Source organism: Triticum urartu, chromosome 7A, assembly GCF_056163025.1.
Source record: "Triticum urartu cultivar PI428250 chromosome 7A, HENAU_Tu73, whole genome shotgun sequence".
Lineage (NCBI taxonomy): Eukaryota > Viridiplantae > Streptophyta > Magnoliopsida > Poales > Poaceae > Triticum > Triticum urartu.
In genome coordinates, this window is record NC_141879.1 from 581710062 (window position 1) to 581782150 (window position 72089).

The 72089-nt window shown below is 44.3% G+C and overlaps 1 pseudogene; it reads left to right on the plus strand.

Annotated features, from left to right (window-relative positions):
• Positions 1 to 19741: 19741 nt before the first annotated feature.
• Positions 19742 to 31975, plus strand: LOC147960521 (uncharacterized; annotated as a pseudogene).
• The last annotated feature ends 40114 nt before the right edge of the window (positions 31976 to 72089 follow it).

The following is a 72089-nucleotide window of genomic DNA, read 5'->3' on the forward strand; positions in this document are numbered from 1 at the left end:
TCTATCTCTCCAAATCATATGCATTCTATTGAACTGTCGAATGTCTTCTCTGCGTCCTTGTCAGCAGAAGATACAGAGACAAACATTAAGTCTATTTTCAATGCTAATTCCTTCACCTGAAACCCGGAGAAGTGGGGACGACCACCCGACAATCCAGGCGTGCGTGGGAACGTGGAACAACCTCCGATATGTTGCATGACGGCCACGTGTTCTTCAGAGATGAATCGCCAGGGGCACCTGTGTAATAACACTGTGCCGTCCCTGTCCCTATAAATACACGCCTTACCATAGTCATTATCCTTTCTTCCACTCTCGCACGAACCCTAGCGCCACCGCTAGCCCTCGACGACACTGGCGACGAAGCGCTTAGCTGCCGCGACCTCTCCGACGCTGTCTTCATGTCGGCCGCGGACATCGTCTACTCCGCCGTCGCCGTAGGTGTCCTCCGTCCCCAAGTTAGGGCACGGACGATTGAACTGCTCGGCCTCCTCTTCCACTCCGTCTAGTAGTTCCTTGTGTGGTAAAAATACTTCCTTTTTACGGCCCCTTTGATCCTATAGATTCGTCACTTTCTACCACAAGCAGTTTCTGTTCACACAAGTTGGATCCACTTCATACTGCATCTCATATTATGCCTAGTATGTTCACTTATGCTTCACAAAGTAGTTAGATTCCTCACTTGTACTGATCTGTGGATTCGTACAAATCTGGAACCAACTCCTTATCTATGAGTGAATGTCTTCGCACGATGAGGTCAATGTCTTCTAAACTGATTTATCTTCAAAATCTTCTGAGAATGCATATGACCTCTTCCCCTTCCCTTGCACCTTAATGTTGTCACAGGTACATGTCCGTGGGAGAATCCCTTGGTTCTCATAGTCAGAATTCTTACATCATCATATAAATTCTCCCGAAGCCAGTTCATGTTTGTCCAGCAAGCGAAAGCCTTTGAAGCCTTTGAACGTATTGAAGTCATTCAGTCTAAAGTTCATGGCTGCAGAGAAATCAGTAAGGAAGGGTGGCAGAAAGCGTCGAGGAGAAACATCAAGAGATCTGCCCGATGACCTCTCAGAACTGTACAAGACAGATCCTGAAGATGATTACAATCAACGCAAGACACGAATCCAATGGATTCGACGATATTGGGTAGAACAGTGGTTCAAGTAGGGGTGGGCATAAAAACCGACGAACCAAAGACCGAACCGACACCGAAACCGAAAAATCCGAAATTTCGGTTTTTATTCCTATTACAGAAAATTTCAGTTTTTAACTCTGCTAACCGAACTTACTTCGGTTGATTCAGTTTTAGCTTGGTTAACCGAAAAGAATACCGAACATACTTGAGACGCGTGAACGCGTAACCAAACGAGGGTCTCCCGCACGTGAACGTGCAGCCAAAGGAAATCATGCGGCGTGCTCGTGGCAGCGACAAAGCACATCATGGGCCAAGCCACCAACGTGCATGCAAGGCCCAAGCTGCTATGGGCTTCTTTTTATCCAGCGAGGCTTCTGTTGTTAGTACATGTCACGTACATAAACTAGAAGGAGTCGCTCTGGTCGTTTAGTCCCACCTCGGCCGCGCACACAGAAAGGGGTGGCGTGCTAGCCTATATAATAGCGCAGTTGGATGAAAGAATCGCACTCTGCAGAAGTTCTCGGTATAAACCGAATACCAAACCGAAAAACTGGTTAACCGAACTTTCGGTTAGCTGTTTTGTGTTGTATATTTCGGTTTTCAACTTTGCAAACCGAATTTCCAAAAAAACCGAACGGTAGAAACCGATTTTTCGGTTTATACCGAATGCCCATGCCTAGGTTCAAGTACAGGTTTGTGACAAAGGAATATGCTGAGAAGAATGCCATCAAGCGACCATGGGGAGACATCCTATACAGAAATATTCAACCCAGGTCCAGAGCTGAACCCATTGAACAAGGCTTCTATCCCTGCATGGTCCGTGGACCACAGCCTGCGGATGCTGACCCATCGTCACTGCTATGGTGTCGTGATGACAATCTGTTCAAGCGCAACTTCCAGTTGACCCAGAATTCGACGAAGCAGAATAAGAAGTGATTGGGACTAGAATTCAATCCTGGTCCCTCTGCTCCCCGTGCAGATGGCACCCGCGATGCCGAACCCAATGTCGTCGGTCCGTTCTACAACCTGGTTGGCCTCATCACTCACATCTTTGTTCAAGGTGCCAAAGTGGATCATTCTGATGATGATGCTGACACTGATGAAGCCCCAGCTCCTACTCCAAAGCCGCAGAAGCCAAAGCTGCCTAAAGCTTCAAAGCCTGCCTCAGCACCAAAAATCTCACGGGCAAAGCCACTGGCTACTGCACCTCCTGAAGACAGTGTGCAATCTGAAGATCTGTCACGCATCTCCAAGCCCCCGAGAGTCAAGATGCCTCTGCCACATACCAGCCAAGAACTGACTGTTGCTGCTATTCTGCACAACGATGCCATTGATCTGTCTAGTGATGAAGATCTTGCAGACGACGCTCTTGAGCAACTGATCAAGAGCAAAGAAGAAGCAGAAATCTTCAATAATTTGCCTCTCTTTGGCGTGGCAATCATCCACGACTTCATCGATGAGTGGTTTGACACGCCCAACCTCAGCTTTGAAGATCTGCAACTTCCCATTGGCCTCAGTGTTGCCTTCCATGGCGTCATTGCTTCAGAGTTAGCTATAGCCCAGCGCATCGTTGAACTGAAGCAGAAGATTGACTTTGAGAAAGCTCAGTTCAAGAAGCATATGGCCAAGCTCAGCGTGCAAGAGGTCAAGAACTTCAAGATCATGATGCACGAGCTCAAAGAAGCCTTTCTCAAGAAGCGTGAAGAAGCTCAAGGTTCTCGTGAGCACATGAAGAGCCTGGCTGACAAGTGTGTGCAAGCCTACAATGAGGCTGAGAAGCGCAAGGCCCTTGGGCGTCCTGGCATCGACCCCAGGATGGCTGCAAAGCAGAAGAAGAAGCCCGCTATGGCCGAACCCAACGCACCAAGGCAGGAAGCACATCCCATTGTCTTCCCAACCAGCATGACTGGCTCGAAGCCAAAAGCCAGGTCTACCGCTTCAGAACTGAAGAAGACGAGGACTGCTGAGGCTGAAGCCAGAAAGAGGAAACATCCTGAAGCCTCTGCTGCTGCTCCCTCCAAGAAGAAGCGGAAGACCAAGAAGGAACGGGCTGCTCCCACAGAGCCCCTGGTTGTTGAAACTATCTCCATGGTTCGCCCTGCCGCTGAACATCAAGAGCGCCAACTGACTGTCCATGAGCCTGCTTTCACAAAGGCTCATGAAGCTGAAGACATTCCAGCAGCCGATCCCACCGCAGCTGAAGACATTGGTCACCATGACCATGTTGAAGATGATGTAATTCTTCCTCAGATCGAGCACCAACAGGTATCATCGCCTGTGCTTATGCACAACGAACTCATCAGCATTGGTTGTCCTTTGACGCCAATTGCTCAGGATGCATCATGGGCTGATCACCCACAACAACAAGTCACACCACCCCGGCAAGAAGAATAAGATGACTTTGAGGCCCAACCAACTCCATCTCCAAAGGCGTCGCCAGCGTTACGCAGGCTTCGCAAAGGACCAAGGTCTCAAGTCTCCGAGTCTGAGGCTAAAACTGCTGAAGACATTCCGGCTGCATCAGCCGATGACACCCAAGAAAAAGAACGTGTCCCTACTCTCCCAACTACTGAAGAAGCTGTTCTCGAGGAGAACGTGTCTGTGCCCGACCCTCCAGCTCATCAAGTGGAGGTAGAAAATCTTGAGGCTGCCACCACCAACACCAATGAAGCCACTGACGCTGTCATGGCTGAGGCAAATGTGGAGCCTACACCAACCCAAGAACCAGAAGTCAGCGAAGCCAATGATGCTACTGCTTCTGTTCCCGCGCCTGCTGCTGGTCCTCAGTTTGACTATCATATTGAGCATAGGCCTCAGGTACAGAAGCCAATGTCAAGGTTGCCCAGGTTTCCAGGTCCTGCATCAGCACCTGGATCCTTCAATGTCAACGGCTTCAAAGCAGACAACACCTTCTTCAATAGCTCCAAGAACCCCTACTCAAGGGAACGAATATCTTCTGATCGGTTCTGGAGCTATCCACAACGAAGCTATTACTCCTGCATTCTGTACAATCAAGGTCGCATCTTCCCACATATGCGTCTTGACACCGAAGCAATAGCTGGTCTGCCCTATTTGGGAGAAGCTCTAGATTGCTTCAAAGAGGTTGGATTGTTGCCTTTCATCGCCGACCAAGAGTACTGGAACGAAGAGTTGCTGCTCCAATTTTATGCCACACTTCACATACGTGGTTACAACAGAGATCCGAAGACTTGGGTCCTTGAGTGGATGACAGGAAATGTTCATCACGAAGCCAAAGCCTTTGATATCATTGAGCTCACTGGTCTGCCCACTCCTGGAGATCTCTATGAACCTGGATGTCAACTTCACGGTGAAGCTATGGAGAGCATCTTTCAGAAGCCTGAACCGAACATGAGTCAGATGCTCAGTATGATGAAGCCTTTGCCACAAGACGCTGCATATCCTAAGGAGTTCCTTGTTGAAGACCTGGAGTATCTGCCAAGGACCATCTATAAGGCGAACTCTCTGGCCCATCAAAGGACATTCTCCACATGCAAACCTGGAAGGTGCAATGAAGACCTTGGTCTTCTATATTCTTCATGGCAAATGCTTCAATGCACAAGACTTCTTCATCCGCCAACTTGCTGCATCAGGATCTGATCTTTTTGGCTTGAAGTTCTACGCTCCATGGATAATGCGGCTGATTAAACTCCACTCAGCTATCTCATATCAGCCATCTGCTCGCAATCATCAGATCTTTCTGCCTGATGTGGATATGTCCGTTGAAGCCATTTATTCAGAGCCTGCCAAGGAACCTCTTAGTCTTCAGAATGTGGAGCATCAAAGTTTCACTCAGAAGATTGAAGGAGTTGAAGCAGTCACTCATGTTTATCCTCTGGCTGGTACTACACGTGCACCTCATCGTGCCCTTACTGAAGCCACTGAAAGCACTATTGCCCAACGACCCAAGAAGCGATCTCGTGTTCTCAATGACTGAGAGCTTCTGGTTTCTCTTCATCAGAAACAGGATAGGCATCATGACTGGCTAAAGCGCCAAATGCACAGCCTCTTGGTGGATGTCAACCGCATTCGCAATCTTGCCACCAAGAATGCCTTTGTTGCCCATGAAACCTGTCGGCGTACATGGAAAGGGCTGACGCTTATGTGTTCTGAGGATGATCTTCAAGAGGATGGCTTCTCTGAACATTTCAAGTTTGACTCCACACCTCCCCGAAGGACTGTGTTGCGACGAACTCCATCTCTTGAAGACTCTGAGTTCTCTTCCTCTGCGGCAACCGTGAATGCCAGAGTGATCGAGGACGAAGATGATGCCACTTCACCGCCCCCTCCTTCTGCATGCCTCGACACTGCCCCAAGTTCTTCTGCACCGCCGAACACCACCGATGACCCTGCTGCTTCACCTACTCTTCATGGGAACGAGTAGACGCTCTATGTCTTCAAACCTTTTTGGTCCTCACTGACAAAAGGGGAGAAGCATATGGGCGGTTACTTTATGTTTTGCCTAGTGTTTACAACTCTCGTTTTGATACCTTTGGTTCTTTGAGTTGTAACACTTAAACTCGATGGTCGTCTGCTACTTATTTGCTATTTTGTGATGCGATGATAAATTCCGCATGTGCGATGATAAATTCCGCACTTAGATCATTTTGTAGACGTCCATTTCTCATTATGCATGTCATTATCTTCATAATACTTTTCATGCATGATGAACTGTCATCATAAGTTGAAGAGGATCTCCACAAGTATAACCTGCCATGTGCATTTGCATTCCAAAAGCAAATTACTTATATGCACACCTTCAGGGGGAGCCCTTGCAACTTATGAAGACAATTCCTTATCCTTTACAATTTCACATATTATATTCCCCGTTGAAAACTTCAACTAGTTTGTCATCAATCACCAAAAAGTGGGAGATTGTAAGTGCATCTAGTGCCACCCCTAGTTGGTTTTGGAGTATTGACGACAAACCTAGTTGAGGGACTAATGTGTTTGTGAGAATTGCAGGATAACACAGGTAGAAGTCCCTCATTGATTCGGTTTTCCTACCAGAGATGACCCCTAAAAATGTATGAAGACATCGAAGTCAATGGTGGTATGTGAAGACATTCACATTGAAGACTATGACAAGAGAAGACATCGCATGAAGACTATGGAGCACGAAGACTTAGATCTTTCGTAGTTCTTTTTCTTCTTTGTTGAGTCATAGGAACCACCGCACTGTTAAGTGGGGTCCAAGAAAACCAGTCAGAATGACTGAAGTGATGCTTAACCAAATCCTATGTCTTCGAGTGAAGACTATGAGAGCGAATCTTGTTCAGAGTTGGACAAGTCAGCTTTGCTTGTAGCCCAAGTAAAGTTGCCGTGTGTGTTTGAAATCTGACCGTTGGAACATGTGTCAGTTCCTTAGTGACCCAGGGTCATTTCGGACAAATCAGGTCGGGTTGCCTAGTGGCTATAAATAGCCCACCCCCTATAACCATAAACGGTTGGCTGCTCAGAGTTAAAGTACGGCTGTTGTCGTTTGAGAGCAACCCACCTCGAAGCCTTTGAGAGAGAATTCCTGGCGAGGATAAAGTCCTAACCACCCAGAGCCAAAGAGTGTTAGGCATCACTTAAGTCATCCTGTCTGTGTGATCTAAAGACTTATTACACTTGAGGACTGTGAATCCTCCAGCCGGTTAGGCGTCGTGTTCTGAGCATCCAAGAGTCATTGTGGATCGCCGGTGAACGAAGTCTGTGAAGGTTTGGGAGTCTACCTTGAAGACTTACCAGAGTGATTGGGTGAGGTCTACTTGACCTTTGCTCAAGGGGAATACGGTGACGACTAAAGGTTCTGAGCTGCGTGTTCAGTGCTGGGTGTCCGACACTGTGTGTCCTCAGGTTTAAATACCTAGCCGCCCTAACCAGATGTACAGTTGTCACAGCAATTGGAACTGGTCCAACAAATCATTGTCTTCAACGAGTCACTGGTTTCATCCTTCCCTTCCCTTTACTTTCTGTTGGTCCTTGTGAAGTCATTGCATGATTGCATTATCTTTTGTCTTCACTGAGTGACTACTTGTTCTGATTGGCTTCACAATATCTTCCTACCTGATCCTTACTGCCTAGCTGCTATTAGTCATTGTGCTTTCACTTCTTTGGTTACTTGACTAAGGTTGCCTAGTGTAGTCTACCTTCCGCTACGTGGTAATAGGTTTACTTCTATCGTTTGTCTTCGAAACTTCCATGTTTTGAAGACTTTCTTAAAAATCGCCTATTCACCCCCCCTCTAGTCGATCACTAGCACTTTCAGGAATGCTTGGTTACACTTAGTCCATAGGTTGATGGATGTTCAACTTTCAGACCAGGCGGATAAAATTAGTTGGAAGTTAACCACAAATGGATTATTCTCTGTGAAATCCATGTATTGGACTTAATTGACTCCTAACCATTGTCGAGGTCTTCGCACATATGGAAGATTAAAGTTCCACTCCGCATCAAGATCTTTATGTGGTTCGTCCACAAAGAAGTCATATTGACCAAAGATAATTTGATGAAAAGGAATTGGGTTGGTAACCCCAGGTGCTGTTTTTGTGATCAAAACAAAACGATTAAACACCTCTTTCTCGAGTGTCCACTTGCAAAATTGTTATGGCGATCTATTCATATAGCTTTTAACATCCAACCTCCAATGAGCATAAACACGTTACTTGGGACGTGGCTTAATGGAGTAGACATACACATGGCTAAACATATTCGGATAGGGATATGTGCTTTATTATGGGCTATATGGAACACTAGAAATGATATGATTTTTAATGGTACACCATTCACCAATTTTTTGCAGGTTATCTACAGAGCTACAGCTTGGATCCGTATGTGGTCGTTACTCATGCGAACTACAGGGGGCCTATGGTTATTGGGTGCAACCGCTGGGAGACGGTAGCACGGGCTATCTTTGACCGATTTGGATGGCGAGTTAATAGTAGGCTAGGTGTGTAGGCATCGTAGCCTGTTCTTTATCGCCGGATGTGTCGCTTTATTGCCGGATGTGGCGCTTTGCATACTTATTTTCTCCTTTTTTGCTCGAATTTTGAGCTTACTTGGATGTTAAGACTCTGTTTCGATTTCTAATAATATGGCTGCATGCATTGACTGATGTAGAGGCCGGAGGTATTCCTCCTTTTCCAAAAAAATGAGAAGATAGAACACCGGGGCCATAGGTTTACTGGTGGCATGTCTCCAAGCATAACAATGTTGTGTTGTGAACAAATTATAATTGGGCAGCGATTAAATTGCAATATTTAAATTTATGACCATGATTATTCATGATATAATATCATATAGGCATTATGTTCGTGATATGTAGACCGTTTTCCAACTGCATCTACAATTAATACTCCACCCCAAGACTGCTAACGAGCATGCATCTCGAAGTATTAAATTCATAATAAACAGAGCACTGCATTGCAATAAGCAAGTTGACATAATGTAGACAATTGAACTATCATCCAATTGTGATAAAGAAACCATCGTTTTATCCTACGTGGAAACAACACAATACGTGTCTTGTCCATTTCTGTGATTGAAATATAGATCACCAGAAGATTAGAACCATGTTGGTGCAATATCTGCCTACCTATGTTTTGGAGATTGTTGACAGAAACATTTATGGACTATTTTGTTTGCTAGTGCATACAGAGGGAAATAGTCCATACAGAACCAAAGAGAATGGTGTCTCCAGTGCCAACTTCAAGGAACTTCACCGAAGTATATCTATGTTGCAGACAAGAAAGAGCTACATCTGTTGAAGACATGTAGACGAGAAACTTATTCTCTCATTGGTTTGGCCAACTAAATTCGTTTTAGTTTCCGGTCTACAATTTTAGTTTCCAATTTACTTTCTTTGCAATCTTTTACTTTCCGATCTATAAACCAAAAATACCAAAAATATTACTTTACCATTTATCCATCTATATCTGATCTCACTTTGCAAATAATCGTGAAGGAATTGACAACCCCTTTTTTGCGTTGGGTGCAAGTTGGTGTTTGTTTGTGCATGTATTCGGTGGCTTGTCGCGTTGTCTCCTACTGGATTGATACCTTGGTTCTCAAAACTGAGGGAAATACTTACTCTACTTTGATGCATCACCCTTTCCTCTTCAAGGGAAAAACCAACGCAAGCTTAAGAGGTAGCAGGAAGGATTTCTGGCGCCATTGCCGGGGAGATCTACGCCAAGACAATACATACCAAGTACCCATCATAAACTCTCTTCCCTCGCATTTTCCTCTCCCCCACTTCTAAAACGATTTTCAAAAAGATTCGCCTTTTCTTCGCCCCTCTTCTGTTCGTCTTCTTCGTTTGCTCGTTTGCCGCCACCATGTCTGAAACTGGGGAGGTTATCGCTGAAAAGGATAGTAGTAAGGATGGGGGAAACTTTGATGCTTTTGCTAATTCTGATCCACATGAAGAAACTACTATCTTGCATGCTAAGAAATTCTGTATAGGTAGCGGAAATATTATTGGAAAGGGCGTTATTTGAGATTTCTTTACTTGTGTTGGTGGACTCCCCACTATGGGCGGATCTATCCTCCATAAAACTAGTAGCCTTGCGGACGCTATATCTTTGCTTGTTGTTGAACTTGAAAGACAATTTGTTCACATGCATCCGTCCATACAAAGGATTTTTCTAGAATTTTCTAATATCGATCATTCTTCTGTTAAGCGCGCCGCCACTATATTCCCAGCTCATGAATTTAGATTTATTATGAACGAAGCTAGTGAAATTTTCGCTCATTATAAAGTGGATGGTGGTTACTGATACGTCTCCGTCGTATCTATAATTTTTGATTGTTCCATGCCAATATTCTACAACTTTCATATACTTTTGGCAACTTTTTGTACTATTTTTGGGAGTAACATATTGATCCAGTGCCCAGTGCCAGTTCCTGTTTGTTGCATGTTTTTTGTTTCGCAGAATATCCATATCAAACGGAGTCCAAACGGGATAAAAACTGACGGAGATTGTTTTTGGAATATATATGATTTTTGGGAAGAAAAATCCACGTGAGACGATGCCCGAGGGGGCCACGAGGCAGGGGGGAGCGCCCCTGACCCTCGTGGCCACACCGTATGGCAGTTGATGCCCTTCTTTTGCCACAAGAAAGCTAATATCCGAATAGAGATCGTGTTAAAATTTCAGCCCAATCGGAGTTACGGATCTCCGGGAATATAAGAAACGGTGAAAGGGTAGAATCTGGGAACGCAGAAACAGAGAGAGACAGAGAGACATATCCAATCTCGGAGGGGCTCTCGCCCCTCCCATGCCATGGACGCCAAGGACCAGAGGGGAAACCCTTCTCCCATCTAGGGAGGAGGTCAAGGAAGAAGAAGACGAAGGGTCCCCCTCTCCCCTTCTCTTCCGGCGGCGCCGGAACGCTGCCGTGGCCATCATCATCACCGCAATCTTCACCAACAACTTCACCGCCATCATCACTAACTCTCCCCCCTCTATGCAGCTGTGTAACCTCTCTCTTACCCGCTGTATTCTCTACTTAATCATGGTGCTCAATACTGTATATTATTTCCCAATGATGTATGGCTATCCTATGATGTTTGAGTAGATCTGTTTTGTCTTATGGGCTATTTGATGATCAAGATTGGTTTGGGTTGCATGTTTTATTATTGATGCTTTCCTATGGTGCTCTCCGTGTTGCGCAAGCGTGAGGGATCCCCGCTGTAGGGTGTTGCAATACGTTCATGATTCGCTTATAGTGGGTTGCGTGAGTGACTGAAACACAAACCCGAGTAAGGGGGTTGTTGCGTATGGGATAAAGAGGACTTGATGCTTTAATGATATGATTGGGTTTTACCTTAATGATCTTTAGTAGTTGCGGATGCTTGCTAGAGTTCCAATCGTAAGTGCATATGATCCAAGTAGAGAAAGTTGTTAGATTATGCCTCTCCCTCATATAAAATTGCAATAATGATTACCGGTCTAGTTATCGATTGCCTAGGGACAAATAACTTTCTCATAACAACAAGCTCTCTACTAAAACTAATTTAGTTGTGTCTTTATCTAAACATCCCATACTTTTTATTTACGTAATCTTTATTATCTTGCAAACCTATCCAACAACACCTACAATGCACTTCTAGTTTCATACTTATTCTAGGTAAAGCGAACGTCAAGCGTGCGTAGAGTTGAATCGGTGGTTGATAGAACTTGAGGGAATATTTGTTCTACCTTTAGCTCCTCGTTGGGTTCGACACTCTTACTTATCGAAAACTGTTGCGATCCCCTATACTTGTGGGTTATCAAGACCTTTTTCTGGCGTCGTTTCCGGGGAGCAATAGCGTGGGGTGAATATTCTCGTGTGTGCTTGTTTGCTTTATCACTAAGTAATTTTTATTTGCTGTTCTTAGTTGTTCTTTATCTTTAGTTATGGATATGGAACACAAAATACCAAAAAAATTAGGTGTACTTTCTGCTCATGGAGATTGGGAACCTCCTAAAACCCTCGATGCTGGTTATGTGAAAGATATTATGTACTACTTTAATAATCCTGAGAAAACCCCATTCAATTATCTAATGGAAGTAACGTTGGATCAATGTGAATACTTTAGGGATTACCTCTTGACACAAAAAGGGAAACTATTATGGGATCAAATTCATATATTGAATTGGTATGCTAGGCAACTATGCTTGAGTTATGATTATACTTGTTGCTCTAGGATGAAGGCTCCACACCTTCCCTTTTCATGTGAATTTAATGAAACCTTGGCTTCTTATGCTAATGGTATATATGATTACTATGATGTGGAACAAATAGAAGAATTTGTTGCTTTTAAGGGTGCTTATGAAATTGAATCTTTGTTTGAAAAGTATGAAGCTTTTGATGATGATGTTTATAGGCCTGAAAATTTAGCTATCCTGAAATATTGCTATGATAATTATGAATATAATTCCTATATTAATGCGCTTATTGAGAAAGTCTCCACTGTCCTAGAAGAGACTAATATTTTGCAGGAATCTATAGAAGAAGAAGTTGATGAAACTGTGAGCTCATTGGATGAAAAAGATGAGGAGGAGAGCAAAGAACAAAAGGAGGAAGAGTGGATTGATTACCCGTGCCCACCTTCTAATGAGAGTAACTCTTCAACTCATACATTGTTTAATTCCCCTTCATGCTTACCGAAGGATGAATGCTATGATAATTTCTATGATCCCGTTGATTGTTTTGAAATATCCCTTTTTGAGGATGCTTGCTATGCTTATGGCCAACATGCCAATATGAATTATGCTTATGGAGATGAACTTGCTATAGTTCCTTATGTTAAACATGAAATTGTTGCTATTGCACCCACACATGATAGCCCTATTATCTTTTTGAATTCTCCAAACTACACTATATCAGAGAAGTTTGTGATTATAAAGGATTATATTGATGGGTTGCCTTATACCGTTGCACATGATGATTTTGATGAATATAATATGCATGTGCTTGCTGCTCCTACTTGCAATTATTATGAGAGAGGAACTATATCTTCACCTCTCTATGTTTCCAACACGATAAAATTGCAAGAAACTGTTTATACTATGCATTGGCCTTTACTATGTGTGCATGAATTGTTCTTTTATGACATGCCGATGCATAGGAAGAGAGTTAGACTTTGTTGTTACATGATATATGTTGCTTTTTGCTCACTACTAAATTACAAATCATTGTTAATTAAAATTGGCTTTGATATACCTTGGGATCCGGGTGGATTCATTACTTGAGCACTATATGCCTAGCTTAATGGCTTCAAAGAAAGCGCTGCCAGGGAGACAACCCAGAAGTTTTAGAGAGTCATTTATTTCTATTGAGTGCTTTCATATAGTTTTAAAACAACAAAAATAAAGAGGGGAACCCAAAACTTTTTCAAAAAGGAAAGTGAAAGTGAGAAAGACAAGCATTGTTGAAGTGGGAGAGCTCCTTGAACTTTGTTCATGCTCACGGCAACTTTGTGAATCTTGATTACAGAAACTTTTCAACAAAAATAATTATCCCCTTGTACAATTCCATTGTATTATAAAAATAATTTGCCAAAGGTTTGCCTTTAGGATGTTTACATTTGCTTGATGGTTTGTACGGTGCAGGACAGAAACTTTGGCTGTAGTGCGCGATTTTACATTTTTAGTTGGAACGTCAAATGGTTATGATTCTTTTTGCACTGTATTCCTATACAAATTTTTTATTTTTCCTAATTTTGGTAGAATTGTTCAAGTATCATAAGTATGGTTAATGTTCAGATTGTTACAGACTGTTCTGTTTTTGATGCATAGTTTGCTTGTTTTGATGAAACTATCGATTTATATCAGTGGATTAAGCCATGAAAAAGTTATATTACAGTAGACACAATGCAAAAACAAAATATGAATTGGTTTGCAACAGTACTTAGAGTAGTGATTTGCTTTATTATCCTAACGGATCTTACCGAGTTTTCTGTTGAAGTTTTGTGTGGATGAAGTGTTCGATGATCGAGAAGGTCTCGATGTGAGAAGAAGGAAGAGAGGCAAGAGCTCAAGCTTGGGGATGCTCGAGGCACCCCAAGTAAATATTCAAGGAGGCTCAAGCATCTAAGCTTGGGGATGCCCCGGAAGGCATCCCCTCTTTCTTCAACAAGTATCGGTATGTTTTCGGATTCGTGTCGTTCATGCGATATGTGCAATCTTGGAGCGTCTTTTGCATTTAGTTTTCATTTTTCTTTTATGCACCATGCTGGTATGAGATAGTCCTTGGCTGATTTATAGAATGCTCTATGCACTTCACTTATATCTTTTGATTATGGCTTTATAGAATGCTTCATGTGCTTCACTTATATCATTTGAAGTTTGGATTGCATGTTTCTCTTTACATAGAAAACTGCCATTTGTAGAATGCTCTTTTGCTTCACTTATATTTGTTAGAGCGTGGGCATATCTTTTGTAGAAAGAATTAAACTTTCTTGCTTCACTTATATCTATTTAGAGAGATGACATGAACTGGTCATTCACATGGTTAGTCATAAAATCCTACATAAAACTTGTAGATCACTGAATATGATATGTTTGATTCCTTGCAATAGTTTTGCGATATAAAGATGGTGATATTAGATTCATGCTAGTGGGTAGTTGTGTATTGTAGAAATACTTGTGTTGAAGTTTGTGATTCCCGTAGCATGCACGTATGGTGAACCGTTATGTGATGAAGTCGGAGCATGATTTATTTATTGATTGTCTTCCTTATGAGTGGCGGTCGGGGACGAGCGATGGTCTTTTCCTACCAATCTATGCCCCTAGGAGCATGCATGTAGTACTTTGTTTCGACGACTAATAGATTTTTGAAATAAGTATGTGAGTTCTTTATGACTAATGTTGAGTCCATGGATTATACGCACTCTCACCCTTCCACCATTGCTAGCCTCTCTAGTACCGCGCAACTTTCGCCAGTACCATAAACCCACCATATACCTTCCTCAAAACAGCCACCATACCTACCTATTATGGCATTTCCTTAGCCATTCTGAGATATATTTCCGTGCAACTTCCATCATCATCATATACATGACTTGAGCAATCATTGTCATATTACTTTGCATGATCGTAAGATAGCTAGCATGATATTTTCATGGCTTATCCGTTTTTTGATGTCATTGCTACGCTAGATCATTGCACATCCCGGTACACCGCCGGAGGCATTCATATAGAGTCATATTTTGTTCTAGTATCGAGTTGTAATATTGAGTTGTAAGTAAATAGAAGTGTGATGATCATCATTATTAGAGCATTGTCCCATGTGAGGAAAGGATGATGGAAGCTATGATTCCCTCACAAGTTGGGATGAGTCTCCGGACTTTACAAAAAAAGAGGCCAAAGAAGCCCCAAAAAAAGAGGCCAAAGAAGCCCACAAAAAAACACAAAAAATGAGAGAAAAAGAGAGAAGGGGCAATGTTACTATCCTTTTACCACACTTGTGCTTCAGAATAGCACCATGTTCTTCATATAGAGAGTCTCTTGAGTTATCACTTTCATATACTAGTGGGAATTTTCATTATAGAACTTGGCTTGTATATTCCGATGATAGGCTTCCTCAAACTCCCGAGGTCTTCATGAGCAAGCAAGTTGGATGCACACCCACTTAGTTTCAGTTTGAGCTTTCATACACTTATAGCTCTAGTGCATCCGTTGCATGGCAATCCCTACTCACTCACATTGATATCTATTCCACCTAGTTGATACGCCTAGTTGATACGCCTAGTTGATTTGAGACTATCTTCTCCTTTTTTGTCTTCTCCACAACCTCCACCATCATATTCTATTCCACCTATAATGCTATATCCATGGCTCATGCTCATGTATTGTGTGAAAGTTGAAAATGTTTGAGAACATCAAAAGTATGAAACAATTGCTTGGCTTGTCATCGGGGTTGTGCATGATTTGAATATTTTGTGTGGTGAAGATGGAGCATAGCCAGACTATATGATTTTGTAGGAATAACTTTCTTTGGCCATGTTATTTTGAAAATACATGATTGCTTTATTAGTAGGATTGAAGTATTTTTGTTTTTATATCAAATTATAGACTATTGCTTTGAATCACTCGTATCTTAATATTCATGCCATGATTAGATATGTGATCAAGATTATGCTAGGTAGCATTCCACATCAAAAATTATCTTTTTTATCATTTACCTACTCGAGGACGAGTAGGAATTAAGCTTGGGGATGCTAATACGTCTCCGTCGTATCTATAATTTTTTATTGTTCCATGCCAATGTTCTACAACTTTCATATACTTTTGGCAACTTTTTATACTATTTTTGGGACTAACATATTGATCCAGTGCCCAGTGCCAGTTCCTGTTTGTTGCATGTTTTTTGTTTCGCAGAATATCCATATCAAACGGAGTCCAAACGGGATAAAAACTGACGGAGATTGTTTTTGGAATATATATGATTTTTGGGAAGAAAAATCCACGCGAGACGATGCCTGAGGGGGCCACGAGGCATGGGGGAGCGCCCTTGACCCTCATGGACACACCGTATGGCAGTTGATGCCCTTCTTTTGCCGCAAGAAATCTAATATCCGAATAGAGATCGTGTTAAAATTTCAGCCCAATCGGAGTTACGGATCTCCGGGAATATAAGTAACGGTGAAAGGGTAGAATCTGGGAACGCAGAAACAGAGAGAGACAGAGAGATAGATCCAATCTCGGAGGGGCTCTTGCCCCTCCCACACCATGGAGGCCAAGGACCAGAGGGGAAACCCTTCTCCCATCTAGGGAGGAGGTCAAGGAAGAAGAAGACGAAGGGGACCCCTCTCCCCTTCTCTTTTGATGGCACCGGAACGCTGCTGTGGCCATCATCCTCACCGCAATCTTCACCAACAACTTGACCGCCATCATCACCAACTCTTCCCCCCTCTATGCAGCGGTGTAACCTCTCTCTTACCCGTTGTAATCTCTACTTAAACATGGTGCTCAACGCTATATATTATTTCCCAATGATGTATGGCTATCCTATGATGTTTGAGTAGATCTGTTTTGTCTTACGGGCTATTTGATGATCAAGATTGGTTTGAGTTTCATGTTTTATTATTGGTGCTGTCCTATGGTGCTCTCCGTGTCGCGCATGTCGGGATGTGGTGTTCCAGCAAACCCTTAAGGTTCGAACACTGGGGTGCGCGTTTAGTCTTTCCCTCCAACCGATCTACGCTCTAGCTCGCTAAGATCTTGCGGACAAATGCGACGAACTCACAACACAGAAGGACACGGGGTTTATACTGGTTCGGGCCACCGTTGTGGTGTAATACTCTACTCCAGTGTGGTGGTGGTGGATTGCCTCTTGGGCTGATGATGAACCATACAAGGGAAGAACGGCCTCCTGAGGTTGAGGCGTTCTTGAGCTCGGTGAGCTTGTGTGTGGGGGGTGGTCTCTCTCCCTCTCTAAAGTGGTGGCTAGTCCTATTTATAGAGGCCCTAGTCCTCTTCCCAAATATCGAGCGGGAAGGGAGCCAAAAATGGCGGGCTAATTTGAAGGGGGACACCTAGTACAAGCTATCCTGACAAAACTAGTCTTCGCGTGCACAAAGTTCTGGTGGTGACGCTGTTCTGGGCTCCACGATGACCTCCGTCTTACAGTCCATGGTCTTGGTCTTGTTGCACCTAAATGGCAACCTTTGCCTGAGGCCTCGGTACTCCGCGGCTGCGCTTGCCCCCTTTGCACCAAAGAGGAAATAAGGACGTTGCACGCGCTGGCGCCCGCCTGGTTTCGATCGTCACGGCTGACGTCACGAGAGCTTCGTGAGGTTCGCCTCGCCTTGATATCTCTGCTCGTCGTGATCCTGCCTAGCTAGGCCACTCCATAGGAGGTTCTGCATTGTTCGCCTCGTGAGGCCTAGCCCCTCGCGAGGGTCTTGGGTGCTTTGTTAGTGAAGATGGGTCGTACGGCCTGCTGGCTCGGCCACGCTGCGGGCCGCAGGCAGGCAAGTCTGGGGACCCCCGTTCCCAGAACGCCGACAGTAGCCCCCGGGCCCAAGGTGCGCTCGGGCTTGGCTTTGTGGCAAAGCGAAGGGTCAAGTTCGGAGCACCGTGGGCCCCAAAAGCCTGCGGCCTCGTTTGACGCGTGGCGGTTGATTGGACGTGGGCGTCTCCGCTTCCCCACGCTTCCTCGGCGACTGCACGACTTGAAAAGTCCTTGCGACATGCAAGGGGAAACCATCATTACTTGCGATCGTGGGAGACGCCAGTTGGCCTTCTCTTGCTACAAATGGGGAGGGGGGCGGAGCCCTCGTTGCCCATCTCTTCCTTGCTTACTTTCTCCTTCTTGCTCCACTGCTTGCTCCCATGGTGCCCATCAGAAGGTTCTCCACCGAGGAGAAGGGGAAAGCCCCCCGGGATGCCCCGGAGCCACTCCCGCCGAAGAAGAGGTCGATCCATCGCCGTTATGAAGCGGCGATGCAGGTGGTGGCGAGGCCTTTGTGCGAGCGGCCTCCACCGGGGTACCCACTACCCCTGTACGCCCAAGACGTAGGCTTGGGAGGACGAAGTGGCGAGTAGCGTCACCCACACAGCACCCGGGGTCACCGCGCCACGGCGGCACGGGCCGTCCACGCCGCATACTCCTCACGCGAGCTGGTGTTGTGGGCGCCGATGCCTCCAAACTCCTGGATCCGCTTCCCACGGTTCTTCTCTGCCGTGATGCCGCTGAGGGGGCCTCTCGAGTTCTGGCTGCAGCATGCCGATTGTGGTGCTCTGGCGATCAGAGCGAAGATCGAAGTGGTCCCCATTGGCAAAATCTTCATGACTCGCGGCTGGGGCGAGATCGCACGGATCTGTCGCGCGAGGGGTGCCCTCGCGATCCACTTCGAGTACGACCGCGCCTCCACACTTCTCTTCAAGGTCTTCGACACCGAGGGCCGCCGCCTGGAGTGCTGCTTTGGAGAGGAGCGTGAGGCTGATGCGCGCTCCGCCCGCGACTACTCCAGCATCAGCAACCCTTGGGAGTCCAGCAGCTCTTCTGAGCTCTACGAGTCTCCGGAGACGAGCGACGACAGCTACGTCCCCCCGAGCTCTTGCCATGCCCCGGGCAAGGTTGCGGCGTCCGGCCACCGCCGCCGCTGATCTGGATGGGGTTGGCGTCGGCCTCCCGTGGCCCACTGTTGATGATGGCGTCCGCCACGGGAGGATGTAGATAGGATCCCCCTTAGCATCAGCTCTTGTGTCCTGCGAAGAATCATGAATCACCCCATGGGGGCATGCAAGGATCTGCAATGCCTTTGTACCTATTATCCTTGTTATGAAGATTTGACGAACCCGCGTCCCGTTAAGGCTCGGCCTCCCCTTTCTTTCCTCGTGATAGCTTGTTGCTCTACGCTGACGGGTCCCGGTCCCAAGGCGGCTACAGCCGTCGCTGGTATGCCAGGTCGCGATGCCGTGGTCAAGGCCAGGAGGTGCGCGACCCGAGGTCCAGTAAGAGCCCCTGAGGCGCAATGCTCAGGACGCCCCCCTTAGCGCCCAAGTGGCCATGGAAAGGAAAGAAAGGAAGATGACTTGGCCGCAACAGGGTTGCGGCATGGTGTGAGCGACTATTAGGCCCAAATATTTAGCCGATCCGAGGGAGAGACTTATCTTGGTGACTTCATGGTGAATCCTCGTGTTGCGCTAGGGATGCGTGCCAACTTACGCGGCATAGCTAGGCCGGCCCGTACGAGTTTTCCTTCTCCCGAGCTCTTCTTAATTCTCTACATCCTCAGGTCCCGGCCCTCGAGTGAGCTCAGCCGCCGCTGGTATGCCAGGTCGCGATGCCGTGGTCAAGGCCAGGAGGTGAGGGCTGGAGAGCCAGTAAGAGCTCCTGAGTCGCGATGCTCAGGAGCCCCCCCTTTTAACGCACAAGCGAGTCGCACGAGAGAAAAGGAGACTCGCGGTGCCGCCCGCTATCCTTCCCGCGGGGTTCCTGTGAACAGGCATAAAAAGAAGCATGGTTTGCCATTACTGCCGCCTGCCTGCCGCCGGTTGGTCCGGATGAAGTGAAGGCACTGAGGGCCTGGCGAGGTGACATGCATGGCACGTGCCGCGAGCCAGAGCTCGACCACTCAGATTTGTCGGTCGTGGCAGGGACGGACCCATGCACCAGCGCCGTGCCTGTGTAGCGGCCCCGAGGGAGGTGATGATCGAGCAGGTGATAGCAGTTGGCAGGTTAAGCATGAATAGCATATTGTCTGGGATAAATGCAGGAAGGTACATGCCACTGGGTCTGGCCCGAGCGGCGTGGGGATGATGCAGCCCGAGGGGTGCCCACAACGAGGTAAGCTAGAAACATAAGCAGAAGGGATACATGCCACAGGGACGGACCCACGTGGCCTGGGAATAGTGCAGCTAGAGGGGCGCTCCCAGCTTAAATGAACTTGGAAGATGTCACCTGAGTCTATAGACGAAGTAGAGCTAGTGTAGCTGAAGCCACGCGTTGAAGGAATGACTCCTCATGAGCCAACGGGACCCTGAGCCTCGGGAGGCTCTGGGAGCTCAAGAGGTTTCCTGAAGACCGTCGCCATCTCCTCTAGAACGGCGTGGGACCTGGCCTCCTGAGCCGCCAGGACTTGCCGCACACTACGCTGATGGACCGACGCCACGCTCGGCAAGCCGAAGAGCATGCGAACGAAGCTGTGTGGTGGACCCTCACAGCGGCCCCGCGCATGATGGCCGGAAGCGTTCCTGAGAGGCGGCCCTGTTGAGCCCTGGGATGTCGACGCAGGCATGCAGCTCAGCACCCTCGCCTGGGTGGTGAGCCACACTCTGTGAGCAGCTGTCGCCACGCATGGCTCTTGCGTCTTGTAGCTCTTGGGTGGTCTTGGTGATGAACTCCTGGGTGGTGGGCATTCCTTGCCCCATGCTCTCCTGAGGAACATGTGCCGTGAAGCACGATTCCAAGTGGTGCCCAGGTGCCTCCCTCGTGAGATTGGCAAGGTCTGAGGCCCTCCAGAATAGAGCCCCCGAGCCTTGCCTGAGGACGGCGCCAGGCGCGCTTTCCTATGCGATGGAGGGAGGCGCCCCTGGAGCGGGCGCTGATCCCGACGCGGCTCCTGATACGACGCCATCTTCTTGGGGTCCTGCATGGCGTGGTAGCTTCTTTTTGGGGATGGTCTCCTGAGGGCCTTCACTTCTGCTATCAGGGTTGTTGATTGCTGTGGCTTGGAAGGCGTGCTCAAGGGAGCACACCGCATTCCTTTCTTCACATGGGACCGTGATGATCCCCCTGCTTCCTGACATCTTGAGAACGTTGTAGCCATGGTGAGTGACTGCCATGAACTTGGCCAGGGCTGGATACCCAAGGATGGCATTGTACGGCAGGCGGATGTGCGTGATGTCGAAGTCGATGAGCTTGGTGCGGTAATTCTTGCGCTTCCCGAAGGTGACAGGCAGGCGGACTTGCCCTATTGGTGTGGTGGAACCGCCAGTCACTCCTGAGAAAGGCTTGGTTGGCTGGAGCTGCTCATAGGGCACTTGGAGGTTGTCAAACATGTCGTCGGATAGGACGTTGAGCCCTGCGTTACCGTCGATGAGAGTCTTGGTGACTTGCACATTGCTGATGACTAGGGAGCACATCATAGGGAGTGTGCCAGCGGTGGCTGTGCACTTGAACTGGTCGGCCGAGCTGAAGGTGATGGCGCATTGGGACCACCGGAGCGGGCACGTGGCCTCAAGCTTAGGGAGCGCCGCGTTCACCTCGCGAGCGAACTGTTTGAAGATGCGTTGAGAGGCTGGGGCATGAGCACCGCCCAAGAGGCAAGTGACCGCGCGCGGCTCCTGGAAGCCCCCAGCCCCCTCGTCCTGGTGGTGGTCGTCGTTCCTCCTTGGCGGAGGCAACGGGGGAAGACCAGCGTTGCCCTGGGGGCGATCCTCACGATGCGGGTCCCTCCAGGCGCCCTTGCGAGATTGGTCTTGCCAGCGGTCCTCACGAGGCCGGTCACGCCACTCCTGGCGCGGGCCACGGTCGTCCTAGCGTCCGCCTCCACGTCCTCCTCCGCGGCCGTAGCCCCTGTCATTGCGCTCGGGGCGTCGGCCGAAGTGTCCTTCCCGAATGGCTCTGAGCTCTTGATAGTCGCTGGTGTTGTGGGTGTTCAGGTTGTGGAAGGCAGAGAATGGGTGGCCTTTCTTGGATGACTCGGGCTGATCTCTGCCTCGCTTGGTGTCGGGCTCTGCTGCAAGCACTACTGCCTCTTTGCGCTTCACGTCCTTGGCCTTGGCCTTGGCCTTCTTTTCCTCCACTCCTGCAGCTGGCAGCTCAAGGAGAGAGAGGCGCCCCTTCTCAGCTCTTGCGCACCTGGTCGCCAGGTTGAACAGCTCCTGAGATGTGCAAAGCTCCTCATGGATAGCTAGCTCTTCCTTCATCTTGACGTCGCAAACGCCGTTGTAAAACGCGGAGACGATGGCCTCATCCGTGACCTTGGGGATCTTGAGGCGGGTGCTGTTGAAGCGCTGGATGTACTTCTGGAGGGTCTCTCCTGGCTGTTGCTTGATGCGGCGTAGGTCGCCCGCGACCGGTGGGTGGTCACGAGTGCCCTGGAAGTTGGCGACGAAGCAGTCGCGCATCTCGTCCCAGGAGGAGATCGAGCCGTGATGCAGAATCAGGAGCCAGGAGCGGGCCCCATCCTTGAGAGCCATGGGAAACCAGTTCGCCATGACTTTTTCATCGCCGCTGGCCACTTCGATGCTCAACTCATAGAGCTGCAGGAACTCCGCGGGGTCGGCAGTGCCGTCATACCGAGGGGGCAGATCTGGATTGAACTTGCCTGGCCAGGCAACGCTACGCAGCTCAGGGGTGAAGGTGCGGCAGCTTGCCGTGGTTGCAGGGCCCCACTTCGGAGGCGGAGCTTGGTCTTGGCGAGGTCCGCGCTGTGCCACTGCAGGCGGCACGCGGTCTTGATGAGGTGGCGCGGGGAGTGCTGGTGCAGCTTCTCGCGGCCGCGGGATTTCTTAGCAGCTCCTTTCTTCACGCGCGGGCGCCGGGCGCGGCGGATCACGCCGCGGAGGCGCGCACTTCGGCGCCAAGGCACCGTCTTGGGGTCGAGGCGGTGGAGGCACGCCATGAGCCCCGTCGCCCGCGGTCTGCTGAGGGGGAGGCAGAGAGTGGGATGGCGCCAGAGAGCCCCCTGCGGCACGTACGAGCTCGTCGACACGGTCGAGCCACTCCTCATAGACGTCGTCGACGGGGCGGTAACGCAGGAGCTTGTTCACTGCGATGAGCGCGGCCCATGACTCCATGGGAGCACGGTGCGCGTGAGACGAAGAGCCAGCAAGGGTGAGTGATGGAGTAGCGATGCGGCCGTCCTGCCGCACCGAAGGATGTTGCGAGGATGCCTGCTGCTCGTTTCCCACCGGGCCGGTGGCAGCGTTGGCGGTGGGGGACGGAGAACGACGAGGCAGCCCGCCGACGGGAGCTGTCTAAGTGACGCGGGCGGCGAGGGCGGCCCGACGCTCAGCTTGAGCGCGGCAAGCGTTCGACGTGGAGACGACGGAGCGACGAACTGATGGAAGGGAAGCTACGGCGCACCCCTACCTATCGCGTCAAATGTCGGCATGTGGGGTTCCGGTAAACCCTTAAGGTTTGAACACTGGGGTGCGCGCGAAGTCTTTCCCTCCAACCGATCTACGCTCTAGCTCGCTAAGATCTTGCAGACAAACGCGATCAACTCACAACACAGAAGGACACAGGTTTTATACTGGTTCGGGCCACCGTTGTGGTGTAATACCCTACTACAGTGCAGTGGTGGTGGATTGCCTCTTGGGCTGATGATGAACCATACAAGGGAAGACCGGCCTCCTGAGGTTGAGGCGTTCTTGAGCTCGGTGATCTTGTGTGTGTGGGGGTGGTCTCTCTCCCTCTCTAAAGTGGTGGCCAGTCCTATTTATAGAGGCCCTAGCCCTCTTCCCAAATATCAAGCAGGAAGGGAGCCAACAATGGCGGGCTAATTTGAAGGGTGACATCTAGTACAAGCTATCCTGACAAAAGTAGTCTTCGCCTGCACAAAGTTCTGGTGGTGACGCTGTTCTGGGCTCCACGATGACCTCCATCTTACAGTCCATGGTCTTGGTCTTGTTGCCCCTAAATGGCAACCTTTGCCTGAGGCCTCGGTACTCCGCGGCGACGCTTGCCCCCTTTGCACCAAAGAGGAAATAAGGACGTTGCGCGCGCTGGCGCCCGCCTGGTTTCGTTCGTCACGGCTCACGTCACGGGAGCTTCGTGAGGTTCCCCTCGCCTTGATATCTCTGCTCCTCATGAGCCTTCCTAGCAAGGCCACTCCAGAGGAGGGCTTGCGTCGTCCGCCTCGTGAGGCCTGGCCCCTCGCGAGGGTCTTGGGTGCTTTGTTGGTGAAGATGGGTCGTACGGCCTGCTGGCTCAGCCACGCCGTGGGCCGCAGGCAGGAAAGTCTGGGGACCTCCGTTCCCAGAACGCCGACAGTGCAATCGTGAGGGATCCCTGCTGTAGGGTGTTGCAATATGTTCATGATTCACTTATAGTGGGTTGCGTGAGTGACTGAAACACAAACCCGAGTAAGGGGGATGTTGCGTATGGGATAAAGAGGACTTGATGCTTTAATGCTATGGTTGGGTTTTACCTTAATGATATTTAGTAGTTGCGGATGCTTGCTAGAGTTCCAATCATAAGTGCATATGATCCAAGTAGAGAAAGTATGTTAGCTTATGCCTCTCCCTCATATAAAATTGCAATAATGATTACCGTTCTAGTTATCGATTGCCTAGGGACAAATAACTTTCTCGTAACAACAAGCTCTCTACTAAAACTAGTTTAGTTGTGTCTTTATCTAAACATCCCCTACTTTTTATTTACGTAATCTTTATTATCTTGCAAACCTATCCAACAACACCTACAAAGTACTTCCAGTTTCATACTTATTCTAGGTAAAGCGAACGTCAAGCGTGCGTAGAGTTGTATCGGTGGTCGATAGAACTTGAGGGAATGTTTGTTCTACCTTTAGCTCCTCGTTGGGTTCGACACTCTTACTTATCGAGAACTGTTGCGATCCCCTATACTTGTGGGTTATCAGTCGCCCTCCCATAGGGGGAATTCTCTTTAATCAAGAGGATATAATGCGTTTACGGTCTTTAGATCATGTTGCTTATAACGAAAATTTAAGAAAGAGGGTTCCTACCGATTTTTTAGTCAATATGATTTTTGAGCTTAATGATGATTTTTCTATTCAAAACAACATATTGGGTTTCTCTCTTGGACACAAGCTCCTGACTATTTGCCGAAAGAATGGTTATAATGATGAGTTGGTCATACAATATGAAGGGCCGAAGTGGGAACCAATTCCTCCCGAGATCGATCTTGGGGATTCTTATCCCATTAAATTTATCCCTTTTGATTACTTTTGCTTACCTCAAAGAAAACTTTCTGCTGAACAAAGAGAGTATGAGATAAGTTTTCGAGACTTGCCTTATCATTATTACGATTACACTTAGATCAATTCGTGTTTTATGCCTAGCTAGGGGCGTTAAACAATAGCGCTTGTTGGGAGGCAAGCCAATTTTATTTTTGTTTTTGCTTTTTAGTTTCTGTTCTACAATAAATATTTCATCTAGCCTCTGGTTAGATGTGTTTTTATGTTTTAATTAGTGTTTATGCCAAGTAAGACCTTTGGGATAGCTTACAGTGATAGTTGATTTGATCCTCCTGAAAATAGAAAGTTTTGCGCTCAGGAGATTAGTTTTAATTTTTAACAGAAGCGCGATAAAATACTGATTCATTTTGCAAAGGATTAATAAACAAATTGTCAAGGACTTCCTAATTTCTTAGGATTTTGGTAATTACAGAAGTATTTGAAATATCTAGATTGCTATAAACTGTTCTGTTTTTGACAGATTCTATTTTTCGCGTGTTGTTTGCTTATTTTGATGCATTTATGGCTAGTATCGGGGGGTATGAACCATAGAAAAATTGGAATACAATAGATATTACACCAATATAAATAAAGAATGAGTTCACAACAGTAACAAAAGTGGTAATTTATTTTCTTATACTAACGGAGCTTACGAGATTTTCTGTTGAAGTTTTGTGTTGTAAAGTTTTCAAGTTTTGGATAAGGATTTGATGGACTATGGAATAAGGAGTGGCAAGAGCCTAAGCTTGGGGATGCCCAAGGCACCCCAAGGTAATATTTAAGGAGGCCAAAGAGCCTTAGGTTGGGTATGCCCCGGGAAGGCATTCCCTCTTTCATCTTCGTCTATCAGTAAATTTACTTGAGGCTATATTTTTATTCACCACATGATATGTGTTTTGCTTTGAGCGTCTTGTATGATTTGAGTCTTTACTTTTTAGTTTGTCACAATCATCCTTGCTATACACACCTTTTGGGAGAGACACACATGAATCGTGATTTATTAGAATACTCTATGTGCTTCACTTATATCTTTTGAGCTAGGCAAAATTGCTCTAGTGCTTCATTTATATCTTTTTAGAGCACGATGGTGGTTTTATTTTATAGAAATTGATGAACTCTCGTACTTCACTTATATTATTTTGGGAGTCTTTAGAACATCATGGTAATTTGCTTTGGTTATAAAATTAGTCCTAATATGATAGGCATCCAAGAGGGATATAATAAAAACTTTCATATAGAGTGCATTGAATACTATGAGAAGTTTGATTCCTTATGATTGTTTTGACATATGAAGATGGTGATATTAGAGTCATGCTAGTAAGTAGTTGTGAATTTGAGAAATACTTGTGTTGAAGTTTGTGAGTCCCGTAGCATGCACGTATGGTGAACCGTTATGTGATGGTCGGAGCATGATTTATTTCTTGATTGTCTTCCTTATGAGTGGCGGTCGGGGACGAGCGATGGTCTTTTCCTACCAATCTACCCCCCTAGGAGTATGCGCGTAGTACTTTGTTTCGATAACTAACAGATTTTTTCTATAAGTATATGAGTTCTTTATTACTAATGTTGAGTCCATGGATTATACGCACGCTTACCTTTCCGCCATTGCTAGCCTCTCTAGTACCACGCAACCTTCATCGGTACCATAGACCCACCACATTTCCTTCCTCAAAACAGCCACCATACCTACCTATTATGGCATTTCCATAGCCATTCCGAGATACATTGCCATCCAAATTTCCACCGTTCCATTTACTATGACATGCTCCATCATTGTTATTTTGTTGTGCATGATCATGTAGTCGACATTGTATTTGTGGCAAAGCCACCGTTCATAATTCTTTCATACATGTCACTCTTGATTCATTGCACATCCTGGTACACCACCGGAGGCATTCACATAGAGTCATATTTTGTTCTAAGTATCGAGTTGTAATTTTTGAGTTGTAAGTAAATAAAAGTGTGATGATCTACATTATTAGAGCATTGTACCAAGTGAGGAAAGGATGATGGACACTATGATTCCCCCACAAGTTGGGATGAGACTCCGGATGAAAAATTAAAAAATAAAAGAGGCCAAAAAATGAGAGAAGGCCCAACAAAAAAATGAGAGAAAAGAGAGAAGGGACAATGTTACTATCCTTTTGCCACACTTGTGCTTCAAAGTAGCACCATGATCTTCATGATAGAGAGTCTCCTATGATATCACTTTCATATACTAGTGGGAATTTTTCATTATAGAACTTGGCTTGTATATTCCAATGATGGGCTTCCTCAAAATGCCCTAGGTCTTCGTGAGCAAGCGAGTTGGATGCACACCCACTTAGTTTTCTTTCTGAGCTTCCATAAACTTATAGCTCTAGTGCATCCGTTGCATGGCAGTCTCTACTCACTCACATGGATATCTATTAATGTGCATCTCCATAGCCCATTGATACGCCTAGTTGATGTGAGACTATATCCTTCTTTTTGTCTTCTCCACAACCACCATCTATTCCACCTATAGTGCTATATCCATGGCTCACGCTCATGTATTGTGTTAAAGTAGAAAAAGAATGAGAACGTCAAAAGTATGAAACAACTGCTTGGCTTGTCATCGGGGTTGTGCATGATTTGAATGTTTTGTGTGATGAAGATGGATCATAGCCAGACTATATGATTTTGTAGGGAGAAGCTTTCTTTGGCCATGTTATTTTGAGAAGACATAATTATTTTGTTAGTATGCTTGAAGTATTATTGTTTTTATTTCAATAGAAAATTTGTTTTGAATCTTACGGATCTGAACATTCATGCCACAATAAAGAGAATTCCATGGATAAATATGTTAGGTAGCATTCCACATCAAAAATTCTGTTTTTATCATTTACCTACTCGAGGACGAGCAGGAATTAAGCTTAGGGATGCTTGATACGTCTCCAACGTATCTATAATTTTTGATTGTTCCATGCTATTACATTATCTGTTTGGATGTTTTATATGCATTAATATGCTATTTTATATGATTTTTTGGGACTAACCTATTAACCTAGAGCCTAGTGCCAGGTTTTGTTTTTTTCCTTGTTTTAGAGTTTCATAGAAAAGGAATACAAAATGGAGTCCAAACGGAATAAAACTTTCGTGATGATTTTTCTTGGACCAGAAGACACCCAAGAGACTTGGAGTGCAAGTCAGAAGAGCCATGAGGCGGCCACAAGGGTGGAGGGCGCGCCCAGGGGGGGTAAGGCGCACCCCCGACCTTGTTTGCCCCTCGGTGACCCCCTGACCTAGATCTTCCTCGTATATATGTACTCATATACCCTGAAAACTTACGGGGGAGCCACAAAACCACTTTTCCACCGTCGCAACCTTCTGTACCCGTGAGATCCCATCTAGGGACCTTTTCCAGCATCTTATTGGACGGGGATTCAACCATGGAGGGCTTCTACATCAACACCATTGCCTCTCCGATGAAGCGTGAGTAGTTTACCACAGACCTACGGGTCCATAGATAGTAGCTAGATGGCTTCTTCTCCCTCTTTGGTTGACTAGATGGAAAATAAATCGTAATATTTACTTTCTTAAGAGAAGCCTCTAGTGAATCAAAGAGAGAGAAGAAGCCATCTAGCTACTAGCTATGGACCCGCAGGTCTGTGGTAAGCTACTCACACTTCATCGGAGAGGTAATGGTGTTGATGTATAAGCCCTCCGTGATTGAATCCCCCTCCGATAGGATGCCGGAAAAGGTCCCTAGATGGGATCTCACAGGTACAGAAGATAGCGGCGGTGGAAAAGTGGTTTCGTGGCTCCCCTAGAAGTTTTCAGGGTATATGAGTATATATACGAGGAAGATCTAGGTCAGGGGGTCACCGAGGGGCCCACAAGGTCGGGGGGCGCGCCCTTCCCGCTGGGCGCGCCCTCCACCCTTGTGGCCGCCTCGTGGCTCTTCTGACTTGAACTCCAAATCTCCTGGGTGTCTTCTGGTCCAAGAAAAATCAACGTGAAAGTTTTATTTCGTTTGGACTCCGTTTGGTATTCCTTTTCTGTGAAACTCTAAAACAAGGAAAAAACAGAAACTGACACTGGGCTCTAGGTTAATAGGTTAGTCCCAAAAATCATATACAATAGCATATTAATGCATATAAAACATCCAAAACAGATAATATAATAGCATGGAATAGTCAAAAATTATAGATACGTTGGAGACGTATCACAACGCCTCTCCGAGTGATTTGAGTTTAAGATCCACCGACAGAGAAAATCAAGAGCCCAAACTTAGATAGTGGTTTAGCATCACAGTAGTTTTGAGTTAGAGTTCTTGTACCTATTACTCTTGAGAGCTGCACACTCTCTAAAGGGATAGGTTTCCGCTCGAGTGTTGAAGAGTTGTTGTCTTCACCGAGCTAGATCTTCAGCAACCAAGAGTGATTGTCATTCGCGAAGGTCGACCGAAGGTTTGGGGACCATCGACAAGTATCTACCACGAGTGAAATCAACTGAAGTCTGGTCGGCTTTGAATTGAAGGAGAATAGGGTAAAGAGAGTTTATCTTCCGTGTGAAGTCATAGCCCCTCCAACCAAACGTAGCCCTTTGGCATAATGGTGAACTAGTCTACCAAATTCAACTGTCGCCAAGGAGCACCACTCGTTCATTCTACTTTACTGCATTTCATTCAACAGTTTACTTTCTTGCTCTCCTCCGCATTGCCGTAGTCAATCCTTGTGGCCAAGTTAGGGCGTTTGGATCTGGAACTAGCCCTTCTACTCCTTTGTTCTAGGGATGTTCTTACCAACGCATATTTCTCTTGATTTATTTCCTTGTGGTAGATCTTTAGGGTTCTCTAAGTCTTGACTGGTACGGTTTGTAGTTTTTCCCTTGTACTATCTATCTTGAATCTAGGGTTCATGAGTACTATTTCGAAAGATTAGATAGTTGTTACTCTGCCTTGGCATGTTGCAATTCTGTCGATGATGTCTTCCAAATATGTATGCCATGGATTCCCTTGCTGCTTCCAAAAAAACCTTCTGTTTTCAGTCAAAATTGCTTGTGTGCATGTTTGTGACCCTATCTTGTTTTCCCCTCGTATCTACTCATTTTTCTCAGGTTGTACGTGGCACAAAGCTCGAAAGAGCAGTCTGGTTCTGAATGTGAAATGTCATAGTTGCCTCCCTTGTCTAAACATCAGAGGTTGATTGGTGGAGGAAAACAATCCAAGCCACCCAAAATACTGAATAAGAAGTCTGAGTCTGAATTCAAAGAAGAGGAAGATGCTATTCCCTCGGCTCACAGTCAGCCCGAGGATGAACACGTCACCGATGCAATGACTCTATTTTCTGATGGACGTCCCAAGAAGGGTGGTCATGGCAGAGAGAGGAATACAACAACAGAAATGTCTGACCCGAAAGCTATAAATCTCCACCTGGAGTTGAAACAACTACTAAGAGAAACATCAGACTACAAAGGATTCGCCGCCACTGGGCGAAGAAATGGTTTAACCATGAGAATGTTCGAAGGAAATATCAAATCTTATTTTCATTCATTCCGCCTTGGAATGATTATATTGTGGAAAATTGCCTCGACCCGAACGATCAAAAAGTAAGGCCGACTCCAACTAAAGATGCTCATCCTGACTTCCTGAAGACAATTACTGGTTTTCCCAAAGAAGTGGAAAAGAGAGCAAAATCCAAGTCCAAGCGTGATGCCAGAGCAGCGAAGAAGAATCAAATTGAACAGAAAAACATCGAACTGACCCAGCAAGACGTACAAGAGAAAAAGGAACGTGCCTCTGCCCAAAAAGAAAGGAAGGCAAGGAAGTCAATTTCCCCTCGAGCTTCCCGAAAGAAATCTATTGCTAGAAAAACCAAGAAGGCAACTTCTTCCTTATCCGATGAGTCATCCGATGAAGATGTTCCCGATGAAATACCAATGTATGATCAGCGAGCTCTTCTTAACAAGCCATATCAAATTTCCTCACCAGCAAAAGTTTCACCCCCACTGAGGATGTCACCAAGGCTCGCACCTGCACCGGTCTCTGATAAACCTTTGGGTTCTACCGCCCCATCTGCGAAGAGAAAGCTGTTTCACGAAGAGAAAGTTGTTGCTTCTATTAAGAAAGCTAAAACCAGTGTTCCTTCTTCCACAGAGGAACAAGGGTATGACTTTGGTCTCAAGATTGATGTCATTGAAAGTGTTGCCTATGATGCAAAATCATTTGATTTGAGAAGTTTGGGCCTTCCTGAAGATGTTACCAAGCTGGTAACAAAACATTTTGCTGGTCTGGAGAAAATTACCAATAGGCTAAATCAGGATGTTGAGGACAAGAAAACCATCGAGCAAATGAGATGGGATGCCATCACTGAATCTGAAAGGAAGGAGTTGAACAAGGAAATTGTCGAAATCACAAAAGCTCTCAGTGTGATGAGGAATGATAAAATTGACTGGCATACACGGCTAAAAATGGAGTTTCTCATATATGTGACCGAAGGAATGAAGAGATTTACCGTCGGACAATTCTTGCTCAACGAAGAATAAAAGAAGAAAAGCGTCAGAAGGCAAAGGCAAGAGCCAGCAAACCGAAGGCAATCAAAGATCGCCATATTCAAAATGTTGCGACTGATGCTCCTGTTGACTCAATTGCTCCTCTGCAACAGATACCACCGTCCCCTCCTCACGAGGATGATCCCATGCAACAAGTTGTGCCTGCGGTGGTTATCATTCCTACCTCAATTACTCAAGAGACTAATGGTGTTGACAGCTTTCTGAACAACCCTGATGAAGGAAATGCCCGGCCCGAGCAACAAGCCCTAGAAGATAAAATTGATGAAGAGATTGAGTTTGACAAGGCAGTTTCATCGCCTCTGAGGGAAATGCAAGTTGAGCCCTCCGGATCCAGCAAGGAGGAGAATGATAAGGTTGAGGGGGAGCTAAATGCTTCCAGAGGAAATACTGCCACGATCACCTCATATGGTGCCCCTACCTAGATGGAGGTTGATCCTACTCTTGCTTCTACTGATTCGTAGCCAGAATAGGAAGAAAAGAAATCTGAAGAGCCGAGGGCTCATGAACAAGTTGTACCGCCTATTATGCCCCAGGAAACCGAAAAGATGCTATTGTGACCCAAGTGTCCAAAGAGGTTGTTGTGCCTCCCTCTGTTGAAAATGCACGGAAAGAAAAGGCCCTAGTGCCTTTTAGTCAGAAAGCTGCTGAAGGAGTTCTAGCGAAAGAAAATGAAGGTTAGACTAGTGCTTAATGCCATCTGCTCCACCGAAGATGAAAAGGCCCCTTGCTCCACTCAACCCCATTGATGAAAATATGCCAGCACTTGATGATTCTCGGTCCATGGAAATAAGCGATGAAGAAAATCTAAAAAATCCTCAGGAACCATTTCCCCTGTTCTCTACTGAATATGGCACAAATGGTCCTGCATTCAATGAGCAGCTTCATCTTTTGAAGCTAGCTTTCTTTGGAACCAGCCCATATGAAAGGGAGAGAACTTCACTATCATCCATATTTTGTTCTTCGTGCTGCATGAGATATCTTTCGATCTGATGAGTTAGCATTACTTGCTTCACAAGCAATGTTACCATTGTGCTCAAAATCCGACTGTTAGACTCGTGTCTTTCGGCCATTGGCTGCCTTTGATGTCCAATTTGGTCATTTCCCATCAGGGAAGGCTACAGCAATAAATAGCCACCCCGCTCCAACATTGTCCGTTGGCTGATTCACTTGAGATTTCTGAGAAGATTGATTTGAGCAACCCCTCTCCGAGTGATTTGAGTTTAAGATCCATCAAGAGAAAAATTAAAGAGCCCAAACTTAGACAATGTTTTAGCATCACAGTAGTTCTGAGTTAGAGTTCTTGTACCTATTACTCTTGAAAGCTACACACTCTCTAGATAGATAGGTTTCCACTCGAGTGTTGAAGAGTTGTTGTCTTCACCGAGCTAGATCTTCAGCAACCAAGAGTGATTGTGGTCCGCGAAGGTCGACCGAAGGTTTGGAGATCACCGACAAGTATCTACAATGAGCTAAATCAACTGAAGTCTGATCAGCTTCTAGTTGAAGGAGAATAGGGTTAAGAGAGTTTATCTTCCGTGTTAAGTCATAGGCCCTCCAACCAGACGTAGCCCTTTGGTAGAAGGGTGAATTGGTCTACCAAAATCAACTCTCGCCATCGGGCAGCACTGGTTCGTTCTACTTTACTACATTTCATTCAGTAGTTTACTTTCGTGCTCTTTGTTGACAGTTTGTCCGATCAGTAACACATGTTGTTTCATTCCTTTGCATCGATCATCTCTGTTGCTCACTTCAGATATCATTGTGTTCACCCTATTGCATTCTCATCACTATCTTCTATTGGGGAATGCTATAATTTCAAAAAAATTCCTACGCACACACAAGGTCATGGTGATGCATAGCAATGAGAGGGGACAGTATTGTCTACATACCCTCGTAGACCGTAAGCGGAAGCATTATGACAACGCGGTTGATGTAGTCGTACGTCTTCACGATTGACCGATCCTAGTACCGAAAGTACGGACCTCCGTGATCTGCACACGCTCGGCTCGGTGACGTCCCACGAACTCATGATCCAGCAGAGTGTCGAGGGAGAGCTTCGTCAGCACGATGGCGTGATGATGGTGATGATGATGCTACCGGAACAGGGCTTCGCCTAAGCACCGCTACAATATGACCGAGGTGGATTATGATGGAGGGGGGCACTGCGCACGGCTGAGAGATCAGTTATCAACTTGTGTGTTTATGGGGTGCCCCTGGCCACGTATATAAAGGATGGAGGGAGGAGGAGGCCGGCCGTCATAGGTCGCGCCCAAAGTGTGGAGTCCTACTAGGACTCTCTAGTCCTGGTAGGATTCTACCTCCTACATGGAATAGGAAAAAGGGAAGGGAGAAGGAGAAGGAAGGAAGGGGGCACCCCCTTTCCCTAGTCCAATTCGGACCAGTCCATGGGGAAGGGGGGCGGCCACCCTTGAGGCCTTTCTCTCCTTTCCCGTATGGCCCATTAAGGCCCAATATGAATTCCCGTAACTCTCCGGTACTCCGAAAAATACCCGAATCACTCAGAACCTTTCCGTTGTCCGAATATAGCCTTCCAATATATCGATCTTTATGTCTCGAACATTTCGAGACTCCTCGTCATGTCCCCGATCTCATCCAGGACTCCGAACAAACTTTGGTCATCAAATCACATAACTCATAATACAAATCGTCACAGAACGTTAAGCGTGCGGACCCTATGGGTTCGAGAACTATGTAGACAGGACCGAGATACATCTCCGGTCAATAACCAATAGCGGAACCTGATTGCTCATATTGGCTCCTACATATTCTACGAAGATCTTTATCGGTCAAACCGCATAACAACATACATTGTTCCCTTTGTCATCGGTATGTTACTTGCCCGAGATTCGATCGTCGGTATCTCAATACCCAGTTCAATCTCATTACAGGAAAGTCTCTATACTCGTTCCGTAATGCAACATCCTGTAACTAACTCATTAGTCAAATTGCTTGCAAGGCTTATAGTGATGTGCATTACCGAGAGGGCCCAGAGATACCTCTCCGATACACGGAGTGACAAATCCTAATCTCGATCTATGCCAACTCAACAAACACCATCGGAGACACCTGTAGAGCATCTTTATAATCACCTAGTTACGTTGTGACGTTTGATAGCACACAAGGTGTTCCTCCGGTATTCGGGAGTTGCATAATCTCATAGCTAGTTGATGACCCACAAGTATAGGGGATCTATCGTAGTCCTTTCGATAAGTAAGAGTGTCGAACCCAACGAGGAGCGGAAAGAAATGATAAGCGGTTTCCAGCAAGGTATTCTCTGCAAGTACTGAAATAAGTGGTAACAGGTAGTTTTGTGATAGTATCATTTGTAACGAGCAACAAGTAACAAAAGTAAATAAGGTGCAGCAAGGTGGCCCAATCCTTTTTGTAGCAAAGGACAAGCCTGGACAAACTCTTATATAGAGAAAAGCGCTCTCGAGGACACATGGGAATATCATCAAGCTAGTTTTCATCACGCTCACATGATTCGCGTTCGGTACTTTGATAATTTGGTATGTGGGTGGACCAGTGCTTGGGTGCTGCCCTTACTTGGACAAACATCCCACTTATGATTAACCTCTATTGCAAGCATCCGCAACTACAACAAAAGTATTAAGGTAAACCTAACCATAGCATGAAACATATGGATCCAAATCAACCCCTTACGAAGCAACACATAAACTAGGGTTTAAGCTTCTGTCACTCTAGCAACCCATCATCTACTTATTACTTCCCAATGCCTTCCTCTAGGCCCAAACAATGGTGAAGTGTCATGTAGTCGACGTTCACATAACACTGCTAGAGGAGAGACAACATACATCTCATCAAAATATCAAACGAATACCAAATTCACATGACTACTAATAGCAAGACTTCTCCCATGTCCTCAGGAACAAACGTAACTACTCACAAATCATAAACATGTTCATAATCAGAGGGGTATTAATATACATATATGATCTGAACATATGATCTTCCACCAATTAAACCAACTAGCATCAACTACAAGGAGTAATTAACACTACTAGCAACCTACTAGCACCAATCCCGGACTTGGAGACAAGAATTGGATACAAGAGATGAACTAGGGTTTTGAGAGGAGATGGTGTTGATGAAGATGTTGATGGAGATTGCCCTCTCCCGATGAGAGGAGTGTTGGTGATGACGATGGCGATGATTTCCCCCTCCCGGAGGGAAGTTTCCCTGGCAGAACAGCTCTGCCGAAGCCCTATATTGGTTCCACCAAGGTTCCGCCTCGTGGCGGCGGAGTTTCGTTCGAGAAGATGGCTTCCTATTTTTTTCCCATCGAAAGACTTCATATAGCAGAAGATGGCCACCGGAGGGCCACCAGAGGCCCACGAGGTAGGGGGCGCGCCCAGGAGGGTAGGGCGCACCCCCACCCTCGTGGGCAGGGTGTGGCTCCCCTGGTGAACTTCTTCCGCTGAGTATTTTTTATATATTCCGAAAACGTCTTCCATGAAGTTTCAGGACTTTTGGAGCTGTGCAGAATAGGTCTCTAATATTTGCTCCTTTTCCAGCCCAGAATCCCAGCTACCGGCATTCTCCCTCTCTATGTAAACCTTGTAAAATAAGAGAGGATATGTATAAGTATTGTGACATAATGTGTAATAATAGCCCATAATGCAATAAATATCGATATAAAAGCATGATGCAAAATGGACGTATCAACTCCCCCAAGCTTAGACCTCGCTTGTCCTCAAGCGAAAGCCGAAATCGAAAAATATGGCCACATGTTTAGAGATAGAGGTGTCGATAAAAATAAAATACGGACATGAGGGCATCATGATCATTCTTAGAACAACAACTTATATAATTTTTATCATATGATCTCTTATGCTAGAGTAATAATTCAATCACAATTTCAAGTATGAATCGTATACTTCGTTGAAAACTAACAAACTATAATCTCAGTCATTGGAGCAATTGCAATTTATCATAACATAGGAAAGAGTCAATGTATAAGAGCTTTTCAGCAAGTCCACGTACTCAACTATCATATAATCTTTCACAATTGCTGACACTCATGCAATACTTATGGGTACAGAGGTTTAATCGGACACAGAGAAAGATAGGGGCTTATAGTTTTGCCTCCCAACGTTTTACCTCAAGGGTAAAGTCAACAATAATAGTTCATGAAAACTCACATCCAATTAGCCATATGTACCAGGATCTTTCCAACATACCTTTGCTTGCGAAAGGATAAAATGTAAAAAGGAAGGGTGAAGATCACCATGACTCTTATGCAAGGTAGGAGATTATAGTAAAAGATAGGCCCTTCGTAGAGGGAAGCAGAGGTTGTCATGCGCTTTTATGGTTGGATGCACAAAATCTTAATGTGAAATAACGTCACTTTATATTGCCACTTGTGATATGGACCTTTATTATGCAGTCTGTCGCTTTTATTTCTTCAATATCACACGATCGTATAAAGCTTATTTTCTCCCACACTAATAAGTCATACATATTTAGAGAGCAATTTTTATTTGTTGCACTGATGACAACTTACTTGGAGGATCTTACTCAATGCATTGGTAGGTATGGTGGACTCTTATGGCAAAACTGGTTTTAGGGTATTTGAAAGCACAAGTAGTATCTCTACTTGGTGCAATGAATTTGGCTAGCATGAGGGGGAAAGGCAAGCTCAACCATGTTGGATGATCCATGACAATATAATTTATCTCAGATGTAAGAAAACATAACCCATTATGTTGTCTTCCTTGTCCAACGTCAACTCTGTAGCATGTCATATTTTAATGAGTGCTCACAATCATAAAAGATGTCCAAGATAGTATATTTATATGTGAAGACCTCTCTTTCTTTATTACTTCCTATTAATTGCAACAATGACCAAAACTATGTTTGTCAACTCTCAACAACTTTTATTCATCATACTCTTTTTATGTGAGCTCATTACTATCCATAAGATCCATATGATCTCTTTGTGTCCTTTTTATTATTTCTCTTTTCTTTTATTCACTTAGGATCATGGCAAAATAATCAAGCCCTTGACTCAACACTAATCTTTATTATATATAGCTCACGGACTCGATTACATGGAAGGATCATAAAGCAAAACTCACAACTAGATCATACTAAAAGCTTTTATTCTACTAGATCAAGATATTATCAAAAGGATCGAACTAAGAAAAACGGTAAAGATAAAAGTGATGGTGATACGATACCTTGGCACTCCCCCAAGCTTGGCAGTTGCCAAGGGGAGTGCCCATACCCATGTGATTATGTCTCCCTTTTCGGGGATGGTGATGTGATATTCTTGGCGATGATGCCCCTCAGGATACAATTCTCCTCCTCGAGCTTATTGATTTGCTGCTTGAGGTCCATTATTTCCTTTCGGAGTTTTCCTGTAACAGCCAAAGCTCCCTGCACCCAAGGGTGCTGCATAGCTGCGGGAGAACCAGTGACACTCTTTTTCATATTCTCATAAGAAAGAAATCTATCATTGGAAGGGATAACCGAGTTTGGACTAGCCGAGCTCTGCAGTTCTCCCATTGCGAATCCAGATCAGAAGCGGGAAGTGACTTCTTGATCTTCTTCCATGGCATCTATCCTCTTCAAATCAGCCTCCATCCCTTCCTCCGTTGCTTGCCCAAAGAGTTCAACATTGTTGTTTTTCATTGATCTCGGTGTTGAATGAGACACCCGGCTCTCCCCGACTAACTCTTGGGAAGACATCTTGCTCTAATCTGCAGCAGCAACAGCTCGAAACACAAACAGAGGATAATTGTGTGATACGGGAGTCAAAACCCCCGGGAGATTATATAATGAATTTTTACCGACCAAAATACGTATGGTTCAAGAAAACGGAGTCCGGAGAGCGCACGACGTGCCCACGAGGTAGGGGGCGCACCCAGGGGGGTAGGGCGCGCCCTCCACCCTCGTGGAGGCCTCGTGTCCTTCCCGGACCGCTTCTTATTTTTCTATTTTTCTAAATATTCCAAAACGTAGAAATATTGCCTAAAAAACTGTTTTGGAGTCGGTTTACTTACCGTACCACATACCTATTCCTTTTCGGAGTCTGAAACGTTCCGGAAAGTGTCCCTTATGTATTCCTCCGGGGATACGGTTTCAATAACATTGCTTTCAACATTTATGGGATTACCTGAGATATAATGTTTGATTCTTTGACCGTTCACCACCTTCGGATTTGTGCCTTCAAAGTTGTTGATTTTTATGGCACCGGAACGATAGACCTCCTCGATAACGTAAGGACCTTCCCATTTAGAGAGAAGTTTTCCTGCAAAAAATCTTAAACGAGAGTTGTATAGCAATACATAATCACCTACATTAAACTCATGCTTTTGTATTATTTTATCATGCCATCTTTTAACTTTTTCTTTAAACAACTTGGCATTTTCGTAGGCTTGGGTTCTCCATTCATCGAGTGAGCTAATATCAAATAACCTCTTCTCACCGGCAAGTTTAAAATAATAATTGAGCTCTTTAATAGCCCAATATGCCTTGTGTTCTAGTTTGAGAGGTAAGTGACATGCTTTTCCATAAACCATTTTATACGGAGACATACCCATAGGATTTTTGTATGCAGTTCTATAGGCCCATAATGCATCATCAAGTTTCTTGGACCAATTCTTTCTAGACCTATTGACAGTCTTTTGCAAAATTAATTTGAGCTCTCTATTACTCAATTCTACTTAACCACTAGACTGTGGGTGATAAGGAGATGCAATTCTATGATTAACATCATATTTAGCAAGCATTTTACGGAAAGCACCATGAATAAAATGTGAACCACCATCAGTCATTAAATATCTAGGGACTCCAAACCTTGGAAAAATAACTTCTTTAAGCATTTTAATAGAAGTGTTATGATCAGCACTACTAGTTGGAATAGCTTGTACCCACTTAGTAACGTAATCAACAACAACTAAAATATGTGTATAACAATTAGAGGAAGGAAAAGGTCCCATATAGTCAAAGCCCCAAACATCAAATGGTTCAATAACGAGTGAATAGTTCATGGGCATTTCATGACGTCTACTAATATTACCAATTCTTTGACATTCATCACAAGATAAGACAAACTTACGGGCATCCTTGAAGAGAGTAGGCCAATAAAAACCAGATTGCAATACCTTATGTGCAGTCCTATCTCCAACATGGTGTCCTCCATAAGCTTTGGGGTGACACTTGCGTAGGATCTGTTCCTATTCATGCTCAGGTACACAACGTTTAATAATACCATCTACTACTTTATAAAGATGTGGGTCATCCCAAAAGTAATGCCTCAAATCATAGAAGAACTTTTTCTTTTGCTGGTATGTGAAACTAGGTGGTATAAACTTAGCAACAATGTAATTAGCATAATCAGCATACCATGGAGCAGTTGAAGGAAATATGCCCTAGAGGCAATAATAAAGTTATTATTTATTTCCTTATAATCATGATAAATGTTTATTATTCATGCTAGAATTGTATTAACCGGAAACATAATACATGTGTGAATACATAGACAAACAAAGTGTCACTAGTATGCCTCTACTTTACTAGCTCGTTAATCAAAGATGGTTATGTTTCCTAACCATGAACAATGAGTTGTTATTTGATTAACGAGGTCACATCATTAGTTGAATGATCTGATTGACATGACCCATTCCATTAGCTTAGCACCCGATCGTTTAGTATGTTGCTATTGCTTTCTTCATGACTTATACATGTTCCTATAACTATGAGATTATGCAACTCCCGTTTGCCGGAGGAACACTTTGGGTGCTACCAAACGTCACAACGTAACTGGGTGATTATAAAGGAGCATTATAGGTGTCTCCAAAGGTAGATGTTGGGTTGGCGTATTTCGAGATTAGGTTTTGTCACTCCGATTGTCGGAGAGGTATCTCTGGGCCCTCTCGGTAATGCACATCACTTAAGCCTTGCAAGCATTGCAACTAAATGAGTTAGTTGCGGGATGATGTATTACAGAACGAGTAAAGAGACTTGCCGGTAACGAGATTGAACTAGGTACTGGAATACCGACGATCGAATCTCGGGCAAGTAACATACCGATGACAAAGGGAACAACGTATGTTGTTATGCGGTCTGACCGATATAGATCTTCGTAGAATATGTAGGAGCCAATATGGGCATCTAGGTCCCGCTATTGGTTATTGACCGGAGACGTGTCTCGGCCATGTCTACATTGTTCTCGAACCCGTAGGGTCCGCACGCTTAAGGTTACGATGACAGTTATATTATGAGTGTATGCATTTTGATGTACCGAAGGTTGTTCGGAGTCCTGGATGTGATCACGGACATGACGGGGAGTCTCGAAATGGTCGAGACATAAAGATTGATATATTGGAAGCCTATATTTGGACATCGGAAGTGTTCCGGGTGAAATCGGGATTTTACCGGAGTACCGGGAGGTTACTGGAACCCCCTGGGAGCCATATGGGCCTTAATGGGCTTTAGTGGAAAGGAGAAAGGGGCAGCCCAAGGTGGCCGCACGCCTTCCCCCTTCCCCTAGTCCTATTAGGACTAGGTTAGGTGGCCGGCCCCCCTCTCCCTCTTTCCCCCTCGGGGAATCCTAGTCCAACTAGGATTGGGGGGGAGTCCTACTCCCGGGAGGAGTAGGACTCCTCCTGCGCCCTCCTCCTGGCCGGCGGCCCCCTCCCCCTTGGCTCCTTTATATACTGAGGCAGAGGCACCCCAGAAACACACAAGTTGATCCACGTGATCTATTCCTTAGCCGTGTACGGTGCCCCCTGCCACCATATTCCTCGATAATACTGTAGCGGAGTTTAGGCGAAGCCCTGCTGCTGTAGTGCATCAAGATCGTCACCACGCCATCGTGCTGACGGAATTCTTCCCCGACACTTTGCTGGATCGGAGTCCGGGGATCGTCATCGAGCTGAACGTGTGCTCGAACTCGGAGGTGCCGTAGTTTTGGTGCTTGATCGGTTGGATCGTGAAGACGTACGACTACTTCCTCTACGTTGTGTCAGCGCTTCCGCAGTCGGTCTGCGTTGGGTACGTAGACAACTCTATCCCCTCTCGTTGCTATGCATCACATGATCTTGCGTGTGCGTAGGAAATTTTTTGAAATTACCACGAAACCCTTCAGCAGTATGAGAAGCATTTATAACATTTAATTGCTCATCAGGAAAGCTACCATCAATAGGTAGTGGGTCATCAAGCACATTTTCTAACCTAGACAAGTTGTCTACAACGGGGTTCTCAGCTCCCTTTCGATCAACAATATGTAAGTCAAATTCTTGTAGCAAGAGAACCCATCTAATAGGTCTAGGTTTAGCATCTTTCTTTTACATAAGATATTTAATAGCAGCATGATCAGGGTGAATAGTTACTTTCGAATCAACAATATAAGGTCTGAACTTATCACAAGCAAATACAACTGCTAAGAATTCTTTTTCAGTAGTAGCATAATTTCTCTGAGCATTATCTAGAGTTTTACTAGCATATTGAATAACATTTAGTTTCTTATCAACTCTTTGCCCTAGAACAGCACCTACAGCATAATCACTAGCGTCACACATAATTTCAAAAGGTAAATCCCAATCAGGTGGCTGAACAATAGGTGCAGAGATCAATGTTTTCTTAAGTATTTCAAATGCTTCTACACAATCATAATCAAAGACAAATGGTATATCTTTTTGTAATAAATTAGTCAGAGGCCGAGAAATTTTGGAGAAGTCCTTAATGAACCTCCTATAAAAACCGGCGTGACCAAGGAAACTTCTTATACCTTTGATGTCCTTGGGACATGGCATCCTTTCAATAGGATCAACCTTGGCTTTATCAACTTCAATACCTCTTTTAGAAACTTTATGCCCCAAGACAATACCTTCATTAACCATAAAGTGGCACTTTTCCCAATTCAAGACAAGATTAGTTTCTTCACATCTCTGCAAAACTCGATCAAGGTTGCTTAAGTAATCATCAAAAGAAGATCCATAGATGGAGAAATCGTCCATGAAAACCTCACAAATCTTTTCACAAAAGTCAGAGAATATAGCCATCATGCATCTTTGAAAGGTAGCAGGTGCATTACATAAACCAAAAGGCATACATCTATAAGCAAAAGTACCAAAAGGGCAAGTAAAAGTAGTCTTTGATTGATCCTTAGCTGACACAGGTATTTGAGAGAAACCAGAATAACCATCTAGAAAGCAAAAATGTGTATGTTTAGATAATCTTTCTAGCATTTGATCGATAAAAGGTAAGGGGTAATGATCCTTTTTAGTAGCCTTATTTAATTTGTGGAAATCAATTACCATCCTATAACCTGTAATAATTCTTTGAGGAATAAATTCATCTTTATCATTAGGAACGACAGTAATACCTCCCTTCTTAGGGACACAATGGACAGGACTTACCCACTGACTATCAGCAACGGGATAAATTATACCTGCCTCAAGGAGCTTTAGTATTTACTTTCATACCACTTATTTCATTTTAGGGTTCAGTCGTCGTTGATGATCACGAACTGGTTTAGCATCTTCTTCCAAATTAATTTTATGTTGACATAGAGTGGGACTAATGCCCTTAAGATCATCAAGAGTATACCCAATAGCAGCACGGTGATTCTTCAGAGTTTTCAATAATCTCTCTTCCTCATGCTCTGAAAGGTTAGCACTAATAATAACAGGATATATCTTTTTCTCATCAAGATAAGCATATTTAAGAGTATCAGGTAATGGTTTAAGCTCAAAGACAGGATCACCCTTGGGTGGAGGAGGATCCCCTAGGATTTCAACAGGCAAATTGTGTTTCAGAATAGGTTCCTGTTTAAAGAATACTTCATCTATTTCCCTTCTTTCATTCATAAACATATCATTTTCATGGTCTAGCAAATATTGTTCTAAAGGATCACTAGGAGGTACGGCAATAGAAGCAAGACCAATAATTTCATCCTTACTAGGTAATTCTTCTTCACGGTGTCGTCTACTAAATTTTGAGAAATTAAATTCATGAGTCATATCATCTAAACCGATAGTAACAACATCCCTTTTGCAATCTATGGTAGCATTAACAGTATTTAAGAAAGGTCTACCAAAAATAATGGGACAAAAGCTATCTTGTGGGGAACCAAGAACAAGAAAATTAGCAGGATATTTAGTTTTCCCACACAAGACTTCAACATCTCTAACAATTTGAAGGAAATATGCCCTAGAGGCAATAATAAAGTTATTATTTATTTCCTTATATCATGATAAATGTTTATTATTCATGCTAGAATTGTATTAACAAGAAACATAATACATGTGTGAATACATAGACAAACAGAGTGTCACTAGTATGCCTCTACTTGACTAGCTCGTTAATCAAAGATGGTTATGTTTCCTAACCATGAACAAAGAGTTGTTATTTGATTAACGGGATCACATCATTAGGTGAATGATCTGATTGACATGACCCATTCCATTAGCTTAGCACCCGATCGTTTAGTATGTTGCTATTGCTTTCTTCATGACTTATACATGTTCCTATGACTATGAGATTATGCAACTCCCGTTTGCCGGAGGAACACTTTGTGTGCTACCAAACGTCACAACGTAAATGGGTGATTATAAAGGTGCTCTACAGGTGTCTCCAAAGGTACATGTTGGGTTGGCGTATTTCGAGATTAGGATTTGTCACTCCGATTGTCGGAGAGGTATCTGTGGGCCCTCTCGGTAATACACATCACATAAGCCTTGCAAGCATTGCAACTAATGAGTTAGTTGCGAGATAATGTATTACGGAACGAGTAAAGAGACTTGCCGGTAACGAGATTGAACTAGGTATTGAGATACCGACGATCGAATCTCGGGCAAGTAACATACCGATGACAAAGGGAACAACGTATGTTGTTATGCGGTCTGACCGATAAAGATCTTCGTAGAATATGTAGGAGCCAATATGAGCATCCAGGTTCCGCTATTGGTTATTTACCGGAGGCGTGTCTTGGTCATGTCTACATTGTTCTCGAACCCGTAGGGTCCGCACGCTTAAGGTTTCGATGACAGTTATATTATGAGTTTATGAGTTTTGATGTACCGAAGTTAGTTCGGAGTCCCGGATGTGATCACGGACATGATGAGGAGTCTCGAAATGGTCGAGACATAAAGATTGATATATTGGACGGCTATATTCGGACACCGGAAGTGTTCCGGGTGATTTCGGAGAAAACCGGAGAGCCGGAGGGCTACCGGAACCCCCCCGGGAGAAGTAATGGGCCATATGGGCCTTAGTGGAGAGAGAGAGGGGCAGCCAGAGGTGGGCTGCGTGCCTCCTCCCCCCTGGTCCGAATTGGACTAGGAGAGGGGGGCGGCGCCCCCCTTTCCCTCTCGCTCCCCATTTCTTTCCCCCTCCTAGTAGGAGTCCTACTCCTACTAGGAGGAGGACTCCTCCTGGCGCGCCTATAGGGGCCGGCCGGCCTCCTCCCCTTGCTCCTTTATATACGGGGGCAGGGGGCACCCCTACAGACAAGGTGATCCGTGTGATCATATTCTTAGCCGTGTGCGGTGCCCCCCTCCACCATAGTCCTCGATAATATTGTAGCGGTGCTTAGGCGAAGCCCTACGACGGTAGTGCATCAAGATCATCACCATGCCGTCGTGCTGACGGAACTCTTCCCCGATACTTTGCTGGATCGGAGTCCGGGGATCTTCATCGAGCTGAACGTGTGCTAGAACTCGGAGGTGCCGTAGTTTCGGTGCTTGATCGGTCGGGGCGTGGAGACGTACGACTACATCAACCAAACGCTTCCGTTGTCGATCTAGAAGGCTATGTAGATCACACTCTCCCCTCTCGTTGATATGCATCACCATGATCTTGCGTGTGCGTAGGAAATTTTTTGAAATTACTACGTTCCCCAACACAATTCCCATTGGTGAAATTGTATCTCTATTGGCAAGTTTAATTGTGACATCAATATCTTCTATCTCAGTAGGTGCAATATCATGCATAATTTCTTTGTATAAGGCGTAAGGTATTGCACTAGCACTAGCACCCATATCACATAAGCCATGATAACAACGATCTCCTATTTTAATAGAAATAACAGGCATGCCTACCATAGGTCTATGTTTATCTTTAGCACAAGGTTTAGCAATTCTAGCGGTCTCATCAAGGAAATGAATAACATGCCCATCAATATTATCAGACAAGAGATCTTTAACAATAGCAATATTAGGTTCAACTTTAATTTGCTCATGAGGTGTATAAGTTTTAATATTGCTTTTAAGAACCACAGTTGAAGGTTTAGCATGATCCTTTATCCTAACAGGGAAAGGTGGTTTCTCAACATAATAAGTAGGAACAATAGGATCATTATAAGTGACAGTCTTTTCTTCAACTTTAATAGGTGTAGCTACTTTTACTTCTATGGGAGGACGATATTTAAACCACTTCTCCTTGGGGAGATCAACATAAGTAGCAAAAGATTCACAGAAAGAAGCTACTATCTCAGAGTCAAGTCCATATTTAGTGCTAAATTTACGGAAAACATCGGTATCCATAAAAGATTTAACACAATCAAACCTAGGTGTCATAACTGAATCCTTACCTTGGTCGAGGTCCCAATCTTCAGAGTTGTGTTTAATTCTTTCCAATAAATCCCATTTGAATTTAATAGTCTTCATCATAAAAGAGCCAGCACAAGAAGTATCAAGCATGGTGCGATTGTTATCAGAAAGCCGAGCATAAAGTTTTTGAATAATCATTTCTCTTGAGAGCTCATGATTGGGGCATGAATATAACATTGATTTAAGCCCCCCCCCAAGCTTGAGCGATGCTTTATCCTTCGCGAGGCCAAAAATTATATATATAATTGCGATCACGATGAACAAGATGCATAGATAAAACTTCTGACGAAATTCCAATTTCAATCATTTGTAATTCCAAGACCCCATATCATCACATAGCCTATACCATGTTGATGCATCTCCCTTTAAAGATAAAGGGAAGACCTTCTTCTTAACAACATCTCTGGGTACACCTGCAAGCTTAAATAATCCACAAACTTCATCCACATATATCAGATGCTCATCAGGATGTTTTGTTCCATCTCCTAAAAAGGATTAGCTAGCAGTTTTTCTATCATACCCGAAGGAATTTCAAAGCAGACATTTTCATTTTCATTTTCAGTAGGTTGAGTAGGTTGAGGAGCAACTCTTTGCTCTACTGGTCGGGGTGAAGATACCCCAAACAAGCCCCTCAGAGGATTACTTTCCATTGTAACAAGTGATAGTAAATTTCAGCACAATATATAAATTTTTCCTTACCAAATTCCACCTACCAGAGGCGCTTCACTCCTCGGCAACGGCGCCAGAAAAGAGTCTTGATGACCCACAACTATAGGGGATCTATCGTAGTCCTTTCGATAAGTAAGAGTGTCGAACCCAACGAGCAGCAGAAGGAAATGATAAGCGGATTCCAGCAAGGTATTCTCTGCAAGTACTGAAATAAGTGGTAATAGATAGTTTTGTGAAAGTATAATTTGTAACGAGCAACAAGTAACAAAAGTAAATAAGGTGCAGCAAGGTGGCCCAATCATTTTTATAGCAAAGGACAAGCCCGGACAAACTCTTATATAGAGAAAAGCGCTCCCGAGGACACATGGGAATATCATCAAGCTAGTTTTCACCACGCTCATATGATTCGCGTTCGGTACTTTGATAATTTGGTATGTGGGTGGAACAGTGCTTGGGTGCTGCCCTTACTTGGACAAACATCCCACTTATGATAACCTCTATTGCAAGTATCCGCAACTACAACAAAAGTATTAATTTAAACCTAACCATAGCATGAAACATATGGATCCAAATCAGCCCCTTACGAAGCAACGCATAAACTAGGGTTTAAGCTTCTGTCACTCTCGCAACCCATCATCTACTTATTACTTCCCAATTGCTTCCTCTAGGCCCAAACAATGGTGAAGTGTCATGTAGTCGACGTTCACATAACACCACTAGAGGAGAGACAACATACATCTCATCAAAATATCAAACGAATACCAAATTCACATGACTACTAATAGCAAGACTTCTCCCATGTCCTCAGGAACAAACGTAACTACTCACAAAGCATAAACATGCTCATAATCAGAGGGGTATTAATATGCATATAGGATCTGAACATATGATCTTCCACCAATTAAACCAACTAGCATCAACTACAAGGAGTAATTAACATTACTAGCAACCTACTAGCACCAATCTCAGACTTGGAGAGACAAGAATTGGATACAAGAGATGAACTAGGGTTTTGAGAGGAGATGGTGCTGATCAAGATGTTGATGGAGATTGCCCTCTCCTGATGAGAGGAGCATTGGTGATGACGATGGCGATGATTTCCCCCTCCCAGAGGGAAGTTTCCCAGGCAGAATAGCTCTGCTGGAGACCTAGATTGGTTCCGCCAAGGTTCCGCCTCGTGGCGGCGGAGTTTCGTTCGAGAAGATGGCTTCCTATTTTTTTTTCCATCGAAAGACTTCATATAGTAGAAGATGGCCACCGGAGGGCCACCAGGGGGCCCACGAGGTAGGGGGCGCGCCCAGGGGGATAGGGCGCGCCCCCACCCTCGTGGGCAGGGTGTGGCCCCCCTGGTGAACTTCTTCCGCTGAATATTTTTTATATATTCCGAAAACGTCTTCCGTGAAGTTTCAGGACTTTTGGAGCTATGCAGAACAGGTCTCTAATATTTGCTCCTTTTCCAGCCCAGAATCCCAGCTGCCGGCATTCTCCCTCTTTATGTAAACCTTGTAAAATAAGAGAGGGTAGGTATAAGTATTGTGACATAATGTGTAATAACAGCCCATAATGCAATAAATATCAATAAAAAAGCATGATGCAAAATGGACATATCACTAGTCAGAGGAACATGTATAAGTTATGAAGAAAGCAGTAGCAATAAAACTGAACGATCATTATGCTAAGCTAACGAATGGGTCTTGTCCATCACATCATTCTCTAATGATTTGATCCCGCTCTTCAAATGACAACACATGTCCATGGCTAGGAAACTTAACCATCTTTGATTAACGAGCTAGTCAAGTAGAGGCATACTAGGGACACTCTTTTTGTCTATGTATTCACACATGTACTAAGTTTCCGGTTAATACAATTCTAGCATGAATAATAAACATTTATCATGATATAAGGAAATATAAATAGCAACTTTATTATTGCCTCTAGGGCATATTTCCTTCATCTTCATCTTCTCCGTGATATTCCTCAGTACTTCTGCGTTAACTTGTTATCATTTTCCTTCGATGTTCATGTCATGTTTTACCTCATGTTACTTCATGTGATAGCTTGTAGCATTACTATCATTGTGATCAAACCTGCGTTATTGCAAGCCCGTGGCATAATTGCTTCCGACGTCGATGGATATGCTCCCCAACATCATGACTGATTGAACTATTTTCCATCGTACGTTAGTTTCGCTGTTGTGTTTGGGATCAGTTCAAAACATTCGAAAGAATTTTTTAATCTCCCATCCCCCCTCTGGTCGATATACTCACGATCCTAACAAACCTACTACTATGCACAACTCTGTCTGAAGAACTACACATCAAACTTGGCCAAAGAAGACAAATAAATCAGAGTGCATACAAAGCTATTCAATTATACAAAAAAAGAAACTTTAAAATATTCAAGTGATTTCTATGAACAATCCGATCATAAAGTGACAATTCATCGTATCCCAACAAGCACACCACCGATTACATCATATGGATCCTAATCGTGTGAGGCATATCACGGGAACTTCACACTAAATCACAAGGGGGAGAAGATTCCATCTAGCTACTGCTATGGACTCTAAGGTCCTAAAGGAACTACTCACACATGATTGATAAAGATGCCTCTGGCAAAGGACCCCCCCTCGGCAGGTGCTGGAACAGACTCCAGATTGGATCTCCTTGGAACATAAACTTGCAGCAGCAGTAAATATCAAAGAAAAATAGTACTAAGGGTTCCGCAAAATATGGGATTTATAGGCAGAAAAATAGAGCTAAGGCGGTGCACAGGGGGCCCACACAGCCTTGGTGCACGGGTCAACCCCTGGCCATGTTGATGGTGTCCTCGATAGGGGGGGTGCTAACCACGTCGGCTCCCAGACACGGGTTGGGCCGAGGACACCCAAAAAAAAAATCAGGGGGCCACATTTCTTAGGCCCCATGAATGGATCAATATGAAATCTTATGAAGACTTGGCGCATACTCCACCAAGGCACGAATGCAATTTTCTGCATGTTTATCTTCAGATGTAACCGACCTACGGTAACCATAGGTACCCCCAGCGTCTATATGAACCAAGGGATGTAGTCCATAGAGGAAAATTCATTCATACATGATATTGAGGTCGATCAACATGTACTCTATACCCCATCCACATTCAATACAAACAAAGTAGGACATAAGGTTTTACCTCTTCGAGAGGGCCTGGACGTGGGTAAACATCGTGTCCCCTCTGTGTCCTCTTACCATCCTGCCAAGGCTACTAGTTCGGGACTGTAAGTGCATCTAGTGCCCCTTAGTGATTTTGGTGTATTGAAGGCTTATAGGTTAAGGGACTAATGAGTTTGTGAGTGTACACAAGTCTATAAGTCTATGAGGAGTTTGATATTTACAGAGAAAGTCTACCTCTAAAACTGAATGTCTTCAACTGAAGACTTTGGCTTTCTGAAGACTTTGAAAGTGAAGAAAAGTGTGTGATCCTGAAGACTTGATATTCATGCGAGGAATATGACGCTCGAAGACTTTTGTTTTCATAGTTTCGTTTTTCTCTTTCTTGAGTCATAGGAAACACCATACAGTTAAAGGGGGTCGAGGTAAAACTAAGGAAAAATTTCCAAGTGATGCTAATCTCAAAATCCTACACCTACCAATCCTTTGAGTGAAGTCATTGGAAATCTCATACTATTCATTCAATTTCTTCAGTGACAGAGACGAAGATCTTCTGCTCCCTGAGGAATTTGTTCTGACTAAGGAGTTAGGAATTCGCCAGTGTGGATTGCCTACAAGTGAGGAACATGATAGCCCTGAGGACTTTGATAGTCAAATTTCCGACCGTTGTTGTGCTATGCGCTAGCTGTCCCAAAATATCTACCCACCTAACAGTCATATCATTGAAAGGCATTTATGTCTTATCATGTCGGGCTGCTCCCTAGCTATAAATAGCCGCCGCCCTACAACCACTAGCTGGTTGGCTGCTCCGCGAGAAACTGACACTTGTCATTGAGAGCATCCCATCCTCCGAGGACTTTGAGCGAAAATCATCAAGTGAGGAAAAACCCAAAACCCAAAGTGATTGAGCATCACTGAAGAGATTGTTCATGTGTGGAACTGATGCTTGTTACCTTTGAGTACTGTGCATCCTCCAGATGGTTAGGCATCATGGTCTAGAGCATCCAAGAGGAAATTGTGGATCACCGAGCGACCGAGTCTGTGAAGGTTTGGAAGTCACCTGAAGACTTACCACGAGTGATTGGGCGAGGTTTGTGTGTCCTTAGCTCAAGGAGAATACGGTGAGGACTATGTGTCCTAGACTGTGTGTCCTCGGGTTTAAATACCTAGCCGCTCCAACCAGATGTACGACTGTCACAACAGTTGGAACTGGTCTACCAAATCATTGTCTTCACCAAGCTAACTGGTTCTATTTCCTCAAGCCTTTCATTTGCTCATTACTGTGTTGTTGTACTTGATCGTTACTGTTTGAAGACTTTGACTGAAGACTTTCTCAATTTCCCCAATCCTATTTCTTCAGTCAGTTTGTCTCCAACCTGCTTATCCTGTGTTTACACTTTTAGTACTCTGTGCGTGTTTTCATTTCTTCATGATGACTGTGCTACTATACCTGGCCAAACGGCCCGGCCTCGCCCGGCACGGCCCGGCCTGGGTTAAACAGGCCAGGCCCGGCCTGGCCAGGCACATTTAGTACACGGGCCATGCCGGGCCGGCACGCGTGCTGCCCTCCCAGGCCCAAGCACGATCCCTCATTACATGGGCTAGCACGGCGGCCTATTTGGCACGCTCGCACAGTGACCCCCACTAAAAAAAGTCAATCAAGCCACGTTTCGTACGATTGTGCCGCTCCTCCCGGGCCCTCCCTAACGACTCTTTCGAGCGAGACACTCCTCGGCCACGTGCTCTACTGCCGCTTCTCCCGATCTCGTGCACTTTTTTTATTCGAGTGAATCCCGATCTCGTGCGCTTGTGCCGCTCGTTCCAGTATTAGTCTCTCCTCGCTCTGTGTTACACGTGCCGTGCCGAGCCGGCACGCGTGCCTGGCTAGCCAGCCCAGGCACGGCCCTAGCCGGGCCACGTGCCAGGCACGACCCGTTAAGCCACGTGTCGGGCCAGCCCGTGATGCGCCTGGCACGTGGGCTATCGGGCTGGCATGTCTAGGCCGGCCCATTTGGCCAGGTATATGTGCTACTACTCTGTTATGCTTGGATCCGAGTACTTATTCCGCTGCTAAGTAGTTCTTGACTTAGGAATTTCCATAGCCTAAAATTCCTCTGTGACAAATTTGTAAAAATCCCCTATTCACCCCCCTCTAGTCAAAATAACGCACTTTCAATTGGTATCAGAGCAATGTACTCCCTTGTTCTATGTGATTTTGGTTTAACCGCGTGGAGTTTTAGTTGTGTCGACTGCAGGTATGATCAAGGTCTCCGCTGGGTGTCCTACCTTCGATGGGCAGACTAGCCCTACTGGAAGAATAAGATGTGAGTGCATCTTGAGGCAATCGACAACGATCTCTGGTATGTAGTGGAAAATGGTGTTCCCTCTGTCACTCCTGATGTTCCCTCTATTCCCTCTGTCAAATGGTGTTCCCACTTCGAGCCATCTTCGAGTCATCAGAACTGTAATATCTGGTATGATGTGAAGAGATTCAAGCAACTTGATTCTCAAGCAAAGAACATCATTTGTGGCCATCTGAGCAAAGGGCAGTATGGCAGAGTAAGTGCTCTGGAGACTGCTAAGCTTATCTGGGATAGGCTGTCCAAGGTCAACGAAGGAGTCTCAACACAGCGTGACTCTCGAGTTGACGTTCTTCGCAATCTCTTCAACCGTTTGAAACGTCTTGACAATGAAAATGTTCAGCAAACCTTCGATCGCCTTACAGACATTTTAAATAAGCTTCAAGCACTTGGTGCCACTGACATCACCGACCATGAGGTGGTGAAGAAATTGCTGAGATCGCTTGATTCCTCATTTGACACTCTGGCACTGATGATACAAGTTCGTGGAGATTACAAGTCACTTGATCCCGCTGATATCCTCGTGAGACTAAACACTCATGAGTTCCAACTTGCTGAGAAGAGAGATCTTTATGGACCAAGCTATGGAAGATCACGCGTTGTAAAGGCCAAGGCAGTCTCTGAATCAGAAGATGAGGATTTTGGTAGCAGTCTTGGTGATCCTGAAGAACTGAGCCAGGAGCTAGCAATGCCAGTGAGGAAATTCTAGAAGTTCTCAAGACGTGGTCGCTTTGGAAAGTCATCAAGAGGTGATGACATAAGATCAGATTCCTCATCCCGTGACTATAAGAAAAGAACTTGCCACAAATGCAAGAAACCTGGTTACTACATTCAAGATTGTCCTCAATTGGAGAAGGAATCAAAGAAGAAGAAATACAAGGATTACAGTTCTGATGACTCGAGGAAGAAGAAGAAGAAGAAATCTTCAAAGTCATCATCATCAAAATCCTCGAAGTCTTCATCTCACAAGAAGAGCAGCTCCAGAAAGGCTCGGGCATTTATTGGCAAGGAAATGGACTCTGAAGCTGAATCTAGGAAAATGAGGAAGAGGAGGCATCTAAGGAGTCAGACTCTGGTACGCCGAGCCTAGCCCTCACTACTGCGTTCGTCAGCAAGTCCATCTTCAACTCTGAGGAAAATGACCTCCCCAACACTGCTGACGACGGTGATGATGACTACGCTCCCACCTATTGCTTCATGGCAAAAGGTGCAAAGGTACTCAAATATCCCTCTGAATCAAGTGAGGATGAATCTGATGAAAACTTCAAGCCCAACTATTCTAAACTTGCTAAGATTACCGTGAAACAACAAAATGCTTTTGAAAAGGTTCAAAATATGCTAGACAAAAGCGTTGATATGTTGGGTGAAGAAATGGATCACACTAAAACTTTGACTGAAAATCTTCAGAGACTTCAGACTAAGTTTGATAATCTTCAGAGTCATCATGACACTCTCTTATCTGATCATGATAAGCTTTCTTATAAATTTCTTCAAAGAAAGCAAGACATTGAGCAGCTAAGGGCGAGTTATGAAGATCGTCAGAAGGAACGCGATTCATTGCTTGCTCAACAAATCAGTTCCGCTTAGGTTGAATTCATTCCACCATGTCTGAAATGCATTGAACGTGAATCTGCTAATTATTCACGTGAAAGTTCAAATGCTTCTATTGCTGCAAATTCTTCAACTGTCTCTGCTATCACAAATTCCTCATCTGAGGATGCTGCTAGTATCAGTAACCATGCAGGGCTCAAGGAATTGTATGTGACAGACATGTACAAAAGCCTTCAGGGGCATCAGGCACTTTCTGATGTGCTTAAAAAGCAGATCCTCAACAGGAACCCTAGGAAAGAGGGTATTGCCTTTGAGAGGAAACTCAATGCTGATGGGACCTACTGGAAACCTGAGCAGTATCCCAAAACCTCATGGGTTGCTGCAAAGGGACCTTCAGTTGATCCATCTACCTTATCTGGCTTTACATGTGAATCTTCATATTCTTCTGATGAGTCATTTGACTTCAACTATAAACTGTTCAAAAATCAGAATGGTGAAGTATTTGCTAGATATGTTGGCACTAACTACAAGAATGGTCCCTCTATGAAGAAAATTTGGGTTCCCAAAAGGTGCCTTGAAAGTCTTCAGGTGAATGTCATCATGACACCACCTGTGAAGAATAGGAACCCTAGATCAAATTCTTCATATGGATCAAAGTCTTCATATGGATCCAGATCTTCATATGAACATCATTGTGCTAACACTTCTGTTTCGCAGGGAAGATCTAAGGGCTATGAATATGTGTATTATTCTTCAAATAATTATGTTCATAACTCCCCAAAGAATTTCTCTGCTTATTCATATGCTTAATCTAACCCCTCTTATGTGAAACGAAGTGGATTGGCCTCAATGCCACCTTTCTCTCATGGAGCTCGCAGAATGATGAACTCTTTGCCACCCCTCCAGATGTGGGTGGTGATACGTCTCCAACGTATCTATAATTTTTGATTGTTCCATGCTATTATATTATCAACCTTGGATGTTTTATATGCATTTATATGCTATTTTATATGATTTTTGGGACTAACCTATTAACCTAGAGCCCAGTGCCAGTTTTTGTTTTTTCCCTTGTTTTAGGGTTTCGAAGAAAAGGAATATCAAACGGAGTCCAAATGGAATGAAACCTTAGGAGAAGTTATTTTTGGAAAGAAAGCAATACGGGAGACTTGGAGTGCACGTCAGGGGATCAACGAGGAAGCCACGAGGCAGGGGGGCGCGCCCTCCACCCTCGTAGGCCCCTCGTGGCTCCCTTGACGTATTTCTTCCGCCTATATATATCCATATACCCTAAAACGATCGGGTAGCACAATAGATCGGAAGTTCCACCGCCAGAAGCCTCCGTAGCCACCGAAAACCAATCTAGACCCGTTCTGGCACCCTGCCGGAGGGGGAATCCCTCTCCGGTGGGCATCTTCATCATCCTGGTGCTCTCCATGACGAGGAGGGAGTAGTTCTCCCTCGGGGCTGAGGGTATGTACCAGTAGCTATGTGTTTGATCTCTCTCTCTCTCTCGTGTTCTTGAGGTGATACGAACTTGATGTATCACGAGCTTTGCTATTATAGTTGGATCCTATGATGTTTCTCCCCCTCTACTCTCTTCTAATGGATTGAGTTTTCCCTTTGAAGTTATCTTATCAGATTGAGTCTTTAATGATTTGAGAACACTTGATGTATGTCTTGCCGTGCGTATCTGTGGTGACAATGGGATATCACGTGATTCACTTGATGTATGTTTTGGTGACCAACTTGCGGGTTCCGCCCGTGAACTTATGCGTAGGGGTTGGCACACGTTTTCATCTTGACTCTCCGGTAGAAACTTTGGGGCACTCTTTGAGGTCCTATGTGTTGGTTGAATAGATGAATCTGAGATTGTGTGATGCATATCGTATAATCATACCCACTAATACTTGAGGTGACATTGGTGTATCTAGGTGACATTATGGTTTTGGTTGATTTGTGTCTTAAGGTGTTATTCTAGTACGAACTCTAGGGCTGTTTGTGACACTTATAGGAATAGCCCAACGGATTGATTGGAAAGAATAACTTTGAGGTGGTTTCGTACCCTACCATAATCTCTTTGTTTGTTCTCCGCTATTAGTGACTTTGGAGTGACTCTTTGTTGCATGTTGAGGGATAGTTATGTGATCCAATTATGTTATTTTTGTTAAGAGGACTTGCACTAGTGAAAGTATGAACCCTAGGCCTTGTTTCCTATCATTGCAATACCGTTTACGCTCACTTTTATCATTAGTTACCTTGCTGTTTTTATATTTTCAGATTACAAAAACCTATATCTACTATCCATATACCACTTGTATCCCCATCTTTTCGCTGAACTAGTGCACCTATATAATTTACCATTGTATTGGGTGTGTTGGGGACACAAGAGACTCTTTGTTATTTGGTTGCAGGGTTGCTTGAGAAAGACCATCTTCATCCTACGCCTTCTACGGATTGATAAACCTTAGGTCATCCACTTGAGGGAAATTTGCTACTGTCCTATAAACCTCTGCACTTGGAGGCCCAAGAACGTCTACAAGAAGAAGGTTGTGTAGTAGACATCAAGCTCTTTTCTGGCGCCGTTGCCGGGGAGGCAAGGAAAGCGACACTAACACCCCGTCAAGTAAGCTCTTTTCTGGCGTCGTTGCCGGGGAGGTTAGCGCTTGAAGGTATATCTTTATATCTTGCAATCGAATCTTTTTGTTTCTTGTTTTAGCACTAGTTTAGTTTATAAACGAAAACTACCAAAAAATATGGAATTGAGTTTATCTCATATGCTTCATCTTTTTAATATCTTTCGTGAGTATGATGGAAAGGAAAATTGTGCCAAAGTGTTAGAAGAAGAATGCATTAAAATGTTTGGCACTAAATCTTTGAATGATGACCATGATTGCAATGTTGTTAGTATGAATTCCTTGAATATCCATGATGCTAATGATATGCAAAGCCACAAGCTTGGGGAAGCTACGTTTGATGAAGATGATATTTTTTGTCCCCCAAGTTTTGATGAGCAAATTTATTATGATGAAAGCATGCCTCCTATTTATGATGATTATATTGATGAAAGTGGATTTGGAGAGGTCATGACTTTATTTTATGATGAATCCACTATTCCGGAAGAGGTTCCAATTGATTATGAGAACAAAGTTGCTATCTATGGTGATTATTGTGATGACTTGTATGCTATAAAGAATAATGATATCCATGAAACTTGTCATCATGATTTTAATTTTCAATTGGATTATGCCTCACATGATAATTATTTTGTTGATTTTGCTCCCACTATTATTCATGAGAAGAATTTTTCTTGTGTGGAGAGTAATAAAATTTCTATGCTTGTAGATCATGAAAAGAATGCTTTAGGTGCTGGTTATATTGTTGAATTCATTCATGATTCTACTGAAAATTATTATGAGGGAGGAATATATGCTTGTAGGAATTGCAATAATATCAAGTTTCCTCTCTATGTGCTTAAAGTTATGAAGTTATGCTTGTTTTACCTTCCTATGCAAGTTGATTATTATTCTCATAAGTTGTTTGCTCACAAAATCCCTATGCTTAGGAAGTGGGTTAGGATTAAATGTGCTAGTCATATTCTTCATGATGCCCTCTTTATGTTTCAATTCTAATCTTTTATTTGAGCATCACTGAAATCATCATGCCTAGCTAGGGGCGTTAAACGATAGCGCTTGTTGGGAGGCAACCCAACTCTATTTTTGTTTCTTGCTTTTTTTTTCCTGTTTAGTAATAAATTAATCATCTAGCCTCTATTTATATTTTGTTTTATGTGTTTAATTAGTGTTTGTGCCAAGTAGAACCTTTGGGAAGACTTGGGTGAAGTCTTTATGTTCATGCTGTAAAAAACAGAAACTTTAGCGCTCACGAGTTTGCTGCCAGTTTTTATTGGAGAGTGATATTTAGTTAATTCTTTTTGCAGATGATTAATAGATAAATTCCTCAGGTCCACCAATTTAGTTGAGAATTTTATGAGTTCCAGAAGTGGTCGAAACCTACAGATTACTACAGACTGTTCTGTTTTTGACAGATTCTGTTTTTCGTTTGCTGTTTGCTTATTTTAATGAATCTATGGCTAGTAAAAGAGTTTATAAACCATAGAGAAGTTGGAAAACATTAGGTTTAACAACAATATAAATAAAGAATGAGTTCATTACAGTAACTTGAAGTGGTGTTTTTTTTTGTTTTGCTAACGGAGCTTACGAGTTTTCTGTTAAGTTTTGTGTTGTGAAGTTTTCAAGTTTTGGGTAAAGATTCGATGGATTATGGAATAAGGAGTGGCAAGAGCCTAATCTTGGGGATGCCCAAGTCACCCCAAGGTAATATTCAAGGACAACCAATATCCTAAGCTTGGGTATGCCCCGGAAGGCATCCCCTCTTTCGTCTTCGTTCGTCGGTAACTTTACTTGGAGCTAAATTTTTATTCGCCACATGATATGTGTTTTGCTTGGAGCGTCATTTTATTTTCTTTTGTTTTGCTCGCTGTTTGAATAAAATACCAAGATCTGAAATTCTTAAATGTTAGAGAGTCTTCACATAGTTGCATAATTATTCGACTACTCATTGATCTTCACTTATAACTCTCGGAGTAGTTTGTCATTTGCTCTAGTGCTTCACTTATATCTTTTTAGAGCACGGGGTGGTTTTATTTTGAAGAAAAAGATGAACTCTCGTGCTTCACTTATATTATTTTGAGAGTCTTTAGAACAACATGGTAGTTTGCTTTGGTTATGAAACTAGTCCTAATATGATGGGCATCCAAGAGGGATATAACAAAAACATTCATATAAGTGCATTGAATACTAAGAGAAGTTTGATACTTGATGATTGTTTTGAGATATGGAGATAGTGATATCAAAGTTGTGCTAGTTGAGTAGTTGTGAATTTTAGGAATACTTGTGTTGAAGTTTGCAAGTCCCGTAGCATGCACGTATGGCAAACGTTGTGTAACAAATTTGAAACATGAGGTATTATTTGATTGTCTTCCTTATGAGTGGCGGTCGGGGACGAGCGATGGTCTTTTCCAACCAATCTATCCCCCTAGGAGCATGCGCGTAATGCTTTGTTTTTGATGACTTGTAGATTTTTGCAATAAGTATGTGAGTGCTTTATGACTAATGTTGAGTCCATGGATTATACGCAGTCTTACCCTTCCATCATTGCTAGCCTCTTCGGTACCGTGCATTGCCCTTTCTCACATTGAGAGTTGGTGCAAACTTCGCCGGTGCATCCAAACCCCGTGATACGATACGCTCTGTCACACATAGACCTCCTTATATCTTCCTCAAAACAACCACCATACCTACCTATTATGGCATTTCCATAGCCATTCCGGGATATATTGCCATGCAACTTTCCACCGTTCCGTTTATTATGACATGCATCATCATTGTCATATTGCTTGGCATGATCATGTAGTTGACATCGTATTTGTGGCAAAGCAACCGTTCATAATTTTTCATACATGTCACACTTGATTCATCGCAATCCCGGTACACCGCCGGAGGCATTCATATAGATTCATATCTTGTTCTAAGTATCGAGTTGTAATTCTTGAGTTGTAAGTAAATAGAAGTGTGATGATCATCATTCATAGAGCATTGTCACAAAAAAAAGGAAAAAAAGAAAGGCCGAAAAAAGATAAATAAAAAATAAATAAAAGGGACAATGCTACTATCCTTTTTTCCACACTTGTGCTTCAAAGTAGCACCATGATCTTCAAGATAGAGAGTCTCTTGTTTTGTCACTTTCATATACTAGTGGGAATTTTTCATTATATAACTTGGCTCGTATATTCCAACAATGGGCCTCCTCAAGTGCCCTAGGTCTTCCTGAGCAAGCAAGTTGGATGCACACCCACTTAGTTCTTTTGTTGAGCTTTCATACATTTATAGCTCTAGTGCATCCATTGCATGGCAATCCCTACTCCTTGCATTGACATCAATTGATGGGCATCTCCCTAGCCCATTGATTAGCCGCGTCGATGTGAGACTTTCTCCTTTTTGTCTTCTCCACATAACCCCCTCATTATATTCTATTCCACCCACAGTGCTATATCCATGGCTCGTGCTCATGTATTGTGTGAAGGTTTATAAAGTTTGAGACTACTAAAGTATGAAACAATTGCTTGGCTTGTCATCGGGGTTGTGCATGATGAGAGCATTCTTGTGTGACGAAAATGGAGCATGACTAAACTATATGATTTTGTAGGGATGAACTTTCTTTGGCCATGTTATTTTGAGAAGACATAATTGCTTAGTTAGTATGCTTGAAGTATTATTGTTTTTATGTCAATATTAAACTTTTGTCTTGAATCTTATGGATCTGAATATTCTTGCTACAATAAAGAGAAATACATGATGAATATGTCAGGTAGCATTCCACATCAAAAATTCTGTTTTTATCATTTACCTACTCGAGGACGAGCAGGAATTAAGCTTGGGGATGTTGAAATGTCTCCAACGTATCTATAATTTTTGATTGTTCCATGCTATTATATTATCAACCTTGGATGTTTTATATGCATTTATATGCTATTTTATATGATTTTTGGGACTAACCTATTAACCTAGAGCCCAGTGCCAGTTTCTGTTTTTTCCTTGTTTTAGGGTTTCTAAGAAAAGGAATATCAAACAGAGTCCAAACGGAATGAAACCTTCGGAAAAGTTATTTTTGGAAAGAAAGAAATACGGGAGAAGTGGAGTGCACGTCAGGGAGAAGTAGAGCGCCCACCCCCTAGGCACGCCGTCCACCCTCGTGGCCCCTTGTGGCTCCCCTGACGTATTTCTTCCGCCTATATATATATATATATCCATATACCCTAAAACGATCGGGAAGCACAATAGATCGGGAGTTCCGCCGCCAAAAGCCTCTGTAGCCACCAAAAACCAATCTAGACCCGTTCCGGCACCCTGCCGGAGGGGGAATCCCTCTCCGGTGGCCATCTTCATCATTCGGATGCTCTCCAGGACGAGGAGGGAGTAGTTCTCCCTCGGGGCTGAGGGTATGCACTGTACCAGTAGCTATGTGTTTGATCTCTCTCTCTCTCGTGTTCTTGAGGTGATACGATCTTGATGTATCGCGAGCTTTGCTATTATAGTTGGATCCTATGATTTTTCTCCCCCTCTACTCTCTTGTAATGGATTGAGTTTTCCCTTTGAAGTTATCTTATCGGATTGAGTCTTTAATGATTTGAGAACACTTGATGTATGTCTTGCCGTGCGTATCTGTGGTGACAATGGGATATCACGTGATTCACTCTACCATAATCTCTTTGTTTGTTCTCCGCTATTAGTGACTTTGGAGTGACTCTTTGTTGCATGTTGAGGGATAGTTATGTGATCCAATTATGTTATTATTGTTGAGAGGACTTGCACTAGTGAAAGTATGAACCCTAGGCCTTGTTTCCTATCATTGCAATACCGTTTACGCTCACTCTAATCATTAGTTACCTTGCTGTTTTTATATTTTCAGATTACAAAAACCTATATCTACTATCCATATACCACTTGTATCACAATCTCTTCGCCGAACTAGTGCACCTATATAATTTACCATTGTATTGGGTGTGTTGGGGACACAAGAGACTCTTTGTTATTTGGTTGCAGGGTTGCTTGAGAGAGACCATCTTCATCCTACGCCTCCTACGGATTGATAAACCTTATTTCATCCACTTGAGGGAAATTTTCTACTGTCCTACAAACCTCTGCACTTGGAGACCCAACAACGTCTACAAGAAGAAGGTTGTGTAGTAGACATCAGGTGGTGAAAAAAACTAATCTCTTTTGCAGGGCCAGGTCTCCAGACGAACTTAAACGTCTGAAGAATTTGCCGGAGACCTGAATATGCTTGATAGGACGCAAGCTAATCATGAAGAAATGAATTTTCATTTATCACGTCCTCATACTGCTATATCTGTTCTGTTGCTTGATGAAATTGATCTAATGAATTTGATTTCATATTCTTCACTGATGAAGTATATGAGTCCGTAAGATGCACTAATTCATCTGCATGATGATCAAGCCAAAGCCACTCAGTGGGTCCTCGACAGTGGATGTACAAATCACATGACTGGTGACAGGAATTTATTGATGGACACTGCTTTATCTCCATCGCATCTGAAGCATATCACCTACGCTGACAAAGGCAAAAGCAAGTCTTCGAAGGCTTTAGGAGAGGAGATTTGTATATTGTTGATTTCTCTACAGGACCACAGCCTGCTACATGTCTACTTGCAAAAGCTTCAGAAGGCTGGCTATGGCATCGACAACTTGGTCATGCTGGCATGAGGAACTTGCACACTCTAGCGAAGAAGAAGCATGTCATTGGCATTGAGGGTGTCAAATTCCTCAAGGACCATCTGCGTGGAGCTTGTGAAGCTGGAAAGATGACCAATGCCAAGCATCCCTCGAAGACCATCATGACTACCACTCGTCCATTTGAATTGCTTCACATGGATCTCTTTGTCCCTACTCATCATGCCACATTTACTAATGCTGCATCTTTATATGGCTTTGTCATTGTTGATGACTATTCTCGTTACACATGGGTGCATATCATCACTTACAAAACTGAAGTGCAGGAAGTCTTCAAACGATTTTCCTCAAGGGCTTCAACCAACTTTGGTGTGAAGATCAAGCACATCAGAAGTGACAATGGAACCGAGTTGAAGAATACTGGTCTTGATGACTATCTTGATGAACTTGGTATTACTCACGAGTTATCTGCTCCTTATACTCCTCAGCAGAATGGCGTTGTGGAGCGCAAGAACATGACTCTTGTTGAGATGGCTCGGACTATGCTTGATGAATACAAGACGCCTCCTCGCTTCTGGCCTGAGGCAATTGATATTGCGTGCCACATCATCAACAGGGTATATCTTCACAAATTCTTCAGGAATACCTCATATGAACTCCTCACTGACAAGAAACCCAATGTGAGTTATTTCAAAGTCTTCGGTGCTAAATGTTGGATTAGAGATGCTGATCACAATTCTAAATTTGCACCAAAAGCACATGAAGGTTTTATGCTTGGTTACGGAAAGGACTCGCACACCTACAGAGTCTTCAACACCTATCACCACAAGGTTGTTGAAACTGTAGATGTGTGGTTCGATGAAACTAATGGCTCGCAAAGAGAGCACCTACCTCACGTGCTAGATGAAATACCACCTGAGGAATCCATTAAGTGCAAGGCAACTGAGGATGTCATTCCTATCAAAGAATCTGCTGAAGAAGTCATTCCTGATCATGAAGAACATCATGTTGGTGCACCTGAGGAAAATGACTCTGAAGAAAATGCTGAGCCCCCTCAACGTCGTCAACCAGCTCATCCTCGCGTTGCTAATGAAGTGAAGATTGAGAGAATCATCAACAACATCAAAGCTCCAGGTCCTCTCACACGCTCAAAAGCTTCACATTTGTCTAACTTTTGTGGGCACTTTGCTTTTGTCTCTATCACAGAGACCACCAAAGTAGATGAGGTATTTCTGAAGCCTGAGTGGATTCAATCAATGCAAGAGGAATTACAACAATTCGAGCTCAACAATGTCTTGGAACTTGTCAAGCGACCAGACCCTCGCAAGCACAATATCATCATCACAAAATGGATCTATTTCAATAAGCAAGATGAAAATGGCCTTGTGGTGAGGAATAAGGCACATCTTGTAGCTCAAGGCTACACACAGGTTGAACGAATTGATTTTGATGAAAGTTTTGCACCTGTTGCTAGACTTGAGGCTATTCACATATTGCTTGCTTATGCTAACCATCATAATATCATCTTATATCAAATGTATGTGAAAAGTGCATTCCTCAATGGTAAGCTTGAGGAAGAAGTATATGTTGCTCAGCCCCCAGGTTTTGAAGATCCAAAGCATCCTAACAAAGTCTTCAGACTCAAGAAGGCCCTCTATGACCTCAAGCAGGCCCCTCGGGCGTGGTATGATACTTTGAAGGAATTCCTCATGAAGAAAGGCTTCAAACCCGGCTCACTTGACCCAACTCTTTTCACCAAAACCTATGATGATGAATTATTCGTGTGCCAAATCTATGTTGATGATATTATCTTTGGCTGTACTAACCAATGTCACACTGACGAATTTGCCTATATGATGAGTGAGGAATATCAAATGTCTATGATGGGAGAATTGAAATTCTTCTTAGGTCTTCAGATTCATCAACAACGCAACGTCATCTTCATATCTTAGGAGAAATACCTCAAGGATGTGTTGAGGAAATTCGGCATGCAAGATTGCAAAGGCATCAAAATCCCTATGCCCAAAAATGGCCATCTATGCACTGATGAAAATGGTATAGACTTCGATCAAAAGGTATACCGCTCCATGATTGGCTCTTTATTGTATCTGTGTGCATCTAGGCCAGACATTATGCTTAGTGTTTGCATGTGTGTCCGTTTTCAAGCTACACCGAAGGAATGACACCATAAGGCTGTGAAGCATATTCTTCGATATCTAGCTCACACACCAACACTTGGATTATGGTATCGTAAGGGCTCAGCTTTTGATCTCATTGGATATTCTGACTCTTACTATGCTAGTGATCGTGTGGACCGCAAGTCAACATCAAGCACATGCCATTTGCTCGAAGAATCCTTGGTATGTTGGTCCTCGAAGAAGCAAAATTGCGTATCACTCTCTACTGCTGAAGCTGAGTACATTGCTGTTGGTTCATGCTATGCTCAGTTGCTATGGATGAAGCAAACCCTCTAGGACTACGGCATCAATGTGAAGAGTGTGTCACTCTATTGTGACAATGAGAGTGCCATCAAGATTGCTCATAACCCAGTTCAGCACTCAAAGACAAAGCACATGCAGAGTCGTCATCATTTTCTTCGTGATCATGTGTTGAAGGGCGACATCTCTATTGAGCACGTGAATACTGAAGAACATCTAGCTGATATCTTCATGAAGCCCTTGGATGAGAAGAGATTTAGCAAGTTGCGGTGTGAGCTAAATATCTTAAAATCTTCGAATGTCCTTTGAAAAGGACACACATCCTAACACTTATGCAAAATTGATGACTTAGATGTGCAACACACGAAGTAACGTTTTTCTTTAATCAATGAAGACTAACCCTCTAAGTGTGAAGAAATTAACAAAGAATTTGATTCTCATAGCCCTACGACAATTGTACGCGGCGTCTGAAATCATCATTGTTATACGGTGGGTCACGCCACCAACAAAAGTTGAAAATCTTCAATTTGAGTATTTCTTTAGTCTTGAAATTTCTCAGTTGTTCAAATTCTTCAACTTTGCATAATCTTCACTCTTTCCGTTCATTGGCTATATATATAGAGAGAGACAGAGAGAGTTTTCAGTCCTCTATAACATTCACTTCTTGCTATTTCTTCAAGTTGATTTTTCTGCTAAGTGAATGTGATCGGACCCTTCCCCCTCTATGCTATACTCAACCCAATCTATTCAAAAATTCTTCATATGCATTCTATTTGAAACCCGTTCAAAATCTTCACTGTGTCCTTATCAGCTGAAGAATTAGTGAACGAAACATTGAAATTTTCATATCTCAATTTTTGGCTTTTGCCGCTCAAATCGTTCCGCATCCCATGATAAGACTTATCTATTCACCCACAATCTCACATGATCGCCACTGCTCTGTACGTGGGTGACACATGTCACTAGGATGAGAAGAGTCAGGGGCATGTTCGTCCAATTTCTTGGGGCGAGCAGTTTTTCACTTCGGCTATAAATACCCCTCACCCTCCTTAGATTTCATTTACCCCACTCGACCTCACTCTCCTCGCTCGAGCTTCTAGACCTAGCACCGCCGCTACTTCCATCGTTGCCGGTGAGGAAGAGCTTCACTGCCTCGACCTCATCTTCATCGTACTCGCGCCGGTCGCGGAAATCTTCACTCTGCCGCTGCCGTAGCTGTTTTCAGCCGCCAAGTTAGGGCGTAGAAGATCTCGACTGACGAATTTCCAATCTAAAACTCTCTGTTCGTCCTGTTCTTCGTCAAGGGTAATTAAAAGTTACTTTTACCGCCCTTGTTGATTCTGATGATTTCCTCAAAATCTTCAAAAGGTGTTTATTCTTCACTTCCACACTCCTAAAGACCTCACATGCATCTATTCTTGATCTATTTCTCTAAGCAACGTTTTTCTTCAAGATTCCTCAGTTGTGTATATCTTCCAATCCATGCAACTCTGGAACCTAAGTTAAAGAACGCTTATTGAAATTCCTCAAGACACCTATGGTCAAATTCCTCAAACTTGTTCTTTTTGCAAAAACTTCTGAGAACGCATGTGACCTCTAAAAATTCTTCGCACCTATACTCTGTTCACAGGTACTCATGTCTGCTACTAAATCACTAGGTTATCATCAACTTAACTCATTTGCAGCGTTCCTCGAAGACAGATTGCATACCTCTTCGGAGAACTCTATTGTTCAAATTCCTCAGATAAAGAAAATGGCTGACGGCAAGAAACCTCATAAGGGAGGGAAGAAATTGGAACTCAACACTCCTTTTGAAATCCCTGACGACATCTATGCAGGGTACTGCACACCCCCTGAGGAAACAAAGAATGAGCGCAAAGTGCGCATTCAGAAGATTGAGAGGAGATGGGCCAGAGAATGGAGGGAATATCGCTATATCACACCCAAGTACATGAAGAAATTCGCTGTACACCCTCCATGCCCAAGACCTCCATTGGCACCTGGCCAAGAAGCTGATCCCTCTAGCATCAGAAGAGGTGAGGAATTTCCCGCTGAATGGGCCAAGCGACAAGCTAAACCTGCCAAAGTGGTCAAAGAGGCCGTGAGGAAATTCAACAAAGACACTGCTGCTGCTGCTGCTGAGGCCTCTGCTAGCAAGCCCAAGAAGGCTGTGCCCAAAAGCCTGCTCACAAGCCAAGTGCTTCTTCTTCATTGCCCTCACAGGCCAGCTCTTCAAAGCCCACACGGCAAATTCCTCAAGCAGCTCCAGTTCCTCCAGCTGCAAAATCTGCAGTTGCTCCTTCAAAGTCCTCAGCACCTGTGCACCTCGCCTCGTGCTAAAGGACCACTGGCATCTCAATTGCCTCAGGAGCCTTGGCAAGTTCCTCAGCTCTCCTTCAGTCTTCAACAGGACCCACTTCGCTGAAGACTAAGGCCAATGCTGGATGATCCACTAGACCAAGTCCTCATAAGAAGCAGGTTGCCTTCCATGTTTTATCTAGTGAAGACGAGGCTGATGATAAAGAATTGGAAGAAATTAGCAGAGACCGACAGAAAGGGCCGCTAGAGCCAAAGGCACCAATGTGCCTCTTCTGCTGGATCCCAAGTTAATCCTAGACTTCATTGATCTCTGGCACAAGGACCCAAACACTCCTATGTTTGATTTCAAACTCATACCTGGCCAGAACCACATGCTCACTGCCTTCATAAGTGAAGAAAAATGGAAATTTGAGAAGGCCAGGTAGCTCAAGAAGGCTTAGTACAAGAAAGAGCATTTTCTGAAGAACAACGTTGTCAAGATGACAACTGATGAACTTGTGACCGTGCAAGCTGAGATCAAGGCACTCAGTGATGAATTTGACGTATACCATGCAGATTGGCTGGGAGCCAAGGTCAGATTCGTCAACATGGCGAAGGGATTCACCTCCAATGTTGTAGCCCCAAACGCAACATGAATCTCCTTAAGCTGAAGCATCTGCTCAGCCTATTGAAGAGCATGCCAGCACCCCTGATGAAAATCAGGCTGCTGAAGTAAAATGAGAGTACCAGGGCTAACGAAGAAATTCCAGCCGCTGAAGAAACTGTCGTGGCAACCACTAGTGTTGCACCCGAAGAACCAGCTATGCCAGCTGAAGCATCTTCTGCTGAGCCTGAAGGCACTGAACAAGCCAAGGCAACTGCATCAGTTGCGCCTGAGGAAAATGAACCAATTTCCTTTGCTCCACCTGGTCCAACTACAAGTATAAACCTTCCTGCTGCATCAGAAGTGAAGAAAACCAAGGCTGCATAACGAGCAGCTGTGAAGAAAAGGAAAGCATCTGCTTCCTTAGAGTTTTCTGCTCCCAAGAAGGCGAAGACTTTGACAAGTTCTTATGAAAATCCTATCGATGATGTTCCTCTTTCAAGCATGCCATCAAAGGAGATTGTCCCCATTGGTGAAGATTATGAAATTCCCAATGAATCTAATGAAGAAGATCCTTCTGCTGCTTCGACATAGCAGTTGGATGAAGAAATTGAAGTGGATAACGTCCCTTCAACTCCGCTGGTATCCTCGCCCATGCCTCAGTTCACTGCTGAAGAGGCAAGTGGTGAAGAACTTGATGAAGAAGATGAAGACGTGGACATTGGGTGCACCACTCCAATTCTGAAGGATGACTAGTGGGAAAGTCATCACCCCAATTCACCACTGTTCACTCCTCTGCAATAGATTCCTCAGTCCCGGGTCCAAACATAAGAAATTCACACGGGCTCTGATGAACCTCAAGCTTCTCTTCTTACCATCCCAGAAGAAATTCTAGCCACTAGCACTGATGGAAATGTTGTTGAAGAAGTGGAGACCCAAGCTGCTACTGATGAAATTCCTCAGCCTGCGGCTCCGAAGACTATTATTCTAGAGGATATGGAGTTGTTGCCCTGCTTCACCCCAGTCCTCAGTGTTCTTCATGACGCTGGGCTGCTCAATTTCTGCACCGACATCAATGACTGGAATGAAGAGCTAATTTTTCAGTTCTATGCTATGTTGCACATCACAGTCGACCCTGAAGATGTGAATTCATGGGTGTTGGACTAGATGACTGAAAACACTCACTACAAAGCACCGACCTCTGAATTGCTTCATGTCGTCTAAGTCAGTCCTCCCCTTGAAGGTGCAAAGCTCATCTACCATGAAGCTGAACTTTCTGATCATTTCATGCAAGTGTTTATGAAGCCTCTGAAGCTTGGCCAAGCCCCGAAAACGAAATTCCTCATGAAGGAATTGCTCTATGTACCAAATGCTACCTCTTGAGCATGCGTTGGTTTTCCCTTGAAGAGGAAAGGGTGATGCAACAAAGTAGCGTAAGTATTTCCCTCAGTTTTTGAGAACCAAGGTATCAATTCAGTAGGAGACAACGCACAAGTCACCTAGTACCTGCACAAACAATCAAGAACCTTGCAACCAACGCGATAAAGGGGTTGTCAATCCCTTCACGATCACTCGCAAAAGTGAGATCTAATAAAGATAGTAAAGTAAATATTTTTGGTATTTTTGTTGTATAGATTGGAAAGTAAAGATGGCAAAATAGTAAAAAAGATGCGATGTAAATAAAAGAGATGTAATATAATAGGAAAGATACCCGGGGGGCATAGGTTTCACTACTGGCTTCTCTCAAGATAGCATGTATTATGGTGGGTGAACAAATTACTGCCGAGCAATTGATAGAAGAGCGCATAATTATGAAGATATCTAAGGCGATGATCATGAATATAGGCATCACATCCATGTCAAGTAGACTGAAACGATTCTGCATCTACTACTATTACTCCACACATCGACCGCCATCTAGCATGCATCTAGAGTATTAAGTTCATAAGAACGGAGTAACACATTAAGCAAGATGACATGATGTAGAGGGATAAACTCAAGTAATATGATATAAACCCCATCTTTTTATCCTCGATGGCAACAATACAATACGTGCCTTGCTGCCCCTGCTGCCACTGGGAAAGGACACCGCAAGATTGAACCCAAAGCTAAGAACTTCTCCCATTGCAAGAAAGATCAATCTAGTAGGCCAAATTAAACCGATAATTTGAAGAGACTTGCAAAGATATCAAATCATGCATATAAGAATTCAAAAAAGAACCAAAAAATATTCATATATAATCTTGTTCATAAACCCATAATTCATCGGATCTCGGCAAACACACCGCAAAAGAGTACTACATCAAATAGATCTCCAAGAACATCGAGGAGAACTTTGTACTGAGAATCAAAGAGAGAGAAGAAGACATGTAGTTAATAACTATGGACCTGAAGGTATATGGTAAACTACTCACGCTTCATCAGAGAGGCTATGGTGTTGATGTAGAAGCCCTCCGTGATCGATTCCCCCTCTGGCAGATCACCGGAAAATGCCCCAACATGGGATCTCATGGGTAGAGAAGGTTGTGGCGGTGGAAAAGTGGTTTTGTGGCTCTTTGTGATCGATCTAGGGTATAAGAGTATATATAGGAGGAAGAAGTAAGTCGGTGGAGCTACGTGGGGCCCATGAGGGTGGGGGGCATGCCCTCCTGCCTCGTGGCCGCCTCACGGAGTTCCAGACTTCAACTCCAAGCCTTCTGGTTTGCTTTCGGTCCAAGAAAGATCATCGCGAAGGTTTCGTTCCATTTGGATTCCGTGTGGTATTCCTTTTCTGCGAAACTCTAAAATAGGCAAAAGAAACTGGCACTAGGCCTCCGGTTAATAGGTTAGTCCCAAAAATAATATAAAAGAGCATATTAAAGCCCATTAAACATCCAAAACAGATAATATAATAGCATGGAACAATCAAAAATTATAGATACGTTGGAGACGTATCAACAAGGACAATCTATGGAATTCTGACCAAGACCCTCAGTCCAATTAAGGGCCACGACTCTAATGAAGACGAGATCGTTGGCATCATGAATAATCTGCTTTTCAACATCATACATGGAATTCCTATCAACTACCATGATTTCTTCATGAGGACTTTGGCAAATGTCGCTCTATCACCTTTTGAGTTGAAGCCTTACACTCCTTGGACTATGAGATTCATCAGATCAAGGTCTTCAATCAACTACAAGGCTGATTTCGAAAATCATGTCAGCTATTTGCTCCCCATTGAAGTCTTCAAACGACCTATTTCCTCATCTGATGAGAAGGGCAAGGCTGCTATTATCAATGAAGGCATTCGTCCATTGGATGGACAATTTCACAAAGCTGCCTCATATTCCACCAATGATGACTCTTCCACGCATGACACTGCCGCAAATGCTTGTAAGCAAAATCCTCAAGCCACTGCTCATAGGGTGATGACTGATCGTGAGCTTCTCCTTAGTCTTGATCAGAAGGTTGATCGCAACCACAAGTGGGTCAAACGTCAGTTTGGTGGTATTCTTCAGAACATGACAGTCACTCAAAATACTATGAAGAAGAATCACTATTATCTGCATGAAGTCTTTGACCGCACCTGGACCATTCTGTCTAACCTATACAGTGCTGAAGATCTCAAGAAGATGGAATTTCAATAGGACTTTGACTGGGCACAACCACCTTCGAAGAAATTCAAGAAGGTCAAAGTTCCTCAGCTTGTGGCAAGTTCTTATTCTTCATCGCGCGAGACTGATGAAAATGAAGACTTGAATGTCGGAGTAATGGGCCACAGGTAGCCTAACCCGAGTCCCTGAGCATTTCAAGACATTGGGCCGGCTGCGCCCCTCAAGCGTCAAGGATAAAGCACCACCTTCTGGTGGCCAGATGGCTCAAATGGCCGATTGCCATAGGACGGCCAAGCACTAGAAGGCGGCCCCAAGATGAGCCGACTCCCAGCAGGCGGCCTCCAGAGAGGCCGGCTCCTGGAAGGCGGCCCACGACACCCTCAAAGTCTGCGCCCCCATAAAGAAGACTGGACAGGATGTGGCTACAGTGTAGCCCATCACCCCCGTATCCAGGGCGGGGCGCGGCCACAGTGACCCGTACCGACCGAGATCTCCGCGCGGCGCGACACTGTTGCCATTCCACCCTTGATGTCACCCCTGTTAGGCGGAACCCTGTTCCCGCGACGGCCTGTCGGTACGGCCTGCAAGCGGCGGCCCCTACCAGGCAGCGAAAGCCCAGAGCGTGGCAGCACCTAACTAGTCGGACCCGAGGGAGGCCGGCCTCTAGCAGGCGGCCCACTCTTCCCTCGGAGTCCACGCGCCATTAACTAGACGAGACAAGGTGTGGCTACAGTGATCTCCCACCAGACGGCGGGACTGTAGCCACGCCCCCCCGACCAAGCATGCGTCATTAGCATTACGACTACAGTAACAAGCAGCCAGCCAGACCCGCAAACGACGGAGGCGGCCTGTCGGCTCCGTACTAGACCAGCCGGCAGGGCCCACCAGGCGGTGGGCCCCAGCGACCGGCGGAGGAGCCGGCGACAGGAGACACTGACAGTCGGGCCCTACACCCGGCAGATTACCATTGTACCTGTGGGAGTCCTGGATTAGGGGGT